Source organism: Podarcis liolepis (genome assembly GCF_965112155.1).
Source record: "Podarcis liolepis genome assembly, chromosome: 3".
Taxonomy (NCBI): domain Eukaryota; kingdom Metazoa; phylum Chordata; class Lepidosauria; order Squamata; family Lacertidae; genus Podarcis; species Podarcis liolepis.
This window is the reverse complement of record NC_139557.1, coordinates 77525234-77597322: the sequence shown is the minus strand read 5'-3', so window position 1 is coordinate 77597322 and position 72089 is coordinate 77525234. Positions and strand designations below refer to the sequence as shown.

General features: G+C 43.1%; 2 protein-coding genes across 3 annotated transcripts in view; both read right to left on the bottom strand.

Moving 5' to 3' along the window:
• Positions 1-1842, bottom strand: part of SLC35F3 (solute carrier family 35 member F3) — a 96532-nt gene extending 94690 nt beyond the window's left edge. Inside the window, exons 1-2 of one of the 2 annotated variants that reach the window (XM_083496904.1) lie at positions 1294-1842; positions 133-362 (exon numbers count right to left, since the gene is read on the bottom strand). In XM_083496904.1, the coding sequence (XP_083353030.1) occupies positions 133-362; positions 1294-1346 (283 nt within the window). In that variant the 5' untranslated portion in view covers positions 1347-1842. The remainder of the gene's footprint in view (positions 1-132; positions 363-1293) is intronic. The other variant, XM_083496903.1, reaches the window with a different exon arrangement.
• A 50424-nt stretch (positions 1843-52266) lies between these two features.
• KCNK1 (potassium two pore domain channel subfamily K member 1) lies at positions 52267-71174 on the bottom strand. The gene is made up of 3 exons (XM_083496951.1): positions 69797-71174; positions 55440-55835; positions 52267-54415 (listed from the first exon to the last, which is right to left on the bottom strand). The coding sequence occupies exons 1-3, from the start codon at positions 70149-70151 to the stop codon at positions 54156-54158; spliced, it is 1011 nt and encodes a 336-aa protein (XP_083353077.1). The 5' UTR covers positions 70152-71174; the 3' UTR covers positions 52267-54155.
• Between the last annotated feature and the right edge of the window lie 915 nt (positions 71175-72089).

Here is a 72089-nt window from a genome sequence, read left to right as displayed (position 1 = left end):
CCTGAATCCTCCCCAGGCAGTTTGAGAAGGTTCCTTGTGACAGAAAGTTGAGGACTGTGTGTGTGTATGTGCAATATAGAGAGAATGGTGGCTGCTGCTGTGAAGGAGGCAGGGAATAAACAAGGGACTTACTTTTGTAGCTAGCAGCCCAGGGCTGATAGCCGTAGTAGCCGGTAATCCGTAGAATCCTTTCCTCAATGGAGGTGAGCCCCACAGTCGCACTGGTGAGGTCTTCCACAGATCGGGACCATTTCAAATCCTCTTTGATCGCCTCATCCACCACTAGGTATTTCAGCTGCCGGAGTTGAGGGCTGATGTCTGACAGCCTCCTGGGGCTGACGTCTGGAGATCTCCTCATGCCACTAGAGGCAGAGACAAGAGAGGTGGGTGAGGAGAAGGTACGGCAAAGGCGAATGTAATAAATGCAAACCCTCCCAGGAACAAGGTGTTAAGAATGCAACAAAGAGGAATAGAGGCAGCTGCCTTAGAATCCCAGAATTGTAGAGTTTGAAGGGACCCCCAAGGGTCATCTAGTCTAACCCCCTGCAATGCCTTATGTCAAGCCCCACCACCAGTCCACCTAGCTCAGTATTGCCTACACGGACTGGCAGCGACTCTCCAAGGTTTCAAGAAGGCGTCCTTGCTACCCCTACCTGGAGATGATAGGGATTAAACCCGGGACCTTCTGCATGCCAAGGCTGCGGTCCTTCCCCGCTGAGGGCACTGGGCACAAAGCGCAAACCTCAGGCGAGTTCTACTACTATTTCGCTTAGTACAACGATTTGTAGAGGGGTTTTTTCCCCCCTCAGAAAACGTGGTCTACTTTGGTCTTCTGTCAATAGGCGCCGAGCCCCTCCTCCTGCGAGCCCGCCCGGACTGAGCCCAGCGCGACGCCGCTCTCCGCGCACCCCGAGGGGCTCGAAGCTGCCGCGAGGGAGCGCGCCGTCCTCCTCCGCTCCCCGCTGAGCTGGCCAGGAAAGGCTCCGGGCGAACTTTCCGCCTTTCCGCGCCAAAACCACCACCTCCCTTCTCCACACAAACACGCCGCTTCCTCCGCTTCTCAGACCCAGCGAGGAGGAGAAAAGACGAGCGCGGCCGGGAGAAAGTGAGCAGCAAGCAGGAGGAGAGGCTGAAAACTTTGCTCCCGGTGTCCCTCGTCCTCCCTCACCGGGTCGGCGCCAAGGCGCGGCGGCGGCCCCCCGGGAGAAGGGGAATGGCTGCGTGAGGGAACCTTTGCTGCGCGCGACGCCCCCCACGCCCAGCCCCCCGGCGCCCCCCTCGCCCCCCACTCACATGGCGACGGTCTTGCCCCTGGCCGTGCCGTTGGGGAACTCCCGAATCCCCATAGGGAAGAGCAGCGGGGGAGTGGGGGCTCCCAGGCTTCAAGGAAGGTGCAGCCGCCCCGGGCTGGCGGGCTGGAGAGACGGGGCGGCGGCCCCCGCGCGGGTCGCCAAGGCGGGAAGAGGAAGGAGGACGGAGCCGGAGCTAGCGCTTGCCGCCGCCGCCACCGCCGCCGCGCAGGCACGGAGTTTGGAGCGGACGGCGAAGAGCTGCTGCTGCCGCCGCCGCCGCATGAGAGTCCGCCTGCCTGAGTCCCCAGCGCGGGCGAGGCGTCGGCTCCCGGCTGCAACCTGCTGTCCGTGTCTATTGCTGCTGCTTGCTGCTGCTGCTGCTCGCCGCCGCCGCCACCTCTCCAGCAGTGAAGCGAAGGAGGAAAGCAGCGCTCGTCGTCGCCCCCCTCGCAGGCAAGCGCCGCTCTCGCTCGCCTCTTCTCGGGGGGAAATGCCGCGCGCCCCTCAGGGGGAACCCGCTCGCCCTTCTCCCGCTTTCCCTCCGCGCGGTGAATGTGGCGCGGCGGCCGACAGGGGGAGCCCGTGCGCACTTGGTGGGGAGGGGGAGGGAGCGAGGCCGCCATAGAGAGCGGCGCCCCTCCTCCTGGCTTGGGAAGAAGGCAGCGGCTGGGAGGCAGGCGCCCTCTGCGAAGGCTCGAAACACGCTTCTCAGATTAGTTTCTATTTGATCTCAGCGTGGAGCGGGTTGTATATTCTTGGAGAGAGAAAGGGGGTTTTATGCGTTTATTTCCAAAGGGGTAGGAGAATTAGCTCGCGCAGCAATAGCAGTCGGTCCTTACATTTGTTATTGGTGATGAGGATGATTTTGGAAGAAGAAAAAAAGGGAGGGGGAGGAAGAAGGGAAATATTACGGATCCAGCTCCTGAGTGAGGTAGCCGCATTTTGGGTGTCAGGAAAGGGCACCAAGTGGTTAGTCATTTAGTTAGCTGTAATTGTGTTTTTTACGACCCGGGAGCGGAGAGGTGCTTGTGTGATTTTCGGCTTCAGGTGCCAAATTGACTTGGCTGGCCTTGGGTACTGTGCATCTTGTCTTGGAGGTGCAGAGAGAGGAGATTTGCTGTCCTGCTGCAAGCAGCAAAATGTCTTGGGCCAACCTGCTCTGTGATTCAGCCATTTGTCATAGCAAAGAGCACCCAAGGTGGCAGAACACCTTTATTGCATGCAAAATGGCCCAGGTTCAATACCTGGAAACTCCAGGTAAGGTAGGGCTCCTGTCTGAAACCCTGGAGAGCGACTGCCACTCTGTACTGGGCTATTGAAGGGTCAATGGCAGTTTCTTATGTTCCTGTCCCCCCTGCCCCCACCACTCCATGCCTCTTGAGAAGGAGGGAGAATGAGAATGAAATATCCTAACAATCAGCCCAGGAATGCTTACTCAATCAGCCAGTTTTTGTGAAAATCCAAATGGGAGCTGAGAGCTCCTTCCTTTGACCTTGGGATCTTTCTACTGCTTCTTCTATTACATGGCAAATAATGAGAGCAAAGCCAAAAGCAGAAGCCCCATCAAGAGGCAAGGTGAGGCAGCTGCCTAAGCTCCCAATTGTGCCATTAAAGGAGGCAGAATGAACCCGATATAGGCAAGTCTGACCCAGAATGTTTTGTGATGTTCTCCTGCCCAGTCTCCACTGAAATTAGTGTGAGCTGCTCAAGAACATGGTGGTGCTATATTCACAACTAGGAACATAGAAAGCTGACTTCTACTGCATCTAGCTCAGTACTCACTGGCTGGGAGGAGCTCTCCAGGGTTTCAGCCAGGGATCTTTTCCCAGCCCTAACTGGAGATGCTGAGGATTGAAGCTGAGACATTTGGCATGCAAAGCAGATGGTCTACAATTTTCGGGTCTTCATCAACTTTCGGGGTGTTCTGGTTTTTACTTTTTGAAATATGGCAGCCCTAGCTGTGGATAATTTCAATGGGGATGCCTTACAGCAGGCGTAGGCAAAAGACAGATTGGAACCTACTGGCAGATCTCTGAGCGATTTGCAGTAAATTGGTAAGGGTTTCTGAATCCAAGCTGTTTTACAACAAAATGGCTTTTCCCACCTAAAGTAAGATGCTGAAATGAAGAAAGCTGGATAGGAGAAGGGCTGTAGGCTGGTGGTGCAGAGCACATGTTTGCATACAGAACGCCCCACCTTCAATCCCTGGCATCTCCAGTTAGGGTTGCGTGATCTTCCTGCCTTAAATCCTGGAGAAACACTGCCAGTCAGTTTGGGCATTGCTAGGCTAGATGGAGCAGTGGTGTGACTCAGTATAAGACAACATCCTATGTTAACTCTTGTGTGTAAGGACTGTAAGTGGAAACCAAATGGTTCTCCTTCAACTCCCCCCCCCCCGAGGTACCTTCCAAAAGAATAGGAGGGGAGGGTGCAAATCCACTCTTCCCTCCCATAATGCCCACACCATCTATTCCGGGGAGTCCCAGCCATCCAGAACAGATTGGGACACAGCAGTGTGGGGGTGCGGGTGGGCAGAGAATCAGCAAACATTCCCTCCTTCCTCTTCCATTAATAGTCACTTCAGCTGGAGCCACTGGATACAACTCTGTGAACTCAGTACAGTTATAATACTGCGGGGAGGGTGTTATATATTCAGAATGCATTCAGAGACATCCTGTTTTGTTTTTAAACTATGGCTGTGGTAGAATGAGCTTGGGGTTCTAGAAAAAACAAAGACGATCAGACAAGCCTGAAGCCTGCACCCATGCAGGTATGGCCATTTTAAATCCCAATTCACAAGCTTGTATGCAAAGGGCCGTTCCAAATATTTGCTGCAAAAAGCTGCAGGCAATGGTGGATCCCTGTCTACTAATGTGTTACCTGCATGGTATACATTTGCCATAGCAATGCATTACTGTTTTAAGCATTCTAGGTGTACATTTAGAACATTACAGGCTTACACCAAAAACGGGGTGTGTGAGGTGGACACCCTTGCAAAACAAGTGCAGCTGATCCAGGTAGTATCTTTTAACATGGCTTGTCTCTCATAAGCATTCTGTTTTCCTGATAACGGTGCAGTCTCCCGGGTCCTGTGTGATTTACATCCCTTGCTGCTTTGGGATCAATAACACCAGAAAGATTAAAAAGCTGGTGAAAGCAAGAAAGCCTATATAGCAACTTCTTGATATGCTGCTCATGGAGGAAGGTGAGAATGACCCTAAAGTGTCATTCTGCAGCCCGTTTGTCTCTGATAGCCATCAAATACAGCAGCCTCTCAAATTCAGTTTCAGCAGCAGCCTGGAACTTGGTCTGAAGCAGAGGCAAGCATCTCAGTGGAGATGGGGCTGAGCTTGAGATAGGGTTGTGCCTCTTCGTTCCTGATACTTGGTTGCCAAAACAACATTGCTGGGGGGGGGCAGCACTCACCCAATTTCTTCCCTCTGCAAAATTATGAAAGGCATTCAAGTCCTCGTCTGCTTCTTTTGCTTTTGTTCCTCTATAATGCACCATGCGTATTGGTGGTGCATTACAGAGGAACAAAATATATATTCATCTGACAGTTCCTTATTAACAGAGGGCTTCTGGTTTTTTTTAACTGTCCAGCAAACGGCAAACAAAATCCATCCAAACATGACCTTAGCACTAGGAAAATGAGACAAGATTCATGCATGTATCACATCTAGTGGCCAGACTGCATGTTACATTAAATGTGCAATTGCATTTAATGTACAGTGGTACCTTTGGTTACAGACGCTCCAGCTTACAGACTCCGCTAACCCAGAAATAGTACCTCGGGTTAAGAACTTTGCTTCAGGATGAGAACAGAAGTTGCATGGCGGTGGCACAGTGGCAGCGGGAGGCCCCATCAGCTAAAGTGGCACCTCAGATTAAGAACAGTTTCAGGTTAAGAACGGACCTCTAGAACGAATTAAGTTCTTAACCCGAGGTACCACTATATATCTATTTTGGGTTTTGCCTGTAAATCTTTGCTGAAACAGCAAACCTGTCTAGTAGGGCCCACTGGGAGTTGTCCAAGGTCCTGATATTCCTGGCCTGACCCATTGGAGCCTCCAATAGTCATTCCCACTTTCTCTGTAGGCCTCATGTCCCAGCAGAAGAGAATAATACCCCTCTCTCCATACACCACCATCCCGATCCCCCTCCCATACTATGACACCAGAAAACCCATAAGACAGACAGTTACATTGAACATGATCGTGTATTTAACATAACATGTAGTTTGGCCCTCAAATGGGAGATGTGATATAAAGGAGCCTAGCTGATCTAGCTGATCAACAAGGTACCTGTGTGTACCAAGAGATCAGGAAGGCGAAGAGGATAATTTTTTTATTATTTTTACTTGTAATGAGATACGTCATGTGGCGCCATCCCTTCCTTTTTCCTGGCTGTGTGAGTCCTCTACTAAAGTGTAAGTTATTTCCACCGGCAGTGTATAGTTTCTCCTGGTTCAGCATTCTTATGAACAGAGGTATATACAACTAATTGGCGCAGTGAAGTGAGACACTGGTTCAGTTCACATCACCGTCATATTCTGTTCGTCTTGTTCCTCTGACATGGAGAAAAACAACAAAACTTGTCATCGTCATGCAGGATAGAGTTCTACATTTTAACTCTGGAAAGATTCATTTACCTGATTTCAAGGGGATGAAGTTGTAGAACACATTAGCTGTGATCTGCTTGCAGGGCGGGAGTAACTGATGGGCAACAAAAATGCCCAGTTCAGAAGGAAAAGTAAAAGGATCCTATAAACATAGAGTTGGCAGGGGGGTCTGAAAGGCCATCTACTCCAACCCCCTTGCCAATGCAGGAAATCTGCTCCAGCATCCATGGCAGGTAGCCACTCAGCTTCTGTTTAAAAACCTCTAATGATAGGTTTATTTTATTTGATTGTTAGAGGTTTCTTGTAGCATGTAAGTACGTATGAGGCATGGGGTAATGTCTTGATCATCTTGCTTGTGAAAACAGAGATAATAGAAGGTGGATCAATCTGTAGTTATTGGTCTTGTTAATAAACATGGTGGGGATGACACAGATCTAAATTGGTATGCTTAGACCTGGATGGATCTCTACCTAGTGTTTTATTCTGATGGTTGCAAAGTAAGTATTTCAAAGAAACAGCAGAAGAACTATCAATACGCTATGTATCAATATTTTCTCTGGAGCCCATAATCATCTGGCTATCCTTCAGGATCTTTAAGGAGACATTTCTTTGAAAATGGCATTGTTCATGTTCATCTTTATGACTACACTACCTGTTCTACAATACATTCACCTTCATTCACTTTGGCTTGTCAGTGTTTTCCCCAGGAAGCAAACATTTTTTCACCAAATAAATGAGTCAACCTAGAGGCGGATAGTATGATTGGCATGACAATTTAGATGTGCTTAGACCAGTGTCAGAAGATGCATTATGTCATCTTACCTACGTTCAGCAGTACATATGCAGAGTAAAGACAACGGACTAAGTATATTCCTTTTACTCTGCACTGTGCATGCCATTAATGTAGGACAGGACAAAGGAAGCTACTTTAAAACAGAAGATATACTATGCCCAATGTATTTTTTACATGTGAAATACAAAATAGTTAATGCAAAAGTCAAGGAGTTTCATATCCAACACTCCTGATTCCCAATTAAGGCTACAGCAACACAGTCCAAAGCAAACTGCCACGAACGTCCTATTGAAACCAATACTACTTACCTGTATTTCCAAGACAGGCTTCTTATAAAATATTTATATTTAGAATTGCAGCCTGGTCTTTTCAGAGAGGTCTCACTGAGTTCAATGGGACCTATTCCAAGTAAATGTGCACAGGATTGCAGGCTCCAAGCCCAACACCTCCAGTTCTTTAGATGAGTGAGCCATATGTGGTTTCTTTGCTGAGGCATGCCACAATACTACACGTAATATAAAAGTTATTTCCGCTAAAGGGACAGAGAGCTTTTGGCTCTCCAGATGTTGCATTCCAACTCTTAGAGATTTTAAAATATTAATGGTTTATAAATGCTTTCAAATAAATAAGGGCATATGACAAGCCTGCTGCATCAGGCCAATGGCCCATCCACTCCAGCATCCCGTTCTCTGGCTAACCAGATGCCTTTGGGAAGCCTGCAAGCTGGACATGAGCGCAGCTGCAGTCTGCTCACTGGTGCTTCCCAGCAACTGTTACTCAGAGGCATAATTTCAGATGACATGGTCCATGGTCTGGGATTATGCGAGTTGTAATCCAGCAGTATCTGGTGGGTCATAGACTCCCCATCCATTTTCAATTCATTCACCTGGATGAGTTTTTCCGGTTATCACTCCAAGATACCAGGCAGACCCCCCCCCAACTTCTACCCAAGAGCCTTTCTCAGGAATTGATGGTTATTGAACCTTGTACCTTATACCTTGTAGCATGTGTTTTGATAGTTTATTGCCAAGTTCTAGATTTGAAAAGTATTATTAAATAATTTCGTCAACAGTTTAATCCAACGCTATTTATTGAGAATCAGTTGAATTCCCATTTTTTATGGATAGAGGCTTTAAAGTAATAAATAGTATTGATTACTGGCAATGATCATTTTTGTGCCAATGTGAGTCATAATATTTGTGAGCGTGGGGCTAATTGAATAACCCAGCAGCACTGGCTTGCTGCTATTGCTCTGACTTCAGACATGGCTAAACTAAAGCAACTATGTATGAGTTTCATTCAAATATATATACAGTATAATGTGAACATTCCCAACCCTTTGTTCAAAAGAACTCTCCTTGCTGTCCCCTGGCACTTTAATAGGAATGGCATGCTCCTCTCTGCCATTCTTTTCTCTTGCCACAAGACTCTACACCAGTCTTTCCCAACCTTGGGTCTCCAGCTGTTTTTGGACTACAACCTCCATCATCCCTAGCTAGCAGGGATGATGGGAATTGTAGTCAGAAAACAGCTGGAGACCCAAGCTTGGGAAACACTGCTGTACACCCAGGACCCTCCTGCTTCCCCTGTATAATGCACCTTTTCACTTGCTTGAGGTTAAGGGAAAGATGTTTCTCAACATCTCAAATAAAAAGTGATAATACTTCAGCCATTATGAACCTTTAGAACAAAAGGGAGAACCTACGTCCCTCCAGAAGATTTGGACTCCCAACTCCCATCAGCCCCAGCCAGTATGGCCCATAGGAACGATGGGAGTTGCAGCCCAACGACGTTCGGAGGGCCATAGATGCCACACTGTTCTCAGAAGAAGGATAAATAGATATATGCTAGAGGTGTGCAAAGGATTTGGATCAATCCTAAACCTAGAGCAGGAGCACAGCCAGTTCAAACAGACATGGGGCATATCAAAGCCAAAACAGGATCTCTCCAGGGGACTTCCGGAGGCGGCGCGGAACAGGCAATGGCGGTCCTCTTTAGTCTCTAAAGAGGGGCTCCGCAGGAAAGGATCGTTCGCTACGGCACAGCGACGATCCACTAAGAAAAACCACGGGCAGAGTGAGCTCGTGGCCGTGGGACTCGGCGGGCACCTGGAGCGACCCCCAAAACGAAGAAGGGACCCCGTAAGGGGTTCCGGAAGCGCGGAGGGGAAGCGGTGCTGTGAATTCATCGCTCTTTCTGTGGGAGCGAAGCCGCGCGGCTGCTGCTGATGAGCGCCGACCTTTCTTCCTTAACCATTGGATCCTAAATTATCTACTCGTGAGTAAGAATTACTCTACTTTGGAACTACAAATTTTAAATTTGGCTGAAAGCGGGAGACGAAAAAAAGGAAGTCCGTCTTCCGGCAAGGCTTACAGATCAAAGGCAAAGGAACTGACAAGCTGGAAGCAGTAGAAAGGGATTATAAAACTGGAAGTAACATGCGTCTGATAGAACTGGAGGTCGAAATGAAAGGCAAGTTTTCTTCTTTCTTTATTTTACTGTGTTGATGCAAATTGGGAACCTTCTCCTTTTGTGGACTTTAAGTTTAAAACCCAGCCTCGGGATGGCGGGGGAAAAGAGTGCTTTTTGCGGATACAATTTATAAAGCGGAAATAGATACATAGAGGCAATACTGGAAGATACAATCAAGTAACTGTATCTTGCACCTTTGGATGTGATTCTGTGGCAATTTTGTAAGGGCTCTGCAAGTGGAAAAAAGTTTTAAGGACTATTGTCAAACTATTCAGTTGCAGGAACTTTAATGGCGACTAAAACTTTCTTCCTTCTTTCATGAACTGTAACAGTACTCCCTCTAGTGGAGATTGGGATTTACAAATTCCTGGGAACTAACTTTGTTTTGACTCTCTGCTGGTGTTATCTACATTGAGGACTGTTCTTCCCATGGAACATTTGACAATTTGACCTTGACTCATAGACAGGTGTGGAATGAGTGGCCCTCCGAAAACAAGAGCTGCAAAAGCGAAAGCAGTGAAAGGCCAACTTGTGCAAACAACTTTGACTTCTCAGTCACGCAGATCATCAGTCCCTGCTGTATTAAAGGGAATTGAACCTCCAACAACAGCTGAATTGAAGGGAATTGAACCTTCAACAACAGCTGAATTAAAGGAAGCTGAACAGCCGTCAACAGAGGATATGGCTGCAGGGGGATCTGATACACTTCTAAAGGAAATGTTACAACAATTTGCAATTTTAAATAAGAAGGTTGACGACCAAACAGCAAAAATTGACTTAGCCACATCCTCTATTACAAAACTATCTGAACAAGTGGCACAGCACTCACAAGCAATTGGGAATTTAAAAGACGCTACGTCTGAGAACCGGAAATTGGCTGAAACTGCGAATGAAAAAGCTGACCAAGCAATTCAAAAAGTGGATGAATTGAAAGGAGAGGTAAGGCCACTACACAAGCACATTGGTGACCAGCAGGCCTACCTGTCTATGGTGGAATTGAGAAATCGAGAAAATAATTTGAGATTACGCTCTATCCCAGAGCTTGAGAAAGAAGACTTGACCGGCTTCTTGACAGCAGAATTTTCCAAATTCTGGGGTATAAAGGAAGACGAAGACTTTAAAATAACAACTGCATTCAGATTGGGAAGAGTTGCTAGGAAGGACAGACCCAGAGACTGCCTGATTATCCTAAGGACTAAACAGGAGAGAGACAAAATACTTGACCTTCATTTTAATAAGTCACTTGAGATCCAGGACAGAAGAGCGGAAATTTATAAGGATATACCAAAACAATTACTGGATCTCAGATCTATTTACACTGACCTAGCAAGACTTTTGAGAAGTAACGGGATACCCTACAGGTGGGAGTTTCCACAAGGTCTATCATTTAACTACAAAGGAAAGAAGGTTAGAATTAAAACAAAAGAGGACAATCAGAAGTTCCTGCAGGACCACGGAGAGGATCTTCAGAAGGGAACAGCAGTCCCTTGGCCTCTGCCACAGCCTGGAGTAGAACCAACACCATCTCCCTCGGACCCGGACAAAAAAGAGGACACCCCATAAAGAGCAACAACAGATTGATACAGGATGTCTCTGCAGCTGTATAGTTGGAACATTAATGGGGCAAATTCCCCGGAAAAACGAAAAAGGATTTTCCATATTTTGAAAAAGGAACATTTGGATATAATTTGCCTGCAAGAAACGCATGTGACTAGGCTCCACAGGAAAGTATTAATCAACAAAAGACTAGGCCAAGAATTTATTTCATCAGATAAAGTAAAAAAGAGAGGCGTGGTGATCTACGCAAAGGAGAACCTAGCACCGAAATTTTTGTTTAAAGATGAACAGGGAAGAATCCTGGCAATTGAAATACAAACTCAAGGAGAAAAAGTTTTGATATTAGGAATTTATGCACCAAATGAGGGGAAATCAGAATTTTATAAGAAGCTACATGAGACATTATTGGACTATCTGGACTATTCGAACATCATTATGATGGGAGATATGAATGGGGTGGTCTCTACCTTGATGGATAAGTCACAAAACCAAAATTTAACCAAGGATGGCAGACTACCGAAAACCTTTTTTGAACTGGCAGACAATATGGATTTGATTGATATTTGGCGGACAAGGAACCCCCTAGGTAGAGAGGGAACTTTCTTCTCTGAGGCCCACTTGTCATGGACAAGAATCGACCAAATTTGGACAACTAGAGGGCTGGCACCAAAGACTATAAGAGTGGAAATCTGCCCAAAGACTTGCTCCGACCATAACGCCCTGAAAATGGAAGTGAGACTTACTCCAGCCGGCTCCTTCAGATGGAAAATGAATGACACCCTGTTCAGAGATCAAGAGATCGTAAAGAAGGCCCAAAAAACTTTAAAGGACTACTTTGAAATCAACTTGAACACTTCAGTGGAAAAAAGAACAATCTGGGACACGAGTAAAGCTGTAATGAGGGGGTTTCTGATACAACAAAACACAATTAAGAAAAAACTCTGGAATGGGAAAAAGGATAAAATATTAGAGAAGATAAGAGATGGAGAGAAAAGATTGAGATCTAAACCAAAATCTAAAGAGATCTTGCGAGAAATTAAATTCCATCAGGCACAATATCTGAAATTGATAAATCAAGAAGTGGAATGGAAAATTAAACAAATGAGACAAAGATCTTTTGAGTCAGCAAATAAATGTGGGAAACTGCTGGCATGGCAGTTGAAAAAAAGACAGAAACTAAATTATGTTACCAATCTAGAGGTGGAAGGGAAAAATATCCAGAAACCAGGTGAAATTAGAAAGTGTTTCCAGAAATACTTTAAAAAGTTGTACACACAAGGGCTGGAGGAAGTGTCTGAGATGGTACGATTTTTGAAACTCAACGGCTTACCAGAATTATCTCAGGAGAAGAGATCAATCTTGAACTGTAAAATAACACAACAGGAAATTGAGGATGCCATTCAGAATATGCAGCTGGGCAAATCTCCAGGCCCAGATGGGCTGACCTCCAAGTACTATAAGACACTAAAAGACTACTTGATTCAACCACTAATGGAGGTTTGCAATCAGATTATGGGGGGAGGAAGGGCACCGGAAACGTGGAAAGAAGCCTTCATCACATTGATACCTAAAGTGGAAACTGAAAAGACTCAACTTAGGAACTACCGTCCCATCTCACTCCTAAATGTGGATTACAAAATATTTGCAGACATTTTGGCAAGTAGATTGAAAAAGGTTTTAAATGAAGTAATTCATAAGGACCAAGCAGGCTTTCTCCCTGGTAGGCATTTGTCTGACAATACTAGGAATATTATAGATATTCTGGAACTTTTGCAAACAAATATTAACACTAAAGCAGTGTTAATTTTTATTGACGCAGAGAAGGCCTTTGACAATATTTCTTGGAAATTTATGAAGAAAAATTTGGAAGGGATGGGAGTGGGACCGGGGTTTGAAAATGGCATAGAAGCAATTTATTCAGAACAAAAAGCTAAGTTGATAGTGAACAATGTGGTGACAGAGGAGTTCCATATTGAAAAAGGAACACGCCAGGGGTGCCCCCTATCCCCCCTATTATTTATATCAGTCCTGGAGGTTTTGCTGAACATGATTAGGAGGGACTGGCAAATACAGGGGATCACGGTCAGAGTGAAACAATATAAACTGAAAGCATTTGCAGATGACTTAGTTTTAACACTACAGGAGCCAGAATCCAGTACAAAAAGAGTTCTGGAACTGATACAAGAATTTGGTCGGGTGGCAGGATTTAAGTTGAACAAACAAAAAACTAAAGTTTTGGGGAAAAACTTGACGCCTTTAGAAACAGAGGGGTTTCAGAAGGAAACAGAGTTAACTGTGGTTAAGAAAGTGAAATACCTGGGGGTAAACTTGACGCCTAAAAATTTGAATTTATTTAAAGACAATTATGAGAAATGTTGGTCAGAAGTTAAGAAAGATTTAGAAACTTGGTCGAGATTGAAGCTTTCCTTGCTGGGTCGAATTGCCGCTGTAAAGATGAATGTTTTGCCAAAAATGTTGTTTTTATTTCAAACCTTACAGGTCGTGGACAGAGTGGAATGTTTTGGAAAGTGGCAGAGGGATATTTCAAAGTTTGTCTGGCAGGGCAAAAAGCCCCGAATAAAGTTTAAAATACTAACTGATGCAAAAGAAAGAGGGGGGTTTGCCCTGCCAGACTTAAGGTTATACTACGAAGCGGCAGCCTTCTGCTGGCTGAAAGATTGGATCTTATTAGAGAATACAGATGTCCTAGACCTGGAAGGTTTTAACAACTCGTTAGGATGGCATGCATATTTGTGGTACGGCAAGGCAAAAACACATGGAATGTTTAAAAACCATATTGTCAGGAAAGCAATTTTCATGGTCTGGATGAAATACAAAGACTTACTTGAAAGTAAGACCCCGAGGTGGTTATCACCAGTGGAGGCTAAGGCGTGGAAAAAACCCAATATGGAGGCCGGCTGGCCGAAATATTGGGAATTAATAGAAAAAATTGGAGACAATTGGAGGTTGCGGAGCTTTGAAAAATTAAAGGATAAGGTGCAAGATTGGTTTCATTATGCCCAAATTAATGAGGTTGTTAAGTTGGACAAAAAAATAGGATTCCAGGTGGAAAAATCGAAACTTGAGACAGAGTTGTTAGAACCAAAGACCAAGGTATTATCGAGAATGTATAACTTGCTGCTTAAATGGAATACACAGGATGAGACAGTTAAATCAGCCATGATAAAGTGGGCTCAAGACATTGGGCACAATATCATGTTTGAAGACTGGGAAAGGTTATGGACCACCGGTATGAAATTTACGGCATGTAATGCCTTGAAAGAAAACATTATGAAAATGATATACAGGTGGTACATGACCCCAGTCAAGCTTGCTAAGATATACCATTTGTCTGATAACAAATGTTGGAAGTGCAAGGAGGCTGAAGGAACATTCTTTCACCTTTGGTGGACCTGTCCAAGAGTGAAGGCCTTCTGGGAAATGATTTATAACGAGTTAAAAAAGGTGTTTAAGTACACCTTTCCTAAGAAACCGGAGGCCTTCCTCTTGGGCATTATGGGCCAAAAGGTGCTAAAGAAGGATAGAACGTTTTTTATGTATGCTACCACAGCAGCAAGAATTCTTATCGCCAAATATTGGAAGACTCAAGATTTGCCCACACTGGAAGAGTGGCAAACGCAACTGATTGACTACATGGAGTTGGCCGAGATGACCGCCAGAATCCGAGATCTGGGAGAGGAAGCAATGGAGGAGGATTGGAAAAAATTCAAGGACTATTTGCAAAAATTTTATAAGTTATATGAACTATAAAATGCCGCATGACTTGAAATGTTAGCCCCAGCAACGAGAGTGGAATATATATGAAATTGGATAATATTATTGAAAGAATCAAAGTTTAAATGGTTAAAAATGATAATATGTTTTGCTTTCAGAGTAAATGGATAATAAGGGATTTAAACTTAAACTGCAATTGAAAGTATAAAAGAAACACATGAAACAAGGTTATAATTTGCTGATAAATTTATTGTTAAGAATGCATTGTGCGGGAGATGTGGGGAAGTTCGATAGAAAGTTGAAATAAGTTGTTGAAAGGTTATGATTCTTTTTTTCTTCTTTTCTTGTCCTTTTCTTTCTTTCTTTTTTTCTGTCTGTGATTGGAAAAAATGCAATAAAAACCATTAAAAAAACAAAACAAAACAGGATCTCTCCAATGCTGCCTGTACCAAAGTTCACTTTGTGGTGCTTCAGATATCCAGATTAACAACACACCTAAAGGCAGTGTGTCTTCAAAAACTGAAACATTTATTCCCAAGCTTGCCATATAAAGAAAGTGCCAGGGTGGGTATAAAGAGAAGATTTCTGCAGCAGACAGGTCTAGCTGTGAATAAGAGGGAATTATTGTGCCAAGGCTCTCCAGTCAGAGTGCTGGGGTATTGCCTTTCTCTTGTCTATCCTGTGCTCTTTGCTAGTTCTGCTAGTGATGCTTGCTTGGGATGCTGGATCTTCAAGTCCTTTTTTTGTCAGCGCTGCATGTCAAAACACTCCTGTCAAATCAGCTTTCCACTTATTAGTTGTTATGACCTTTGGCGCCAATTGAGCGGAAAACAAGCTTGAAGTGGTTCTCCTCCCCCATCCATCATAATTCCCTAGCTCCCACGCCTAACCTTCTGAAACTGTGCAGGTTACCTTTCTCAGGGCACCTCTATGATATATGTCATTTTAATAATAAAATAGTTGTGCCAAAAAACGCAGGGAGGGAAGGAAACCCCTTTTAGTTTTTCACACACACGCCAATTAACTTAAAAGTGCGTAGCACACAGACACAGAAACACAACACCAACCCCTGAACCTAATTGTAATTTGGCAGGTTTCTAACCTTGGGTGAGAATCTTGCTCTTGGTGCTTCAGAAATGCATCAAAGTGGGATCTGAACTTGCTTGCTGTGATGGAATAATAATAATAATAATAATAATAATAATAATAATAATAATAATAATAATAATAATAATAATTTATTTTTACCCCGCCCATCTGGGTGGCTTACAACATATCTAAAAACACAATAAAAACATCCAGTATTAAAAACCTCCTGATACACAGCTGCTTTCAGATGTCTTCTAAAAGTTGTGTTATTCTTAATCTCCTTGACATCTGAACAGAGGGCGCCACTACTGAGAAGGCCCTCTGCCTGGTTCCCTGTAACGTTGCTTCTCGCAGTGCAGGAAATACCCTCGGAGGAGAACCTCAGTGTCTGGGCTGAGCGATGTTGGGTGGAATGATTGCCTTAGTATTATGCTGAATTCCTCCCTGTGTCTTGAGGACGGTGTACACTCCTGGTAGTGGCATTGCTGCCATTTTCCTAGATGGGCAGGCTGGAGGCAAGGTCAAAGCTACATGAGCACACCCAGAATTTGGCAGAAATCCAATATTTATGAAGTGTGAACACTCTCAGAAACAAGCTTTTTAAAAAACAAGGAAGACGTCTCTCTGTTTCTGACATTTTTCTACAGCGGACAAATTTTCTATCTTCCAATGTGTTCACATTAAAGGGACAATAGGAAATTAATTAAGTGTAAATATTTGTTGACTGAGAGATGTTTGCTGTAAAAGAAGGCAGGCTTATGCAATGTAAACTTGTGAAGATGTTCCAGAAGGCCTGTAAACTCCATCTTGGTCATCAAGGTTACCCCGGGACCAATTGGTAGTTGTGGCAAGAATGAGCTCATATATGTTTATTCACTTGCTTTGATATGTGCTAATTGGCTTGCTTTGATGCTGTGCATATCTGTTGGCCTGGGATGCTAGGCTCTGACCATAAAAATTGGATGTTTGCCACCTATGCAAACTAAGTTGCTGAGTTACAACTTATTACTAAACTGAAAACTATGGAGAGACTTTGTCTGTACAGAGATATTGGATTCTTGTCTCATTACATATGCTAAAGCTATTTTTGGTCATCTGCATACTATCCCTTGCTTTTTCCTATAGGACTAATTGTAGTCATTAACAGTCGTCAACAGGTTTACCATACCCATTCCTACTACCCTTCTGAGAAAAACCCCACTCCACCCTCCCACTATATATAAGGGTCTGGTGACTTCTGTTTCAGTGTATCTGAAGAAGTGTGCGTGCACACGAAAGATTATACCCAGAACAAACTTAGTTGGTCTCTAAGGTGCTACTGGACAATTTTTTTAAAATTTATTTCGACTGCATCAGACCAACACGGATACCTACCTGAATCTGTCACCTATGCAGGTGGACTAATAGGAGGTTCTGACCAAACTGACATATGCTTAAAAATGTTTTTTTGTATAAGTAATATATAAACATTTTCTCAGGTACAGACGAGTCATGATGGCGGCTTGCTGTTTCAGTGTCCGACCTGAATCTGTAATGGCAGCACGGGTTACGATAAAGCACTAGAATTGATCACTCTAGCATTTTTGACATCATTCTTTGGTAACCCTACACCAAACCACTCTCAGGGGCCCCCCTTTAGCAAAATGTAATCATCCTGCAACCATATTGAAGCAAGTTCTTGGTTCTCTGAGAAAATCCTTCCAGGAACACTGTGCTGGAGTCCAAAGAAGTTATGTTTTAGGTGCATTGAATCTGTTGCTTGAAAGTTCTTACGGATTCTGAGCGCAGACACCAATGAGCAAGATACACATGCTGCAACTCCCTTTTCTGCGCAGCTACTAAGGGAACGGGAAGCAGGGCCTCTTTCCCACCATAATCTCCATTTGTGGGGTCCACCACCACCATTTAGTTTTGGAAAACAGCTTTCCACTGATTTGATCTTTTTGCCTGTCGAACAAAAAAATAAAAAATAAAACGCCAAGATGCTTCATTAACATGCTTGGCACTGAGCTGCATTGGCAGCAGCCTGCTCTTGTTCTGCCAAATGGCACAGGCTGTGGAAATTCAGGAAGCTTCGAATCATGTTTGTTAGTTAAGTCAGGAGCAGGTGACCTTCTGAGAGGACCTTGATTCTAAGGTATCCTGATGTATTTTCCCTCCCCTACCACTACAGAAGGTGCTTAACAGGCAGAACAAAAGCAGCAAATAGCAGCAGAGTTTATTATTTTGGTTATTAAAAGCATCTTACTGAAATTCACGTCTGGTGTATTTTCTTTGCCCATTAAGATCAAAATGCAGATTCAAAACCTCCCACCAGTAATCCTCTCATGATTAGTAATGTGTTTGGCGTGCATTGAAGCCAATAATATTATAATCTTAACATCCCAACTCTTAAATGCTACACTTAAATGTATAAAAATAAAAGTTAAGCTGATCCTCCAGTTTGATGCCCATATGTCTAAAGGATATTTCCTTCTGAAAGACCATTAAGCCTGATTCACATATCCATGTACATCACTTGATTAAGAAGGATATCAGGAAACTGGAACAGGTCCAGAGGAGGGTGATAAAGATGGTGAGGGGCTTGGAGACCAACTACTCTTATGAGGGAAGGTTGAAGGAACTTATTTAGCTCGGAGAAGAAGCAATTAAGAAGAACAGGCAGCCTCAGTTTCTCCTTCATTAGTGAATTTTAAGCAGAGGCTAGATGGTCATGGAAGCTGTATAAGTGAGTTTCCTGGATTGTCAGGAAACGCTGGAGTAGATTAAATCTGAGGTCCTTTCTAACTCTGTGATTCTATACTCAACATTTAGACCAGGTTCAGATACAGAAACTCTCAAACGCTTCATGCAAACTCAGGTGATTAGAATGTTTCCTACCCACTGCAAGTCACGTTTTAAAATCTTTAAAAATAATAATGAAAAGTCCGTTTCCAGGCAGAAAGTGTTGGTTTTGACCTATAAAGCTTTAAATGGCTCAGGACTGCAGTACCTCAAGCACCGACTCTCCCCATATGAACTGGCCCGGACCTTGCGAACATTATCTGAGGCACCTGAGATCCCATGTGCTCTTGCCACGACTTGGCAGAGACAGGGATAGGCACTGGGCTTTTGTAGCAATATATTTACCCTAGGCACCAGGCAATGAAACATTCCAGGCCTTTTAAACTGGGGTGTGTGAGTATTGTTTTGGTTTGTTATTGTGGTATGTATTTTTCTGTTTTTATATTGTAAACTGCCCTGTGATCTTCGGATGAAGGGCAGAATATAAATTTAATTAAAAATAAGTATAAGTATAAATGGTATCCAGCTTACCTTTTACAATTTATGACTTTACTTTTTATCATCATTATTTTATTATCATTTAGATAGTGTTTATGTTATTTGAAGTGCTACGTTCTTGGTAACATTGCCTCAAAGTAAAGCTTCATTCCAGAGATTTTTACCTAGCACAGATGACATCGAAATTGAAATTGAAAAAGAAAGATAATTTAGAGCTACTTGAAGGAAGGTCATTTCCGTAGCTAGTACCCCAACAACATTAGGTAAAGGGACCCCTGACCATTAGGTCCAGTCTTGACTGCCTCTGGGGTTGCGGTGCTCATCTCGCTTTATTGGCCGAGGGAGCCAGCGTACAGCTTCCAGGTCATGGGCCAGCATGACTAAGCCGCTTCTGGCACGGAAGCACGGAAACGCCGTTTACCTTGCCACCAGAGCAGTACCTATTGATCTACTTGCACTTTGACATGCTTTTGAACTGCTAGGTTGGCAGGAGCAGGGACCAAGCAATGGGAGCTCACCCCGTCGCGGGGATTCGAACTGCCGACCTTCTGATCAGCAAGTCCTAGGCTCTGTGGTTTAACCTACAGCGCCACCTGTGTCCCTACCCTAACAACTTTAAAAACCTTTTTAAAATGTTACAGATGCTTTTTGCTACCCTAAAGGTAAAGTAAAGGTAAAGGTACCACTGCCCGTATGGGCCAGTCTTGACAGACTCTAGGGTGGTGCGCTCATCTCACTCTAGAGGCTGGGAGCCAGCGCTGTCCGCAGACACTTCCAGGTCACATGGCCAGCGTGACGAAGCTGCTCTGGCGAGCCAGCACCAGCGCAGCACACGGAAACGGCGTTTACCTTCTCGCTATAAAGCGGTACCTATTTATCTACTTGCACTTGGGGGTGCTTTCGAACTGCTAGGTGGGCAGGAGCTGGGACCGAAGGACAGGAGCTCACCCCGCCATGGGGATTCGAACTGCCGACCATGTGATCGGCAAGTCCTAGGCGCTGAGGTTTTACCCACACTGCTACCCTAGCTCACTGCAAACAGTACATTAACCCAGGCGAGTACTCAGTTCAACCACCCCTGGCTGCAGTTATGAAGAATGAACATACATATCATAGGCAGAACTGCTGCTGGGATATCCTAGGGCTGAGTCATATTTCACTGAGGGATTGGACCTTTGCTGTGTGCACTCCTCCAGTGTGGAATTCATTTCCTCCCGACATGCACTTCTCCTCCTCTCTCCTAATGAGAAAGAAAGTGGCTTCTTAGATGATATGCAGATTCCTTTCCAACTCTGTGATCCTGTGTTTGTGCTAGAAAACTATGATGGTTTAGAAATGCATGGCAGAAAAGTATTTTGTCTTAACTCACACCTTTTCACTGATCTCAGCAATTCCGTTCCAGACAAAAATGTGCCTCTTGATGAGATTGTGGGATGGGAGTCTTCAATCAACATCGCACTCATAATAAATCATACATAACAGGCCTCCCAGACTCTCTCTACTATCAACACTGAATTCGTAAATTATGTAGGAAGAGCAGAGGAAGAATAAAGCTCTGGATCCCAGCAGGCCAAAAAGAGAAGAATGACCTGTGGCTAGAATGAGAATGCCGCGCCTGATTCTGTCACCGGTTTGTAAACACAGCTGGCTCTGCATTCCAGCAACAGCTCTTTAGCATTGATTCACAGTTCATGGAGCAAATGCATCTGCTTCCTTTTTATCACGTAATGCCGTGGCTAAACACCTTCATCTCCTTTAAAGTAAAACTGGGAATGGCATCTCTGTAACCATATAATGGAATTTACATGCAAGCCACGGCCAATTGTATGATCCCACTGTTTGTACCCATATGTCTGCCATATTTTGATGAGCAAAAAGGAGGACACATTGGCCAGTTTCTGCTTTTAACTATGGATCGCTATGACAACTCTCATTTTACATACCCATGAAAAAGAGGACATGTCCTGGGAAAACGGGACATATGGCAACCCAAGTTTGCAACTGCAAAAAATATAATTCATACAGCAAATGTGTTTTCTGTGTAGAGCATGAATCAGCTGAGATAATTATGAGTGTGGGAAGCCCAGGTTTAGACCCCTGCTTATCTATGCAACACACAGGGTGAGCAAATCACCTTCTCACAGCTTAGTCTCATAGCAATCGTATGATGTCAGTTAATGGCCAGACAGGGCATTAAATGTATCTTTGCACTGGCTGTGCACTTTTTCAAAATGCAAATAGCAGCTGCCAACAACATTCAGTGCCAACTTGCACTTATAGCCATGTTCAGTTTGGCCTTAACTTGATCCAATCTGAGGTGGAGTGCAGATATAGTTTCTGTTTTCCATCCTTTCCTACTGTTCACTTTAAAAAATAACTTTTTATACATGTAGTTTTATAATCACTTCTTGGAAGTAAATAGGTTCCTTGGGATTTTTTAAAAAATCCCCAGTGTTGCTTTCTCTTTCAAGTTCAGTCCTTCAGATCTTGAGGGCTGATAAAGCTCAGACTTGTGTTGTTGTTTGTTGATGGTACGCCATTGCTGGGTGTTCTAAAGTCAGGAGTTTTTGATGGCTCCTTTTCATCTGCGGCGTGCTTTTCACAGACGCTGACCTCCTACAGATCCCAACCAATTCTGAAAACAGCTTTAAATATTTGGCACCTATGAAAACCAGTTTGGTGGAGGCACTATGTGGCAATCATGAGATGTCTTTTAAACAGGGCAAAAGAAATATTAATTAATTGACCAAACCTTCAGAAATCTGTATACAAATTAAATAATAGGGTAAAAGAAAACACCCCATGGTGATTATTATGCTTTTATTGTGGTATGCTATTATTTCCTTATCATGACTGCCTAATACTTTGTTGAAAGGTGGAGTGTGAATCAGTTAATGATAATGCTCAAGGGGGAAAGTATATTTATTTCCCTTTTTGAGACTGCATGCATATGTTACAGCAAGCACCATCTGAGAAGAAGCATTTGCTGCTGTCTTTATGAAAGATGGAGGAATGCTTGTTATAAGCAGTTACTTGCCACCAAAGTTTTTCTAAGTACCCATATTATTATTATTATTATTATTATTATTATTATTATTATTATTAATTAAATTTATATACTGCCCTATGCTTGGAGGTCTCAGGGCGGTTCACAGAATATTTTAAAAAACAGCATTTTTAAAAAATCAAACAAATTTCTTGATTAATTTTTAACAGATCAAATTATTCTGAGTATACTAACCATTGAATACTTGTTAAATATCTAAGACACCTGGGGCTGAATATTCTTTTCTGAATTGGAGTTATTATTTGCCAGCATTGATGTGTTCCCTCCCATTGATCTATGAGGCCCCAAGCTTTAGACTCCACTGTTTCCCCCTCAAATATATGCCCCATTGAAGTTAATGGGGTTTATACCAGCGTGGTGGGGTGCTGCTAGTCACTTGGCCTATCGGTTGTGTTGCTGATTTTTACCTGGGAGGTAGAAGGGGAGGGGCAAGTTGGCAGTGAAGTCAGTGCAGTGCAAACAAGCTAGCGGAGCCAATGTGCTCTCCCTGCCAACACATTTGCACCCTACCAACCTTGATACTGCCTTGCCCTTCCCCCTCTACTGCCCAATAAGCAGCAGTAATGCAACCAGCCATCATGTCTTCCCCTACAGCAGGGGTCTGCAACCCGCGGCTCCGGAGCCGCATGTGGCTCTTTTACATCTTTTACAGCTGCGGCTCCGGGGCAGATACTAGCGAAGGGAGGAGGCGCATTGTGCGCCTTGACACTCCTCACTGTGGTGGGCGCTGTACTGGCTGTGATGTCGCATGGGGGCGGTGCGTGCGTTAGTCACGCACCGTCCCGACGTCACCTTCCCGCCCACTGTCAGATCGTGGCTCTGGAGATATATTTGTTTTAAATGTCGCAATGGTTTTGTGGCTCCCAGTTGTTGTTTTTTCTTCGGAAACGGGTCCAAGTGGCTCTTTTTGTCTTAAAGGTTGCAGACCCCTGCCCTACAGGCTTATTCCCAGATAAGGGTGTATAGGATTGCATCCTAAATGTTACAGTCCTGCTGCAACTTTGAAATATGCTCTCTGAAGTGCAATACAATAAAACAGTAAAATACAGTGGTACCTTGGTTTACGAACTTAATCCATTGCGGAAGTCCGTCCTTAAACCAAAGCATTCTTTAACCAAGGCATGCTTTCCCATAGCAGCAGGGGACTCAATTTACAGATGAAACACACTCAACAGGAAGCGGAACATGTTCTGCTTCCAAGGCAAAGTTCACAAACCAAAACACCTACTTCCAGGTTTGCAGCATTCTTAATCCAAGTTGAACTAAGCTGTTCTGAAACCAAGGTACCACTGTACCAAACTTTTAGTGTTGTTAGCCGCCCTGAACCCGGCTCCGGCTGGGGAGGGCGGGATATAAATAAAATTTATTATTATTACTATTATTAGTGTTTTGGATCTACCAGACAGCTCATAGTTCTAAAGAGGTAGACTCTATCGGATGTCAGGTTAAAATTATCCAGATATAAAGGCTTCCTTCTGAGATATATGGTCAAGATCCAACATAGCGTTAGCATAAGAAGCAGGAGAGTTAGCACTTTTGTGCAAGCTAGTTTTCTTGCACAAGCAGTAGCAGTATAACAGGGCAAAACGTGGCACAATTTTATGGTAGGCTGACTGGTTTGGCCGCACTAGGTGTCACGCTGCAGGGGGCACCACAACAATGCTGTAGAATGGAGTGCAAGAAGTACCGGGGGGGGGGAGGTGTGCCACTGGATTTTAGCATTTGCATAGGGATCCACTGAAATTTGAGAGCCCAAAGTCCCCCACTGCTAAACCAACTGCTGGATTCAACTACTGCTCTATGTTAAGAACAGGACTCTCACTGAATGACAGCATCAGGCCCAGTTGCTGGATTGCCTTCTACCCTTGCAGCAATGTGTGTCAGGGCTGTGGATGTAATGGCTCCATCACTCTTAAAGGCTGAGGCATAGAGAGTAAGAATTGCTCCCTTAAGTCTGGTCATGGAGTGCATAGAGAAGAAGAGTTTGGATTTGATATCCTGCTTTATCACTCCCCTTCAGGAGTCTCAAAGCAGCTAACATTCTCCTTTCCCTTACTCCCCCACAACAAACACTCTGTGAGGTGAGTGGAGCTGAGAGACTTCAAGTGTGACTAGCCCAAGGTCACCCAGCAGCTGCATGTGGAGGAGTGGAGACGCAAACCCGGTTCACCAGATTACGAGTCCACCGCTCTTAACCACTACACCACACTGGCTGTCCACAACTGTGGGTTTTTTTTGTAGTCCCCCAGGTCTTGCACCCTCCTTTATTAAATGGGAACCAAACAGCACTTTCCTACAAACTGTTAAGTAAAGTTAAGTAAAATGGCTATTTAAAAGTGATTGTTAGGGAACTGGTCAAAAATGGTTGTTCTATTGAATACTAAGCAGCTCTCAACAGAGTAAGTAAAATTCTTCTCCAAGTGGGAATGAAAGGGTTGAGCAAACCTTATTCTAAAATGTTCAAGAAAGGCAAAAACAACACATAGCTCCAGAGCAGCTTCTTGTTGTTCTTTCTCTGCAGACAAAGCAAGATGCCAGAGATATTCTCTCCCACAGGCTTCTTTCAAATTAGTGGTTAGTGCTCAGGAAAGAGAAGAGGAGTGAGAGCTCTCCAGCTGGTTCCGTGTCACATGAACACTTTGCAGTTTTAGGAGATGGTTCCAAGAGGGTGAAACAAAGACCTACATCTACAAATGAAAATGGGCCGTCTGCTAAGTCTAATAATTATTATATTTTCGCTTATTTTTTATTTTATGACACTAACATGTTACTGGAGTCAGGCTTGTTTTGCTGCTGGTTCTTACATTTCCCAAGCCCATACTGTATATATTTCTCATTTACCTCTTTGTCTAGGGGTGATTTTTATTTTTTGCAATGACCTAGCAAAAACCAACTGTTTGTAATTTCCATGGTATAGTTAGTGTCATCTCTGTATCTGGACTTCTAACTCTGAAAACAGATATCACTAAGTAGCAATGCCACACTGAGGGTTGGGGAAGAGATATATCTCTATCTATCTATCTATCTATCTATCTATCTATCTATCTATCTATGCATTTTAATGAAAAACCACCCAATTCTCACTTTGTGCAAACCAAAACAAAGCTATCCTTCTGGATTTGCACTGCTCCAAATTTTGTGACACAGTGTTCCAACCAAGCAATTTATATAACATGCCTATATTAGGTAAATGATTTCCATAAAAATGCATGAATAAGTGAAAAGCACATACAAAAAAGCACCATATTAGAGGAGATTGCTTACAAAAATGTGCATATTAGACAAAAATATGAACTTTTGGATAAATTCACATATTTTTGTAATGATGATTTAAAAAATAATCACAAATTGACCTGGAAATGTGGAGAACAGTATTTAAGATTGAAAAACTGAGAGCAACTGAAATGGACAGATTCATCCACCCCTAGCCACATGTTTCATGGCTTACCGGTATATGGCTTCCAGTCTAAATTAAAAGCTACATTTGATTGAAAGCTAGTTTCCAGAGTTTATGAAAATAGGATCTGCATCAGTGGGACTGGTTCAAGCAAGCCATTGCAGCTCAGTAAGAATCCTGAACATAATTTGTGGCAGATTAGAGGACACAATGGGTTCAGAGAATCTTCCTTTCATTCTGATTCGTAGAGGAGTGAGGCAGCCAATATGTCTAAACAAGTCTTTGTTAACCTGGTGTCCTCCAGATGTTTTGAAGTATGACTCCCTTCAGCCTCAACATGGAGTTGATTGGATATTATCCAAAACATCTGGATAGCACCATGTCTGAAGAAAGGCATATTTCTAACACACCACCTGCTTGCAGCTTCCTGCACATACTATGGCACATTGCAATGTGCTCCTATTGTAGGTGTCCACTCTTACTAGACCAAAAACACAAGAGTTTAGAGTCAAGGTTAGCACTTATTAATCTCCTTTATTTCCATACTACATTGTTAGGCACATACATAATTCCCCCACTGAAATCAGTGTGGCTTAAAAATGTTTATTTTAGTTGGATTGTGCTCTTGATTCTTGCTTGTGAGAGCTCAGTGGAACACATGTATTTTCTGTGAGGGGCACATTGTGTTCCATGACAAGACCATAGAGAATTGTTAAGAACATAGAGGATATATATTAATTGGGACACACAATTCCTTATATCTTTAGAGGAGTTTTTGAAAAGACTAGATCCTCTGAAATAAATGCATTTTCTGATATCTATACACCAATGAATAATCTAATTACAGCATGCTAATATATGGTTCACAAAAGAATGTAGGTATTGTAGCTGTCAATCTGCCTTTTATAGCCACACCATGTAGATAATAGATTCTTAAATAAACAATGAAAAATGTTAGACTTAGCAGTGCATTTTGGAAACTGTGGAGCAGTACAATATTAAATCATCCTTCAGCATAAGACCTGGAGACATGTAGTTTTATAAAAGTTATAAGTAGATACTGCCCCTGGACTTCTTTATATATGATATTTTGAGATTTGCACTCTGGCAAATTAAGAATCTAACTTCATATATGCTTTTCTGTCTTATTCCCAATATGAACAATAACTCAGAGCCCAGCTCTTTCATTTTCTTTAGGCGGCTGCTGCGATACTTAACACCCTTATTTTGGAGGAAGCATAACTGAAAATAATGAGATGCACTTCCAGTACACAGGTTTGTTCAGCAAAACAGTGTCTCATACAGCACTTATCAACAGTGCCCATTCCCACTGCCAAGATCTATTTAAATTGTTTACTGAGAAATCCCATTTAACAAAGCTCTCCTGCAACTTTCATTAGAAGCTTCCTCCTTACTGCTTCTGTTCCATAATTGCTTATAATATACAACAGTACATTCATTTTTCATGCTTCCCAGAGCAATTCTATGCATGTTGACTCACAAGGCCCTGTGGGGTGGGAGGGCTTGGTTCCAGGTAAGAGGCACAGAGGATGAATGGAGTCTTAATCTTTTAAATCATAATCTCATTAAATGTGCAGCACTTCCAAAAATAACATTTGATTTATTAGAGTCATCGAAACCACCTGGCAGCCTGACACCTCGAGCCCAACTAGGACAATTTCATTTGGTACCATGAAGGACTTCTGCATTTAACTTCTAGCAATCAGCCCTGTTTATCCTGCATAATTTGCTTCCCTTGTCAGGTGATCTAAAATTAGTTCGCAGGTTTGAGGGTTAATTCTCAAGTCATCCTGGTGGGGATTGGCGAGCGTTGTCCTTTACCTGCGGGGATTCTATATCTCTTAGAACTTTACTGAAAGCACTAACTCAAGGGTGGCTAACCCTGTCGCCCTCCAGATGTTGTTGGAGTACAGCTCTCACCATCCCTGACCATTGGCCATGCTAGCTAGGGCTGATGGGGGTTGGAATCCAGCAATAACTGGAAGGCATTGGCTATCCTTGTGCTAACCACGAGGTACCAGCATCTCCACAGAATGGAAAATAGCAGGGCTAGCCTTGTTGCTGGGAGATAATGAGGTTACTACCCCACTTTAAACTGTAGCAGGGAGGCTATGCACAATATTGCTGGAGATGGTGAGTGAGCACACAAGCATCGCTTTTAGAAGTCTTCAGTTGTCAAAGGAAACAGCAGAAAAGTAGTTGGAAAGAGGTAGCTCCTTCAAAGTGGTGCAGGTGAGTGGCAGAGAGACTTGTGAATCACCAGGGAGTGATATTCAGGGTACCACCAACAGGTGTCCCTGGTGCAGAAAAACTGGCAACTGTTTTGCTTGTTGTTGTTGTTGTTGTTGTTGTTGTTGTTGTTGTTGTTGTTGTTATAATGTTGTGAGATTGCAGAGTTTAAACAGGAAAAGTTTAATGGAGTCAAACAGAGGCAATATTAGGGGGCCACCCAGGCAGCCCAAGCTTTACATCCTTCCCATTTATAAACTTTTTGTTTTCTTTTGTTTTGTTTTACTTTGCTGTCAGTTAGGCATGCTGCAAAGCAAAGGGCTGGTGGAGACCCCAACAACCTCCTCCTTACTTTGTGGAAGGTCCAATCCACATACTGTGTTTGTAAAAGGTAAAGGGACCCTTGACCATTAGGTCCAGTCGCAGACGACTCTGGGGTTGCGGCGCTCATCTCGCTCTATAGGCCGAGGGAGCTGGTGTTTGTCCACAGACCACTTCTGGGTCATGTGGCCAGCATGACTAAGCCGCTTCTGGCGAACCAGATTAGCACACGGAAACGCCATTTACCTTCCCACTGGAGCGGTCCCTATTTATCTACTTGCACTTTGACTTGCTTTCAGACTGCTAGGTTGGCAGTGTTTGTAGCATATGCAAATTGAGCTTGTGCCCCATGTCTTTTAAGTACCTACCAATCCTCTTAGACTACTTAAAAGTTGGTCAAACATACTGTCCAGATTTGGTATACAGACTTCCTATCTGTTAAAGAGATTGCTAGCTAAATAGCCAGTGGATGCTAGCTAAATGGCTAAGAAATATCTGTAATCAGAACTCATTAAAAGCCCAGTAAACTATATTGGTATTCAGTTGCTGATTTTATCCTTGGAAGGTTACAGATGAAGCAGAAATAACCACAGCAAAAGCCAGCCCAACTTTGCTCATTCAGCCTTTACTGAACCAAGTAAATTAGCTGTCAGAATTTTCTGACCTGGCACCAAGAAACTCCTGGCCTAAAAATATCTTAGTCCATCATCTTTAACCCATGGCAGATATCAATAATCTTTTGTCATGTGGTCTAAACATTGTTAGAGGCCTTTAAATGGGATTTCTATATGTCAGAAAGACTACAATATTTTCATAATTTGTGGAAGACACTGGAGTGCAAAAAAATTGTGCACAATATTAAATAATAGTGCAAAATAAGAGAGAGATAACTGGCATACTGTCCTCTGTTAGAGGAGAAGAAGAAGGAGAAGAAGGAGAAGAAGGAGATTTTTTGTTAATCATAACTTTGAGCTTTTATTGAGTTGTGCTGAAGTTTCAGAAAGTGAATCAGCAAGGATTTCATTAATTCTCACAGTGGCTATTAATGTGGTCTGAGACATATTGTAGTTGTCTCAGTGCCATTATATTGCACAGAAGTCAATGGAGGTAAACAGCACCTTGGGGAACAAATCCTTTGTGGCTGCCTTTGAGAAACCACAGATTAGCCTGTTAGCTGTGACATTTTTCACTTGCCAAACATTGTACCTCAACAGCTTGCTTCATGCAAATTTCATAATCCTTCAAAAAGAAGTATGTTGCTAGGTGAATGGTAAGGCATTCGCCAATTAAATAAAGTGCACAGAATTGTGCATTCTTGTTAACAACTTTGGCTCTGCAGTGGAAGCAAATTTTAAACAATACACATTGAAAGAAACAATTTCCCCTCCTCCTAGTTAGAGAACTGCAGAGCCTGTACCTACATGTCAAAGTGAGTTTCCTTTATATTCCTGTTAGTTACAAATCAGTTTTTCAGCAGCCAATAATCAACCAACTGTTACTTTTTGCTGCAATTCATTAGGTGACAAAGCAGTGATTTAACAAACTCCTACAACATTTAGGAGAATAGGCTCCATATTTCTTAGTCTTTGAAGACTTGTTGATGCTTAGATTTCTCTCCCCCCCCCCTCTCTCTTGGCTTTGGTCTTCACATTATGTATGAGTTTTTAAATGATGTAGGGTTGTGTACGGTGGTGGACGGGTGTGGGCAGGCAGGTATATTGACAGCAAAGAAACAGTTTGTGAGTTGCATGGAGTCCATGAAATGCACTTAGGCAATCAGCAGTCAGAATCCCTAGCAACATCAGCCAGAAGAATGAACAACAACAAACAAATAATAAGAGGAAACTTGAGTGACACCACCCAGCCTTGCTGTCCTTGAAACTGGCCCGGCTATTTTGCATATGGTACCTTTACCTAGTCACTGAGGAGACATCAACTGGCTGGTTCATCATTGTAGCGCTCAGCCAGAACAATGGGAAATGGCTCAGGGAAAGTACACAGGGACTCCCCTGAACTGTAAGCCAGGCTGCCGAGGCTCCTTAGAGTGCAATAAGACCAGTGTCAGCAGTTGAAACCTTCAGGAGGCTGAAGAAGAAGACACCACCGCAGTCCTCTCTAGCCTTTTCCTTTTGCTGCTATCAGCCTCCTCTAGAGGAGAGATGAAGAAGACTGCTGAAAGGCATCTAGCCTGGTGAGAAGACCCCTCCTCTATAAACTGTATTTAGACCAGGATGCTGAGGTTTCTTGGACTACAGCAAGACCAGCATCAGCCACTGGAGGTTTATTGGCTGTTAACTTTTTTCTTTTCACTCTTTTTATATTTATTGTTTCTTTTGTAATATTGAAGCTACCCTATGGTGGTTTTTCTCCTCTTTGAATTTATTGATGTGTTTTTCTCCTCCCTCCCCCGCTTAATATTTTGATAAGTGCCCTTTGGGCACATTTCAATGTGTGAAGGTGGCATATAAATCAATCAGATCAATGAGTGGGGAACTGACTGTGCAGACTGTATATTCCATTTCAGTTTTGCAATCAGCTGCAGCCTAGATGGGCCGAGAAGGGAGGAGGGGGATTTAAATGTGTGAAATATGGAAATCTGGTGAACTCCTCTGTTCCTTGAAATAAACAACATGAAGATGTGGCTCAGGAGAAGAACTTTTCTTTGACACCTGATTCTTCTTCTTGTGGTGATCACTCTTAGCCGAGTAAGATTGTCTAACATGAATAGTAAGTGACTGTGTAGGCCAATTCTGAATCCACAAATCCTTCCACAGTGGGGACATAGGTTTCCGGGTGGGAGTTGATCATGGTGTGGGTTTGCCAAACATGCCTTTCTCTTAGCACGTTTCTCCCTTTTGTCCTGAGTTCGAGCATCTTCAAAGCCCATGACACCTTTGGTAAACGCTGTTCTCCAGTTGGAGCGCTCACAGGCCAGTGCTTCCCAGTTGTCGGTGTTTATAGTTTTCTTTGACACCTGTTGTCCACTTACTGCCTGATTGCTTGTTTTATGCAGCAACATCTGCTACCATGAAATTCCCTGCCTTGCCTCACATCATCTGCTTAGGAACCGCCATTTATTCCTCGTGGTTTGTGTTTTTCCAGACTTTCCACTCTGTAATCGACCAACCAACCAATATTCCTTTGAGAAATGCCAGCGCATTTCTTTGAAAAAGACTTTCTTTGAAGTTTCTTTTTGGTAGATGGCAAGAGCTGTGGCTTAATTCTTTATTTTAAACACATTTATTGTATATAATACACCTTTCCTCTGCAAGTATATAGCCTTCATTGAGGGAAATGAGCAAGGCATCAAACTAACCATTGCCCTTAATATCAGGGCAAAGAAATACAGACTTTTACACCCAAACGTTTCTTCTGGACATTGTATAAAACAGGGTTTGGTATGCCTGTTCAGGTGTCACAGAACTGGAAGTAATATGGGTGAGTTCCAATTGCTGAGGAATTTGTGTGTAAAGGAAAAGATGCCAGGTTTTTAAGTAGACTTACCTTGAACTTACCTCCATGTAATTGTCCTGTTGTGGTGGTTCCTTATATATAGGTTAACTCCAGTGTGCCAAAGCACACTCTCTGTATGAACACCTGTCCTCTCCATGGAAGTGGATGTAGAAGCTTGCAAGAGAAGCAAAAGGGATAGCTTAGTAGAGCATGGGACTCTTAATCTCAAGATCACGGGTTTGAGCCCCACATTGGGCAAAAGATTCCTACATTTCAGGGGGTTGGACTAGATGACTCTCCCGGTCCCTTCCAACTCTACAATTCTACGATTCTATCATTCTAAGACATCTGCATTCACACTGCAACATTGTGGACCTCTTTGCATGGGAGCATACTGCAGCCTTCCCCAAACTGGTGTCTTCCAGATGTTTTGAACTATAAAAGGTAAAGGGACCCCTGACCATTAGGTCCAGTCGTGGCCGACTCTGGGGTTGTGGTGCTCATCTTGCTTTATGGCCGAGGGAACCGGAGTACAGTTTCCGGGTCATGTGGCCAGCATGACTAAGCCGCTTCTGGCGAACCAGAGCAGCACATGGAAATGCCATTTACCTTCCCGCCTATTTATCTACTTGCACTTTGACGTGCTTTCGAACTGCTAGGTTGGCAGGAGCAGGGACCGAGCAACGGGAGCTCACCCCATCGTGGGGATTCGAACCACTGACCTTCTGATCAGCAAGTCCTAGGCTCTGTGGTTTAACCCACGTCCCTGTTTTGGACTATAACTTCCTCCAATTTTTAACAGTTCTGGAAAACTGCAAAATTCAAATGGCAGAATTGCTTGTAAGAACGTGACTCATTTTGCTACTATTATTAAATGCATTGACTTGAAATTGTCATAAATATGTAAGAGATATTTCTCCCCTTTCTTAGACATAGAGAAACCCAGTCCCTGTGGGATACAATGTAAAAGTTTTAATTAATTGAGGGAAAGAAAACTAGAAAGAATATGCATTGACTATCAATGGGGTGGCTCAATGTAACTGTGGTGGAAATGAGGCAAAAATGAATGGTGAAATCAGCAGCTTCTCTGCATACCCCACTAGTATCATCGTAGCCTGCTTTCCAAATGCAAATTGGTTCTCTTCAGAGAAAAGAAATTATCCTATCGATGCAGCCATCTCCCAGGGAATAGCCACCCAGACCACAAAAGCATCTATACTTGCATAGTTCACTCAGGTGGGATATGAGCAGGGCTGGATTTAGGTTTGATGAGGCCCTAAGCTACTGAAGGTAATGGGGCCCTTCATATGTCCAGCTGTCTTTTGTCAACAACAAATTGTCGCTGTTTTTTGTATTGAATATGTGCTATATTGTAATTTATGGACCTAATAGGTATCTAAAGCCATTTGAACATAACAAAATATGTATTTTATCGAAGTAATTGTTGAACTGAAATACAATTCAGAAGAAGCATATTAATATTAATATTTGTTTTTCCTTTACATTTTTGCCCCCCCCAAGAGAGCTATAGCTTGTTTAGCTTATACGTAAATCCGGCACTGGATATGAACTGCTCAGGAACCACAAAGCCCCCCAACAGCCAAGAACTTTAGTAGGCTGCCACCTAGTGCTCATGGTTATTACTACAAGTGTAGTAATAGTTGAATACTTTTAAGGAGCTGTTTCAGGTACTGGTCTTTGGGACCTACAGATACAGAGAAACCTTCCTCATGCCTTGCTATTCTCCTCTTGCTGCCTTGTCCACAGAGATCCTTAAGCAAATCCCAACATCACAGTATACAAGAGGAAGGATGCAAGTAGCAAATGGTGAGTCTGAAGAAATAACATGTCGTACTTTCAAACCTTATGGACAATTTCAGCCAGTATGAGCATCCATCAAACAAGACAACGGACGTTAGGATTGCTAACATCTCTCAAAGTGACTGTAGCAGATGCCTCCCATTTTCCGATTAGGGATGCTTGAAGATAACAAGAATATAAATCTGCATTGTTCTAACAACTGCACCATTCATACCATTGGGGGCATTTTCATTGAGATGATGGTAGTTTGGCAGATGATTACTGTGCAAGTTAGGAATACAAATGACTTGACAGAATAGGACAGAAGGCTCAGTTCTTATTGATCGCATACATGTGCAAAATGTATGAGAATTGTAATTAACAGCAGAGCCATAATTAACATTTGAATCAGGTATGTACCAAACTGAAAATGAATTCTGTAGTTATCACATACAGATAAGAAACAACACCCTCATGATTTTAATGGTGTTTTTTTAAAGAGATTTCAGTGGATTGTGAACCATATGTAGAATAAAAGGGCAGGATTTGAGGTGGGAAAACAAGAAGGGTATTAAGAATTTAAGCCTGATTTCTAAGACCTAGCTCTCAAACTTAAACCAAGTATTTCTACTTTACTACAGCAGGTGTCAGGGGGAGATGATTGCACAAGATGACAGGACTGCAAAGGGAATGGGTAGAAGGAACCACAACTGTATCTTCTCTTTTTTTTATATAAGATATTTGTTAAGATTTTCAAAATATTACAAAATAAAAATAAAAAAGAAGAAAATACAAAATAAAAATAGTTAAAAACAACTCAATCTTTCCATTACTTATTTTTCATTAGCTTGTTTCCCGGACCTCCTCACGCCTCCCTTTTTTGTATTCCAGTTCGGTTTGTTGGTTCAGCAAATCCTTACCCTCTTTGTTTATCCTAGTCTTTAATCTTAAAATATTGTAATGTTAAATTTTTACCTATTAATAATCCATTTTTCATATTCTCTTATAGTATTACAGCTGAAAACCACTTAATTTCTATCCAACATCATTCTAACATTCATTAATTTTACAATATTTCTGCAGATAGTCTTTAAATTTCTTCCAATCTTCTTCCACCGACTCTTCTCCCTGGTCTCGGATTCTGCCAGTCATTTCCGCTAGTTCCATAGGTTCCATATAGTCCATCAACTGTATCTTCTCCCACTCTATTATAGTATTTTAAAGGTGAGGTATGATATTATTGTTGTTATTAAAATTTATATACCACCAAATATCTCTGGGCAGTTCACAAGATAAAAATACTGGATAAAAGCACAAAATAAATAGTTAAAACAGAAAAAAACAAAGCAAAAGAATAACCCTTGTCCCACAAACACATTTAGAAGTATGTAGAATATTAATCAGTCTGAGGCCTGGGTGAAGAGAAACATTTTTGCCCGGTGCCTAAAGATGTATAATGAAGGTTCCAGACAAACCTCCCTGGGGAGAGCATTCCACAGACGGGGAGCCACTGCAGAAAAGGCCCCTTCTCGTGTTGCCACTCTCCAGACCTCTCGAGGAGGGAGCACACAAAGAAGGATCTCAGTTTAAGATTGCAGAGTCCAGGTCAGTTTATATGGGGAGAGGTGGTTCTTGAGGTATTGCAGTCCTGGCACTAAGAGATGGCAACTGAAGGCCATACAGTGGTACCTCAGGTTACATACGCTTCAGGTTACAGACTCCGCTAACCCAGAAATATTACCCCGGGTAATATTTGCTTCAGGATGAGAACAGAAATCGTGCTCTGGCGGCGCGGTAGCAGTTGGAGGCCCCAATAGCTAAAGTGGTGCTTCAGGTTAAGAACAGTTTCAGGTTAAGAACGGACCTCTGGAACGAATTAAGTACTTACCCCGAGGTACCACTGTATATGTATATCTACCTCTGCCATCGTGAATATTCAGGATGAAGTCCAATGTGGCTACCAGAGACATTATTACAGCCCCAGCCAAGAAACCAGCAGCTATTTAGAAACATAGCCATGCTGATTTTATTAAGATTCAGCTCGATAACGAAAGATGCTGTTCTCTTTGTTCCATTTGCATAACAATGGAACTTGTTAATGAGGGCCTGCTTTAACTTCAGCCTACAAGAGCCATTAGCCACATAATTAACGAACCTGTCTTCTAAGCTACAAAGTGTCATGTATGGCTCTGAAAAACTTTTGAACCCGAGGCTAATCCTTCTTATTGAAAGCACGTTTTTTTTAAACAAAGAATGATTATGTGGTACGGTTTATAGTGAGTTATATACTCGTGCTGCATGACACCAACAGATCTTCTTCCCACGATTCCTATTAAAAACTAATTAGATATATCAAAGGGGGAGGGAAGCCTCCCACATAAACTCTTATGAACTCATGTTCAAAGCACACCCACATATGTACTGATTTACTGCTAAAAATATTTCAAAACTGGAGCTGGTTGTGAAATATTTTATTTATTACATTGATGTCTTGCCTTTCATCTGTGCAATGCAAGGGATTTACAGCCCACCAGCCAAGCACAGCTCAGAACTGGACCTGCTTAGCTTGCTGTGAAGTGGTTTGGGGCAAAGGCCCCTGTTCCTGGGGCAACCGAAAAGCCTTTGTCTCTTCCTACCTAGGCTCCGATTCCTGACCTGTGCTGCTCAGCAGCTCATACACATCAAATGCAGCAGGCAAACGAGGATTCAGGTATACTCTGCTGACCGTTCCCGTACATTTCTCTTGCTCTGATTCTGTTCATTAAGTGGCAGCCATGGGAAGAGAGTGATCCCCTTATGCTGTAATGTGGGGGTTGGTCGAGTCTGACCTAGCTTGATAATGGGTTTCCAGGTTCAGAATATGCTCCAAAATTGGGCTGAGAGTAGCTTTTTCACATGTGTCCAAGAGGTTGCCTCTAAAAGCATGTCTTCACGCAGCTGCAGAGGCATCTCGTCTTATCTTCAGCACTACAGGGCAAATATTGCAGAATAATGTTAACGTAGCGTTGAGCTTTAATCAAAAGAGCTGGAGATTCCAGGCTCAGTTGAAACACATTTAATATAATGCATTTAATACTACGTTTTTACAAAAATGGATCCAAAATGTTAATCATGTTGCAGTGTCTGATCTCTTCACAGGTATGAAAAGTGAACATTGCCAGTTCCTATTTTCACCCATCTGAATGCCACACAGAGTCACAGTGTGTAGCCCACTACAGAAAAAAGGGGCGATCTTACCACATCAAGGTACTAGTTGCTAGCTTTATGTTTGCGTCCTGAGGCTAAAGTGAAAGATCCATTCTGTACATCTCTTTCTTAATCTTGTCCTTTTCATAGCACAATGTCCCCAGTTTCCAGTGAGTAAGATAGCAGAGCGCGAGAAGGAAAGATAAATTGTGGCGCCGAAAAATGGAGAGGAAGGACTTGCAAAGAGAGTTCTAACTGCTTGCAGAGGGAACAGAGCATATTGTCCAAAGCAGAGCTGGGATGAAAGAAGGGCAGACAAACTATCAAATATAGCTAAACTGTGAATCAAACACTGAACACTCAGTTATGTCTTGTTTAATATGTCACACCAGCCATGTAGCTCCTGCTGAAAATGTGAACCATATGGGTGACACTCATTGTGGTGAGCTATATAAATTCTTTTTTTTAAAAAAAAAACCAACTATGCTTAAAAAAAATCCAAAGAAAATGAGCATCCAATTATTTGCCCTTACACCATGTCCTTAATAGGTCTGGGCTTTGGATGATATCAATATCTCATCCAAAGACGGTTTGAAGTCTACATTGTGATATTGGTTTCATAATTTTCGACCTGGCAATATATTGCGAATCATGGTGTGTGTGTGTGTGTGTGTGTGTGCGCGCGCGCACGCTATGCAAAAATCACAGTGTGGGGAAAACTGTGAAGCCAGCCAATGCCTCTACATAGTTCCATCCTTATTTCAGACATCTTGATATATCAGTATACAGTAACATGATGCTTAGATGGTGATATAGCACGATGTAGAAAACCAGATATTGCTCAGCCCTAGTCCTCAGTTCAAATCACATGCACATTTATAGCTTAAGCCCAAAAAGATTCCCCTTTAAAAATTCTTATTTTATTTCATGTATACACCAACCCACACTGTTTTGTCTTGTTATTAAATTGTTCATTTAAAAAATAAATAAGGGAAGTGGGATGTGGTAGGAGGAGGGGGAGGATTGGGATTCCAGAAAGGAAGAGGAAGGTAACTTCAGAGAACATGATGCTTCTGCAGTTTCTCTTTTCTGTAGTTCATGCAAAAGTTTTTCAAAATCTGTTGACAATGTTAATAAGATAGAAACAAAAACATGTGCGGACCACACATGCACATTTCATCACCGGGCTCCCATCAGACCCCTTATACACATGCAAGGCAGAAAAACTGGGAAAAGCCAAACAAAAAAGGTAATTATGTTGTACAACTGTGGCTGGGGACAAGTCTTTTGCCAGGCAACAGTAGTCTGAAAGGGTTGGGACATTTATTTTTCCCTCCCTTTGGTTCAGAATCTTCCTTCTATGCCTGTTTATATTTATTTCATGCCTGTAATTAAAAAACGTTAGATTATATGCTTCTTCTTTTTTTGTAAGACTCCTAAACACTATGAGCCCTAGAATTAAGGACCCTCTTTGACTCTAATAGTTGTCAAAGATCAGAAGCTACATTATATGGTTTGCATAATAAGCTGCAGTCCTGCCCCCTCAACTCATGACATATTAGATCATCCTTTGTCAGAATCACATCCTTGGATACCACAGACAGGGATTCTGAGATGAAAGGAACTCAGACTCATACAGCTACAGTGGTACCTTGGGTTAAGAACTTAATTTGTTCTGGAGGTCCGTTCTTAACCTGAAACTGTTCTTAACCTGAGGTACCACTTTAGCTAATGGGGCCTCCAGCTGCTGCTGTGCCGCTGGAGCATGATTTCTGTTCTCATCCTGAAGTAAAGTTCATAACCCGGGGTACTATTTCTGGGTTAATGGAGTCTGTAACCTGAAGCATCTGTAACCTGAAGCGTCTGTAACCCAAGTCACCACTGTATTAGGAGGATGAGCCTGCCTCAGGGAATATTCCAGATCCTAGCCTGTCCCAGAAGACTGGGCAAACCTCAGCAAAGGGGGAGCACTTCAGGGAAAGACAGCTTAGGGTTGACTCAGCCCTATGAAGAAGGAACTTGAAATCATCACCCAGTCAAACCACCAGCTGCTCCAAGGCTCTCAATTCCTAGTTCTCTGCACATGTTACATGATAAGAATTTATTTTGAGGTATTAACAATATTAATACATTGGTGAATGACAACATTCAAATTGCAAATGGCAAAGCCATAAAAGTGTTTGGAGCAGGCTCAGGAATTCTAAGTGGCTAGCTAAGTAACAAAGTGAAACAGAACCCCTTGCAGCAATTTTGTACGTTCCAGAATTGAACTGCAACATGCTAAGTGTGTCTACTTTGGACAGAAACGGTGTCAGTGTGTTGTTTGAAAATGGCCAGTGTCAAGTATCCAGAGATGGGGAAATATTTCCTGAAGCACATCTAATCAATGGTGTATATGAGACTAATCTTTAAGAACCCCAGTCTGCATGTGCCTCAAAACCCACCAGTAGGACAAGATGGCACAGAACACTTGACCACAGAGACACCAAAGCCATCATAGAACTGCGATGCAAAGACCTTGCTGGAAGAATAAAGGTAACCCAAGATGCCTCAACCACAGCAAAGTGCCTAAGTTGTGTTTCAGAGAAAAATATTAAACCTACTTTTCCTTCATGTACTGAGCAAAGAAGCATTAGAGTGCTTGATGTGGTCTATCGTGATGTATGTGGTCCACTGAATATTCTCTCAATAGGGAAAAACAAGCACATTTTAATATATTTAATGGTTCATACCAAAATGCAAACCATTAAATGGACCTATGAACTAGGGGGTGTATCTAACAAAGTCATTGTGTGAGTGGAAGAAATTCTGCTTATGCAAGGGAACTTCCCCTCCCTCTGCTCCCCTCTCCTGCAATCCATCCATTTAAAAAACCATCAAGTTTTGCCATTATAGGAAGAGAGAGATGCTATATGGAAACACCAGCTTGTGTTCTATGAAAGTGAATGCTATGGAAATGAAGAAAGAAAATCTTATTGCATGAGCTGCGTGTTAACAAGAAGGCAGAAAAGACTGAGCTGTGGTGTGTAGCATGTGACACGAAGTCCTAAGTGAAGAGCAAAAAGAATAGCATCATTAACTGGAATCAGAGCAGAGATGAAATGTAAACTGACAGTGGAATAAAGGCTGATTGGCAAACCACTGGCTAATTATATAGCACTTAAAATCTTTTTTCTTTTTTTGTGTGACAAACTTAACAGCAGGCAGCAGAACAGAGCAAGCAAGCAGTAGCATTCAGGGAAGAGTCCAAGGCAGAAAGACAAATATTTTTAAAGTTTGGAATAAGGAATATGAAATCCATGCTAGGAAACATGACTGTGGCAAAATGAAAAGACTTGAAAAAGAGCTTCCTGTTAATCAGCATATAGTTAACCTTTCATTGAATGGTAACATGGAAATTGGCAGTAACTGGAAGGATGTCAAGTTTTCCTGAGCCCCTACCTGTCAAGTTGCCATCTAAGATAACACCAGCAACCACTGAAACAGATTTAAGCGTGATAATACTAAGGGCTATGTTGTGCTTTCATATTTCAGAAAACTGGGGGAAAGATGCTTTTCTCATCTCTTGGATAAAGAGCAATAGGCTGTAATTTATTGCTGGAAATGTTGCCATGATCTTCTCTTCCATAATGTTACCAGTGTTTGTGGGACAAACAAGGCATTTGGGCATAGCTAATGTTAGAGGACAGCTTGCTAGCCTTATTTCCATAATTCTAGATTCAGGTAGGTAGCCGTGTTGGTCTGACACAATTGAAATAAATAAATAAAAATAAAAAATTGTCTAGTAGCACCTTAGAGACCAACTAAGTTTGTTCTGGGTATAAGCGAGGTATCTGAAGAAGTGTGCATGCACATGAAAGCTTATACCCAGAACAAACTTAATTGGTCTCTAAGGTGCTACTGGATAATTTTTTTATTTTTTTAAAACTTATTTCCATAGTCACTAAACTAGGATTGGTCCAGGTTTCACTGAAGTCAGTGGCATCCAATGTGCTTCCCTCCAGATGCTGTGAGCTACAACTACCATAAACTCTGGCCATTGGTCATGCTGGCTGGGTACCCCGACCTGAGTAGAGCAGTTGCATTGCCAAGCTCAAGCAATGTGGAAGTTCTACAACTGGGCAAGACTTGGGGGTCATTTCAAACACTGTTGCTCTCACATAGGTATGATATCAATGAAAAGCTCTTTCCTGCGGAAAAACACACTGCAGAAGTGGCAATCTGTAAGCAGTATATGTCTGTGGCAACATATATAGCCTTTGTATGCCAGCAGCTGTCTTAAAAAGAAGAGACATCACCTTGCCAACAAAGTTCCATATAGTTAAAGCTATGGTTTTCCCAGTAGTGATGTATGGAAGTGAGAGCTGGACCATAAAGAAGGCTGATCGCCGAAGAATTGATGCTTTTGAATTATGGTGCTGGAGGAGACTCTTGAGAGTCCCATGGACTGCAAGAAAACCAAACTTATCCATTCTTAAGGAAATCAGCCCTGAGTGCTCACTGGAAGGACAGACCCTGAAGCTGAGGCTCCAATACTTTGGCCACCTCATGAGAAGAGAAGACTCCCTCGAAAAGACCCTGATGTTGGGAAAGATGGAGGGCACAAGGAGAAGGGGACGACAGAGGACGAGATAGTTGGACAGTATTCTCGAAGCTACCAGCATGAGTTTGACCAAACTGCGGGAGGCAGCAGAAGACAGGAGTGCCTGGCGTGCTCTAGTCCATGGGGTCATGAAGAGTCGGACACAACTAAATGACTAAACAACAACAACATGCCAGCAAAAATGCTGCCTGGATGTGTCTGGATGGATGTGTGCAGCTGAGAATAGTTGCGCTCATGTGGGGCACTATCTTGAGCAAGAGTCTGGCATAGAAACTTGTATGGTACTCTCGCCTTATCATTTCCATAACAAGAATAATCATTTCCTGCAAATGACTCCTGATCACCCTCCTCATTAATCCAGACTTCAGATATCCCTTGTATTGCTGGGGTATGTGCAGTAGAGGATAATGAAAATCATGCCTGAGTGCCTATATGATGGGGAATGAATGGGAGTTGGATCAATCAGAAATTGGGATGGCGTCTGTAAATTTGGGGCTGTTCTTGGAAAAAAGGGACACTTGGAGGGTCTGCAATCAGAAGAATAATGTGGATCCTAATATCTATATCTAGCTATTTCTTAGGTGTTGAATGTCAGGGTGAAGAAGTGGTAAATTTATAGCAGTGTACATTTATGTATTTTTTTAGAGAGAGAGCAGAGCAGTGCACATTTATTTGAGAGCTTTAAAAGTTCTGATTTTAATTATAGTCAATCAGCGGACAATTTTAAATTTGCTGCATTTAATGTGCATGCAGAGAGCTGTGACTGTTTTAACGCTGGAAAGGTGGGAACTGGCTGTGGTACAAATGGTAAAAACATTCACGTGAGTGTGGAGTGGCAGCTGGAAAGGTACAGCACACTTGCTTTCATACTATTGAAATAATGTTTGTCCTGAACATATAATAAAATATGTCAGATCTGAACAATAGAAAGATGGAGCAGCATCACTGGGCAGCAGATAGTGAGCTGTGTGTCTGTTGCCTGCCATGAGTTACTTTCTCTGCTGCTTTTAATGCTTTCAGGTGGCGTATCAATCAAGGCAACAGCAGTGATTACTCAAGATTTACAGCGGTATCAGTTCAAATCAATCTTTAAAGAGGTTTGTGGAATATGGGCTTGATAGAGTACGAATGACAGTGAGACTACATTAGTATTTCTTTCTTACAATTTTTGCCTCATAGCAAGTGCCTGGAGGAAAGAATTGCAGATCTTGCCACTAGCAGGGTTTCACCACTCTCCTGGTTTCTGCTGCTAAACACAGAGAGTCCACAGCAAGAATTCTTCATGAAATAACAGTGCAACACTCTGTTTTTGCCTCTTCCTTCCCAAATCAATGAGGAGAGCAATGTGTTGCTGTCTGGGTGACAGGTAAAAAAGCCAGTCACCTGAGGCCCCCTGGGCCTTGCTTCTTTCAACCATCCATCTTCCTTGAAGTGTCAAGTCCACTACTGTGAAAGAATTCTTAACTTTCTTAAACCCTGAGGAGTTACTTCTTTTTTACTTCCTCAACTTTTATGAGAGAAGAATGGGAAGACCTGATGTACACAGCTGGGCTCAGCCATCGCATTTGCTTTTGGTAGGGAATATCTCCTGAGAACAAGGACAGCCTCCGGTTTCAATTCTGAGAGAAACTGACAGGCCTTGAGTTACCTGACAAGGGCAATGCGCTGGGGTCTTTTTGAGGCAGGCCTTGGGCCTTTACAGCAGGCTCATTTCTATCACCTTGCCACTCCTGGTGGCCACCTTTATCCCTCCGTTTGTTACCCATTGAGCTGTTGTGACCCTCACCCCACCCCAGGTTGGCCTTTTGCTTCATATTTTGCAGAAAATACCACTTGCTCCTCATTCACAGCTGGTATTTAGGGCCAAATCAGATGAGACATTATAAGATGTGATACACAATCACTTAATGTAAAGATCGGTCCCATGGGGTGGGGATTTTTTGTCAGGACCATGGCAGAGAGGGCAAATGGGTTAAACTCCCCCTTCCCAGCTCCTACAGTTCTAATGCTGCTTATGTTCCCTCACACACACCACAGCTGCTATTTACATCTTTTAAATGCGCAAATTAATTACATTCATGATATCACATCTAGTTTGAGCCTGAGGCATCTTGCTGGTAGATAAACTGGATTAAGAGGCTCCAGGCTATTACTGCTTCACATTTTATATGAAAGCAGAATAGGAAATTCCAGTGGCTCATACATATTCTGTTTCATGCTTCCTGTGAACTATTCAGGATGGGAATTTATATTTCACAGTGTGATGTGAGAGGATATAAGAGGAACAACAAGATGTGACTTGAATTGGGCTAATGCAATTAAACACACCTGTTTTTTTAAATCTGTAAACAGGAACTACTAGGAAGAGGGAAGTTTAACTCTTTCTCTCCTTGCCACAGCCCCCCCCCCCATACTTCTCTAAAAGTGATATTTGAATTTCAACAGACGCTCTGGTTGATGCCAAAGGAGTGACTTGCACTTTCTTTCCATCTTTCTGTTAGGTAATGAGCAAAATTGCCCAAGTGGATGATTACCTAGACCAGTGTTTCCCAACCACTGTTCCGCGGCACACTAGTGTGCCGCGAGATGTTGCCTGGTGTGCCGCGGGAAAAATTAAAAAATTCGAAAGATTTATTATTATTTTTTAAAGTCAAATTTTCAATTGGGGCGCCGTCACTAGATGACCCCTGGGGTTCCCTCCCTCCCTCCCGCTCTGCGCCTCCCTCCTCCTCCTCCTCCGGGGAGGCCCTTCCTGGCTCTTGGCCAAGGCTTGGCGGCTGCCACTCACTCACTCGCTCGCCCACCCGTCCCTCCATCCCTGCACCCGGCCTCTCCCCCTCCGTCCCCGGCGCGGGGGCTGCCGGGATCCGTAGTGCCCTCGCCCTTGGGCTCCGCTCCTGCGCGGGGTGCGCGAACTACGTTTCCCAGTGTGGCCTGGCGGGCCGGGCATTTTGTTTGAAGCGCTCTTCTCCCGGCCATGGAATGAGCGCAGCGGCGGCGGCCGGCCGGGCAGGGGCTCTTCCGCGCAGACCCCACGCAGCCTGCCTGCGCCCCCGCGGAGATCGGGTGGCAGGATGGAGCCCGGGGATCCCCGTGGAGGCGGAGCGGCGGAGGCGGAGGCTGCCCCCCAGGTAGGGCTGCGTCGGGGGGGGGATTATTTTTGCAATGCTGCATCCGCGCCGGAGGGGACGCATCGGACCGCGGGGAGACCCCTTGGCGGGCGTGCAAGGCAATGCATGCGTGCAGGCGTTGCATGGAGTGCAGTGCAATGCAATGGCAACACGGCGCCCTGCATGCATGCATGCAACTTCCACCGGCGCTCCGGACTTGGCAGGTGAGGGGGGTCCCCAGTGGGCGGCAGAGAGAGCCGGGAGGGCGAAGGGGAGCCAGGGGGAGCAGCGCTGCTCCCCGAGCCGAGCCCGGGGGGAAACTTCGGCGTCGTTGCGCCGGGTGTTGGAAGCGGAGGCTGGCGGGGCCCCCTCACCTGCAAAACCTGGTCGCCTCTCATATATTTCGTGCATTGCATTCATCGCCCGCTTTCTCCTCCAAGGAGCTCCCGGGGGCGCGCGTGGTTCTCCCCGTGTTATCCTCGCAACAACAGCCCTGCGAGGTGGGTCAGGCGAGTGGCCCAAGGGAGCACCCAGGGATTGTCCTGGCCAGGTGGGGTGATTTGAACCCTGCTCTCTGCCCAGTCTTCGTCCTCATTTAGCCCCCACATGTGCATGACTGTGCATGACTGAGGTTTTCCCCCCTCGTCTTGGCTATGGTGTGAGTCTGTGCTGTTAATTAATGGGGTTCTGCCTTCGGAGAAGATGAGCCAGCCCTCAAGGAGGTGATTATGTAATTTGCTAGCAATTCATATCCCTCCCGGCGTGACGCTGCGCGCTGACGTCACGGGGCTGTAATGGTGGTGTGCCTCGAGATTTTTTTCATGAAACAAGTGTGCCTTTGCCCAAAAAAGGTTGGGAAACACTGACCTAGACAACTAACGGGTGACTTGGATATGAGGATTTATATTCTCTGCAAATTAAATATAGCGTCAGATGGCAAGCTTGGTTTTAGGATCCAGCACCACATTTCTTAGATGAGCTAAAGGAAAATGAAAACCCAATTCTGTGTTAGAGTTGTTCAGCAGAATTCTTTTTCTGGACCTCGTGTAGAAATCAATTCTTTCCACCACAAGAATGCATGTCAAGGCTTAACTGCAGAACAGTCTGAAACAGTGCTATTTTTCTAGTGTATCTGAAGAAGTGTGCATGCACACGAAAGCTCACACCAAGAACTAACTTAGTTGGTCTTTAAGGTGCTACTGGAAGGAATTTTTTTTATTTTGACTATTTTTCTAGAAATAGGATGCCGGAACTCATCATGAACACCTCCCTCATTCTCTTATAATGGCAATGGCGCCCACCTGAGAGGTGCCCAGAACTGAGTTTTGGCAAGTTCTGGCTGAAAAGAAGTCCTGGTCTTAAATACGAATTACAATAAGATAAATGTAAAAAAAAATAAAAAAATTATGGTAAACAGTCTTACTTGAAAAGCTAACCGTCAGACTGAAACTGACATGGGGACAAATAAAAGAGGACACATTCACCCCAGCAGCCATTCCCTGCCCTTCCCCCACTCTCACTGCCAAGGAAAAATAATAAATGAATAGAGAGAGAACCTACCCAAGTGACGCTGACACAAAAGCTCCACACATACATTAAATAAAAGAATATAAGCTTTACCACCCCACCCTTCTCCCCTTCTCTTCTTCCCCAACCTTATACTGTATGCAACACTAATGTCTCACATCCAATGTAAGTGATCTGTAGAAAAGACTCTACAACCTGAAAAAAGAGTCAATTCACACACTTTTGTAAACCAAGAAAATCTTTAATAGTTTTTTATTTAGTTTAAAAATAATGAACTCCACACAATACAAGCAAACAATGGGGTTCAGTCCTTTCTGAAGTTCAGTAAACTTTCTTCTCTCAAGTCCCAGAGGGAGATCCCAAGCATGTTCACCATCACAGAACTTTTCTATCTGCCAAACTTTGTTGAAGCAATTACAGTGCAGCCATTACATACTGTATGATTGTAGACTTCTACCATATTGTTGTTGTTTAGTTGTTTAGTCCTGTCTGACTCTTTGTGACCCCATGGACCAGAGCACGCCAGGCACTTCGGTCTTCCACTGCCTCCCGCAGTTTGGTCAAACTCATGCTGGTAGCTTCGAGAACACTGTCCAACCATCTCATCCTCTGTCGTCCCCTTCTCCTTGTGCCCTCCATCTTTCCCAACATCAGGGTCTTTTCCAGGGAGTCTTCTCTTCTCATGAGGTGGCCAAAAGTATTGGATCCTCAGCTTCACGATCTGTTCTACCATATAAAATTCCCTAATTGGTCAACCAGCAGTCTCTAAAGGCCAATATCTGTGTAAAAAGTTAACCTGTTTTAAACACACAAAGCTGCAAAAGCCAAATTAAAGACCCCATGCTTTTACCTGTTATTCTTCTTATCCTGATTAGGTGGCAGCCTTAAAACTTGTCCCAAATACTTTTTGTGCAATTCCCTTGACAAGGATTTTACAGGCCTGTGCATACTGTGTTAAGGACTGAATGCAAATTAGACCAAGTTTTATGTTTACGCTGCCGAATACACACAGGACTGGAAAGCGTGCCAGCTGTGCATCTGGCCTGCAAAATTAACCACATCTAAACGAGGGAGGAATTTAAAGGAGGGACCTTGTAAAATTGTTTGCTTAAAGTGCAATACATAGGAAACACATTGGAAATTCGCCCCTTCCCTTGATTATGTTGGAGATCACACACTATATTGCCTCATTTTACTCACCCTCATTCCTCTTTGCCCCCCACTTTCTTCTTGCTCAGAAAGGGCTATATAAGAAACAATCCCTTTTCAGATGCCCAACCCATTTCCAGTATGCATCTGAATACCAGTTGCTGGAAACCACAGGAGGGGAGAGCAACTGTTGCACCTGCGTCCTGCTTTTGGGCTTCTACAGGCACCTGGCCATTGTGAGAGCTGGATGCTCAATTCTATGAGCCACTGGCCTGATCCAGTAGGCTTTTCTTACGTTCTCATTCTTTTCACCTTCCTACTGTAGAAAGGTCTATACAGCTATATTAAGTTCTCAAACTTAATCCGTTCCGGAAGTCTATTCCAAAACCAAGACGCGCTTTCCCATAGAAAGTAATGCAAAATGGATTAATCTGTTCCAGACTTTTAAAAACAACCCCTAAAACAGCAATTTGACATGAATTTTACTATCTAACGAGTCCATTGAGCCATAAAATGAAAGCAATAATCAAAGTAGTGTACTATAAAATAAATAATTGTAGATGATAAAAGTTAAAATTACATTTTTTTCCTTACCTGCACTGATGATAGTCATTGTCTGGATGGGGGGGGGGGCTTTTATCCATTTCTGCAGTCACACAATCAATCAATCAACCAATCAATCAGTAGCTGACCTGGGTTCCACACAGTCACAAAAACAAATTAACCGAAAAAGCCTCAAAAACAAAAACGCAAAATAAATAGCAAAAACAAAAGCGCCAAACTTAATCCATTCCGGAAGTCCGTTTGACTTCCAAAATGTTTGAAAACCAAGGCACAGCTTCTAATTGGTGCAGGCGCCCCAGAAACAATAGCTGACAGCCACATCGGATGTTCGGCTTCTGAAAAACGTTCGAAAACCGGAACACTTATTTCCGGGTTTTCAGCGTTTGGGAACCAAGGCGTTTGAGTACCAAGGTACCACTGTATAAGAAACAAGCATATAAATAAATAAAGGTTTTGGTATTAAGTACAAATTCCACAGCATATTTTGGAACTGGGTGTATTTGATTATTCCAGCTCAACTTTCTTACCCTCCTAGACTGCTTCCCCAAGCTTTTATAAATGGTGCTCTGGACATTTCCTTGGAGTTGAGTATCTGATATATTGTCCTGGTGTGGACCAAAGACAAGGTGTCTCCTCTAGGCTCTGAGCAAACCTGCCTCCCCATTTCCCATGTTCCCTCTCCCCATCAAGTTGGGCACAAAGAAGAACTCTTGCTAAAGGGCAGGGGATTGGATATACCCATATTAACAATGGACGTGTTACATATTTGGGGACTCACAGGGCTATAGCCAACCACCTTCTATGCAGAGTCAGTGAAATTAAAGGACCTGTTAGTCATGTTCATTAATTTCAATGGCTCACTCTTAGCAGATGTTGGGTGTAACCCATAGTATTTTCCCATTCTGACATCATTCTCCGAAGCAGCACCTTTGAGTTCACTGGTCCTTTCATCTTGGCTTTCTAAAGTCTGCCATAGATAGTGTTTCACTGGCAATGCATCTGCCACCAGCATGTTTACTCTCTGATGTGGAGCAAACATCTTGTTCCTGCCTCAGGCACTCACTAGGTCTAGGGAGGATAGAGCAGATAAAAGGTGCCTTATCGCTGCCGTCAGAAGTTACTGCCTTTTGGTAGGCTTGCCTGTGTTCTTTATCAGCACCGAGAATTTTGAAAACGTTAATACAAATATATTCTGCTAAGCAGATCTGTCACCCAAAGAACTCACGACTTGCCACCACAAACTTCCTTTCCCTTCTCACTTCAGCAGAATAGTCTCGCAGCCGTGGCTCAGATCGCTTGCAACTCTTAAACGAAATGTCAGCAAGTCTTCGCCAAGACATTCATTATCATCCTGACTTACAATCTCATCCCAGGAAGCCTTCACATCGTGCCACTCAACCGAATTGACTGTCAGCTTTCCCCTATGTTTTCATCCATATTTGCCGCCTTCATTATCGAATCTGTCACTTCACCAACATCCGTACAGTGCAAGGTAGTTTAATTTGGTCGCTCATGCAATGGCTCTAGTGCATCTGTCTGATAAGCTGAAAAATGATATTATACAACAATGTGGCATTTCAACCCTGCGGACACAAACACTGGTAAATCAGTGTCTTGCTGTGCCTACATGAGCTTTCTTTGCTATGTACGGTGAAACAGCCATATGAAGTCAGTGATGAAACCCAAGCAGCTGGATAACACAGAGGGAGAATGGAAACTATGCATAGCAGTATATGTGTTAAGGGGGATGCAAGTTGTGCGGTTAATGTGCAAAACAACCAGCCATGAGTCACATTCACCCAGCCTTCTGGGGGTGCAGACTGTACATTTCTGAACAAAAGATAGAAAAAAGGCATGTTTCTTGGAGACTCTGCATACTGACCAGAGAATGTGCACATTGCCTAGAGAATGTACAAACTGCAGTTAAGATCTGCACAATCGATCTGTTGGGGATTATGCATAATGACCAGAAAATGGAGAAAATTCATGTCTGATCTACACTTTCCCCAAAGTCTATTTGGGATTGTACATAATGGCTACAGAAAGTACAAAATTCAGTTGATATAGGCAGATTTTCCAAGGTCTGTTGAAGATTTTACACACCCACACCCACACACCCACACACATACATATATAAATGTGCACAATTCCTTTTTAATTTATATTTTATATGCACATTCTCCTAGAGGCCTGCTGTAGGTGACCAAGGCTGGTTGTTACACACATTACTCAGCTTACATATCACCTTAACATATACATTACATGGTATAGGAACAGAGGAAGCTGCATTACACTAAGCCCTTTCAAACCATGCCCATCATAGCTTATAAAAACTAGCTATAGTGATAGTCAAGGTACTCGAAAGAATGGAGGTGATGCAATTACAGATCCTGCAACCCATTTTAATTTGGCTTTAGCCCTGCCTTAAACTGCCTTGGTCAACCATGTTGATTACCTTTCTTCAGAGAGGGATGGTGGAGACAATCAGTAATCACTAGGGGGGCACTGAGCTTAGCTGTAAGTCAGAAGTTTCCTTTATCTTTTCTGTTCTTTGAGAGAGAGAAATTAAGTTTTGTGCAGCTTCTTGGCTGGTGTGTCCACTAATTCTTCCAAGTCATCAGGACATACGTTATGTTCTGCAAGCAAATAGGTTCCAAATTTTTGTTTGTATATGACTGAAAAGCATAATAACCTATTAACAATAATATTAAAAATGGGGTGTGTTGAAATTGGGATGCATTGTGTATATTCTCAGAAGCTGTTCAGTGTCATGTTGCTTCAGAATATATCCTCATCAACTCAGTTTGTAATCCCCCTCCGCCCCAAGGCATTCTGTGGGTTTATTCTGGCGCCGTCTCAACAATTTTTATTTTTTATTTTTTGTAAAAGACTTTTACATTTTGGATCCCTATGCACTGATTGGACCAAAATTTTGATTCCATGCACAAACACCCATGTACAATATATAAATCAGTTTAAGAACAACTCTCAGAATAACTGTTGAGAAGTATAAAGGATACAAAATGCTAAAACACAGATAATAAAGCAAAATGAAGTCATTGCAGATGAAAGCTTAGGAAGACATGACTTCAAAAAGAATCCAAGGTAAATGTAATGCAGATAAAGGCTAGGACAATAGATTGCAATTGAAAGCAAAGATATTACGGCATTTCTTTTTGGTTGTCAAAGTGATTGGAAAGAAGACTACGTCAAATTGGAATATTTCCACTGGGAAAGTGACATTCATTAAAGTAGGTGGTCAAAAATGCTGGGCTCTGCAAGCAAATTTGCTCCTATTATAATCTGTTGAATAATATATTTTACAGAAATTTCAAAAAATGCCCTAAATAATTCATTTAATTTCACTACCAGTGAACAAATCACACCTAGCTTATAATGTTCCAAACAAATGATCTACTCATTGCATGGATTATTTCAGCCTACAGTCAGACACTTAATATTAACCACATCCCACTTGCATCTCACATGTGCCCACCTGGTCTCCAGAGCTTCAGCATTTTGACAGAGCATTTGAATTATGAGTTTAGAAATCTTCTCATACGAATGTTCATAGAAAAAGGGGTTAAATAAGTCAAATAACTACTACTACTGTTAATACTGTGGCCACAATCCAGTAAGGTTCGGGTGCACTTAAGCCTTTGCCATTACAATATCTGGGCAGGACAAAAAATATTTTGTGATCTTTATGTAATATTGACCATTTCAAGAAAAACAAGGTTACAAAGAATATGGCATCTATCCCTGAAATGACCGCCACACTGTCTACAGCAGATAAGGTTAAACATTAAGATAAGCTCCCTAACTTTTAGAGTAGCTTCACCATGTAACAAATTGTTTTGGAACACCAGGGCCGTCCCTTCTTTGGAAGTTCAAAAGGACGCATGAGACAGCCATCAGACAAACACGCAATATTCTTTAAGGACAGGTTGGATATTGTGAAGGTGATGAAGCTGGGTAAAGATACAGCTTGCAGTTCTCCGTCATATGCCTGAACTGACAGAGCTCAATTTTGTCCACCTGCCTTTGCCCTCCATTTCAATTTACACCTGTCAGCTTGGCTTCTGATTAGTTTCAGCAACACACAATGCAATTCCCATTTATACGGGCAATTTTTCCGCAGAGTAATCTCCTCTCTTTCCTTTAATCTTCAGACTAGCATCAACATGTTGATGCCTTATGTTATTGCACTTTTGGCTTCAAAAGTGGATTTTTTACACTGGCAGGAGCTAGAACTTATTACCATAAGCTGCAACGATGCTTGAAAATAAGAATTTCAGCATTACACTCCCTAACGCTGTTCTGATGAAACAATCTCCATGTTATTTCACTGCCTTGAAGTTATTACTAGCATCACAAACATTGGGTTTTGCCAGAACATAGACAAGATAAACTAATGAGGGTTTGGACTGAACAATCTTGTCTAAATAACTTGTACCATAGTCCTAAACCATGGCCAGGAGCAGAGAGGCAGAGCGGACACATTTAAAGTCCCACTGGCTTGAGGTGGCCAGGGTAGATGGTAGGGATGGTGGGGGATTTGTGCCATTCCTCCCCCCCCCCGCATCAGCTGGATTGGGTTCCTTTCCCAGATGTTTAGCAGCCAGTTAACATGGCTAACTGTGCCCCATCTCCATAATCCCACATTATGGGGCTCTACATTGCCTACTGCTTAGCATCATGGGGTACAGCTGCCAATAGTACTAGGCATATTAGAAGTGTGCATTGACTTGTGATCTTTGGATAGCTATTTTTTCTTTTTTCTTTTTGCCAAAATCCAGTGAGGATGTATTGTGAACAGAAACTTTGTCTTGCACGATCAAATAAGGTGGTCAGCACTGCCAGTTCTGGTGATCTATTTGGCAGGAAATGGGCGAGGGATTCTTGAGCACAGCAGTGAGTGTGCAGTCCTTCGAAGCCCTTAGATACGTCTGGTCAATTATGAAAACAAGCAGTTAAGACATCACACGAAAAGACAACTGGAGCCACACTTTTATTTATTCAACTTTGAAATGCTGAATAGCTAATATATAACACAGTATGGTATTCAGCCTGTCCTTTATTAGTTCTGTGCTTTAGTATTAATAATCATTGCAAATGAGCATACTCTTGAAAAAAGAAAGTCTGAAATTAATACAACTTGTCCCTGCTTCCCAGAATCGACTGTCATTAGAATTTCACTTTAAAACAGGATTCCATGAAACAGTATACTATGAAGGCCACAGCAGACAAGCTACTTACCAGCAGCCTCAGCGAGATGGGTGGGCTGGGCCTATTTAAAAAATATGATTTTTAAGATTGCAGCCCTACAGACTTACCCTTCCACATTCATTTGGTCAGGAGTTAAGTCATTGTTTTCAGCGCCACAGTTCTGAGTTTTACTTCTCTATAAAGAGAAATCTGTGGATGAAGATACCTTTAAAATTTCACAGCCAAGTCAGTTAAATTCTGGTGATCTACAACATATGTACAGTATATAAATATATGCATTTATGTACACAAACGAAGGTTAAAACATTATAAACAGAACCAACTTAGGCTGTACAAAAATATCCGCTTGGACGAGAACATGCAAATACACTATGCTTCAAATCAAATTTAAAAAGCATCTCTGAGTTGTGTTTTCTCAAATATAAACTTCAGCTCGCATAGATTTTAAAGCAGATTTATCAAGAGAGTCAACTTTCCTAGTAAAGGTATAAAATCTATTAATAAACACTAGGTATTAACTAAACTCATATACAGTGCTTTTAGGTGATCAAGTTTCAAGTATTTTTCTTTTCTCACAGAAGTCTAGATACTTCAGCGCTCGGCTTGACTACTACTTTGAACAGATAGGGTCTGAAACCACTTGACAATAAATGGTTTGAGACTCACAGCCTATGGGGTAAAATTAGAGCGAAAGGGGTGTCTGAGAGTGCTAAGGAAGATGGCTTTCCCCTAAGCTGTGCCTACAAGTGCTGTATATGCTGGTGCTCATGGGTCCCTGATCCTATATCCACTGAAATCAGTTGCAAAAACACCCCATTTGCTATTTATTTTTTAAGGCCAGGAGGAAAGCACCCAGTTTGATTTCTGACAGGAAGCAGGATATAGAATTCTTGCTCAGTACTGATGACTGTAGTACACTTGAGGGTGAAATCAGATACATTCGAAGTGTGATTGGCATACAACAAATAATGAGTTCAAACCACTTCCCACCAGACTTTAGAATATCTGTCTGCCTTTATCCTTACTGAGCCAGGCTTCAAAGGTAAGCAGCTGAGCTTTAAAATAGCTGCAGGACTGATACAATGCACTTGCTCTGGATCTTTCCACTTTGGGGGGGGGGGTGTATGTGTGTGTCTAAGTACAGAGATAGCCCAGCGCACATGAACCCAGTCATTTGGGAATCTCACTGAAGGACACATGGCAAGAGACTATTCCTGTTTTCTGGGCTACAACAACAAACCCTTCCAACTCAATGCTTCAGTCCCCCATTCATGTTTCAAAACCAGAAGTTGCAAATGGCATCAGAAAGCTCCTATTTTGTCAATGAACCACAACATGATTTTCAGGGGGGTGGGAGGGGACTTAGGGCAGCAGGCAGGGGAAATGAGAACTGAATTGTTGATCAAATCTAGAGTCCCCAATGTATGCTCCATGTACGCACCATTAATCCAGGGGTTCCCAAATGCACATTTCCCCCCCAGCCAACATTCCCATAATGTTGTTCCAGCTAAAGAGAGCTTTATTTGGCTCATACACTTTAAAAATATTCCCAGCAATGAGTACTTGATAATATAGCATAGCCTTCTGCCTCTATAGTTTCATTAATGGTACTAGTTCTAACTGAAGTGCACGGTTGATATTGAAACGGAAGCCCTTGGTTAATTGTTTATGCAGCCGTCACAGTTAACTGCAGGCTGTGGGGTCACAAAAGGTTCATTTATTTTCTGATCTTCCTTCAAAGAGGCCGCCTGGTCTGAAATTGAAGAGAAGGAGAGCTGGTCATGTTCTACTATGTGCACTCGGTCCTCTTCCTTGTCCTTCTTCACATAGAACATTTTCCTAAATTTTTTGAGCTCGTGAAGTTCACAGAAAGTCTCTAAAACCACCAGCATTGCAATGAGGCCCAGCAGCAGGTAACCTAGGAAGAAATTGAAACAGTGTTTAAAATGTGAACTGGTAGCACAGGTATGTCTGCTACAATGCTCCAAGTCAGAGAGGTCCCCAAAACTATATTTCCACACAGGCTTTCGAGTATAAGAACTCTCAATGCAATTTACAAATCAAACTGTAAAACAATAAAAGTATAAAATACAGCTAATGAAACAGCAGTATAAAAAATTTCGTCACCCACAATTAAAACCACAGCTTATAAAATATAAACCAGAAACGTTATTCAGTTATGAGCAGACTGGAATCTTTAGGTCTTTAAAGCTCTTTTGAAAACAATGTGTGGCCTTCCTTTAAATAGTTGCGCATGTGCAAGGATTACTGCCAATGCAACAGGATTTTCCTCCCTCTATGCACCCCATGCCACTCCCAAATCTGCTCAGATTTAGGGGGAGGGCGGGGGGGGGAGGAGAATGTTTCATTGCACAAGGAAAAATCCTTCTGCTGGTGGAACCAGCAACTTAGCACTATGTTGAATACAGCCCAGTAAGTCATTCTGCACCAGCTGAAGCTTCCAAAAAATCTTTATCTATAGTGTTATATGAATGCTACCAGGTAGGAATGGTTTGTGCTTGAGTCACAAGCTATTACTAATTCCACATAGAGAGGTGCATCTTTAAATATCTATATGGTAGACACTTTGTAGCCCACTATGTCCTTACATGTGGCCCACAACATTGATTTTTGTTTATAATGTAAGTATATTTGCATCTTATTCTTTCTCCAAACCATTCAGAATGGTGTTTTGGATAAGAGTTCCATAGCAACTAGGATTTGGGAACACCTCTGAAACATGTGATTCCACAACTTAATAAAAAACACACAGAGTTTTGATATACATTTCAAAAATCCAATATGGATTTTTCCATTTACTTTTGCTATATGAATGGCTGGACTCAATGGGACTGCTTTGCAAAAGTCACAAAAGAAACACCAAGAAAAACAGCTCTAAAAACTATTCACCCTCTTACTTGTACCAGTAATTTGCTACTCACATGTAATTCCTATTTTATACAGCTCTCTGAATTTTTGGTTGTAACCTTCTCCTGGAACATAGTCACCAAGGCCAATGGTGCTCAGTGAAATAAAGCAAAAGTAAAAAGATTCCAGGAAGTTCCAGTCATCTTCAAGGACAGAAAATATCGCTGCCGGGATGAAGAAAAAGCACGAGACAGTAACAAAGCCCAGAATCACAGCATGGATGATGGCAACTATCTGCTTAGAGAAACCCCAGCGGACATGGAAATACAGCACAGGCCGCCTTGTTACATAGACAATAATGCGCTGCACCACTGCTGTCAGGAAAAGCAGTGTAAAGGGGATTCCAATGACCGAATAGATGATGCAGAAGGCTTTCCCTCCATCTGACAAAGGCACGGTGTGTCCATAACCTGTTAACAGAAAAAGAGAGACAGGAGTGAGATTTGGAAAAACAGTCTGACCTGTGAACTGCTCGTTTTTCAGGAGTGGACTGATCAGAGTGGGAGAGAATGATTTGCACCTGGAACTCATGACTGAGTGTGCTTTGTTCCACTCATGTACCAGAAAGGTTTGTGGGTGTTTCTTCTTTTCATTCATTCACTAACCCCACCTCCTGCTCAGTATAAATTGGCAATAAAAATGGCAATGACCTTTTGCCTAATCCAAAGAAAATGCAAAAATGGCATTTCACACTGTGAAAATGCTTTTTTGAAAAATATATTGAATTTGCCATAGTGAAGGCTTCCTCAACCTCGGCCCCCCAGATGTTTTTGGCCTACAACTCCCATGATCCCTAGCTAGCAGGGTGAGTGGTCAGGGATGATGGGAATTGTAGTCTCAAAACATCTGGAGGGCCGAGGTTGGGGAAGGCTGATCTAGTGTCACATTTGTATAATGTACTTAAAACGCAGTTAAAATGCTCTATTTCCTCATGAGATGGTGCTCCTCCATTTCACTTAGAGGCACTAACCAGACAGGCAGCAGGCTACAGGGCTGAAGGGCAGGTGTCATGAAACCCAGCTTTGCACCCTGGCATCTGTCGCCTCAGACAAATATCTCACTTTGCTTAATGACAGAGCTGCCAAACACAATTTCCTCTTCCTTTCTCTTTCATTATTTACCCCACCCCCTTTTCCTCACACTATTTTTCTGCATATCAGGCGTGAAGCTGTATAAGAAGCAACTTCTTATACACCAGCATCAAATTATTCCTGTGTGTTTGGGGTCTCAGGTTGAGATTTTGACCCAATATATATATATTTGCAAAGGCAGAAATAATTGGAGCATTAGCTTGAAAGACCTCTTAAGACATATATAGAAACACACAAGCCAATAACCCAATTTCTTGACTATCTGAAGGATGCAAGTTCCCACACTATGTTCTGAATGCTAAGGCCAAAACATTTGCTATCCCTATAGACTCAACAGACTAGTAGACTGCAATTCGTGTCCCATTTAAGTGACTTGTAATCTTCATGTGAGTTGTAAGAAGTTATTACAATGCTTGGTGATATCTGGCTTTGAAGTTCAACACGAATCAAAGCTATCATTCTCCTTGTATCAATGAAATTTCAAGGATTATTCTCCTTTGAAGTTGAATTAATTTACAAAAAAAGAAAGAACAAAGTTTCACCTGTATTGTCATAGATCCCTCAGGTATCACAAGCTCTGGAGAGCACAGGCAAGATCGTGCTTGCTTTCACCAGGGTGGCAAGACTCTGACCCAGGAGCAAGTTACTTCAGGCGTTAGTCTGTTCTTCTGTCTTGTTACATTAGATCAATCTAACAAAATCCCCTCTCAAATGTGACTCATTTCAACACGCATTTGAAGATTGCTTTTCAGTCCAGTTTCTAGCTCACCAATAAGCATGCTAAACCTAATTTATGGCATTATTCCTCGGAGAGCCCATTAAATCAGCGTTCAGGATAACTTTATATAGACCTTTTTGTTGGTGTTTAGATAATCCATTAGCCAGATAATTTAACATCCCCTAGGACTGATGTTTATTTTCAGCCTCTTTGATTGTTTGGGCTCATTTTGCAAAGATTACAAATAGAAGATTTTTTTAAAAGCAACACTGTAATAAGTCATGAAGCCTGGAGAGGACTTAAACTACTTATTGTCCCTCACTCTAGGCCTATCTCTTAGCAGATAAAATATTCCATGGATGAAATAAATTGCCAAAATGCATCCATCCTGCAATATTGACACAACTGCTATTTTGATGAACCGTACGGGAGCAAAAGTTTTTCTCTCATAGAAGTGTGTAGTTTGTTATTGCTCTAAGCTGGATGCACATGAGACATACAAAATCATAAAATAGGGAGGAAATGAGTGTAATCTGTGAATAACACAAGAAGAAACCTGTTGCATCAGATCAAGAGTCCTCCTAGTTCATCTGTTTCGAATACTGGCCAGACAGATACTTGAGGGAAAATTACATACAGGGCTTAAAAGCAACAGTTCTCTCCCATTCCATTCCATATCATATTCAGAGCAGAGATGGACATCAATCTGTTTCTGATCTGTGTTATATCTGCATGTTAATTCAGTGTCTTTCCACACTGAACTCCACTGATGTTGTCATCTATGCATGCTTAACTGCACCTTCCATTATCTAACTGGATAGAAGCTGACTTGAGGGAAAGTGCATAAAACAGGGGTATTTATCAAGAACTTATAGGATACAGATGGATTGTGGCCAATATTGTGTATGCACAACTTTGATTGCCAGCTGTGGGAGCACACTGAACTGGAGTAAATGGCAATGTGTGCACCTGGGAAGTGTATGGAGTTTGCAGGATTGCTATCCCATTTTTGTCTCTCTTTGTGCTTCTGTTGCTCCATCCCCCTGTGCATATTGCAGATTGTCTGCCCCCATTTCTAACTCCTCCCTAGAAAGATGGCTTAGAAGGTACCAAGATTATGAGCAACATGAAATTATTCAGGATGGTGAAACCCAAAGAGAGCCTTGATTGACCATAAAAAGATCTCTCCATAGCAAGTGAACAGGCAAGAAAATGACAAATGTGATTCAATGTAATTGATTCAATTAAATGAGTTATTCAGTTAAGTGATATTTTCTGATCACATGCAGAGGGATTCCTGCCCCTCCTCGCATGGATCCATCAGGTTCACAACTGCATCCATTCCTACGGTTTTGTTTTGTTTTTCAGCTTCTGCCTTCTGAGCTCTCCCCCGCCCCTATTTCCATAGCTCAGCACAAGGATTTTCCCAAGGTTTTCTGGATGGAGCTGCCCACACCCACACACACACACAGAGAGAGAGAGAGAGAGAGAGAGAGAGAGAGAGAGAAATGCAGGAACATGAAATTAGGCCAGGGGCAAACGCCCCCCCCCCACCGCCATTTTAAATAGTAATTTTGATAAATGCAGTATTAAACTTCTGGCATATACATGTGTAAATGCCAGCTATAGCAGCAGAGGAAAATATATGTTCGTTTTTGTCCAATAAAGGACAAAATGACTAAGTGGAATAAAGGAATACTAGCTGAATCGTGATAAGAGTATGGTCCTTGCTTGCTTAATCTGCTCAGCTTGTACTATATACACAAGCTCAGCATGCAATGTCAACTCAAGCTGAACCATTAAACCACTGCAATTTGGGTGTAATTAACAGGCTCATAGGGACAACATGTGCTCCACTCACGAATAAGAAACTGAGGAAGGGAAGAAGCCACAAAATCACTCTGACCACAACAATTTCTTTAAGCAGACTAGATAAAAGGCCAAAAAACTGAATTCTGCATCAACAAATGGTGTTCTGTGCTTTCTACTTAAAATCAGAGGTAGTAAGCATGCTGATTTTTCAAACCTCACCTATAATTCCCAGCATGCTACCCCATCTGTCATGGTTAACTTTTGCTACCGTCAAAAAAAAGTATCAAAAGATATCAAAGTTTCTGAATCTTGTTTCCAGGCAACAGACTTTCACATATGAAACTGCACCAGGACTAGTTAATATAACAATGGCAAACATACCCCCCCCCCCCATATCTGAGGAAGTGTGCATGCACGTGAAAGCTTATACCAAGAACAAACTTAGTTGGTCTCTAAGGTGCTATTGGACAATTTATATATATATTTTGACTGTGTCAGACCAACACGGCTACCTACCTGAATCTAGATAGCCCCCACCCCGACAAAGTCAACTTGACCATCTACCAAATCTAGGGCAAAGTAATGCATTTCTACTTAATAAGTGCCAACAAAGGTCCGTATAGTTAAAGCTATGCTTTTCCCAGTAGTGATGTATGGAAGTGAGAGCTGGACCATAAAGAAGGCTGATCGCCGAAGAATTGATGCTTTTGAATTATGGTGCTGGAGGAGACTCTTGAGAGTCCCATGGACTGCAAGAAGAACAAACCTCTCCATTCTTAAGGAAATCAGCCCTGAGTGCTCACTGGAAGGACAGATCGTGAAGCTGAGGCTCCAATACTTTGGCCACCTCATGAGAAGAGCAGACTCCCTGGAAAGGACCCTGATGTTGGGAAAGATGGAGGGCACAAGGGGAAGGGGACGACAGAGGACGAGATGGTTGGACAGTGTTCTCGAAGCTACCAACTTGAGTTTGACCAAACTGCGGGAGGCAGTGGAAGACAGGAGTGCCTGGTGTGATCTGGTCCATGGGGTCATGAAGAGTCGGACACGACTAAATGACTAAACAACAACAACAACAACTTAATAAAACCTAATAGCTAGGATGAAAGAAGCCAGAAAATTAAACTTTGGGAAGTTTCTTTGAGTATTCTAACTAGAAAACTATCAATTTACTCAGCTGTCTGTTTACCCACTTGCTAGGCAACAGACAATCAAGAGCAGTTATTAGGGTGAGGCTCCAGCTAGTAATCTCTGGGTGCTGCCAGGCACAGCTAAATTGATAAACAGCTGCTAAATATCACCATATCTGGAAAGAGTGGTATCCAATGGCATCTGTCCACTGAGGGAGGGAATCCATCAGAGGGAGGCATTCAGGCGCATATCTGCAACCCCTGCACTCTGGTGCAGATTGAAGGAGATGGGGGGGGGTTGCGGGTGGAGAAGTAATTGCTAGAGGTTTCCTCTTTCCCTTCTTATGCTAACAAATATATTCCAGCAGCAGATGGACACTGCTGGATACCACCCAAGGAGCATAAATGTGCTCTGGTGTGGGCTGGATGGGTAGTACTTCCAGTTTTCAGATGAACTGTTTATTTCAACCTGCAGTGTGCTTACCCGAAGGTAATAAAAGTTACTAAATTGTACTCCAAAACCGGATTTAAAAAGAAAACTGCAAATAATTGTGGACTATGTTTTTGCACTGTGACTGATTAAATCTTAGTTGTGCCTCCTACAAAAATGTGAATGTGTTAATATTAAGCTATTAATTAGCAGCATTTATCTTGTCTGCAGAACAGAACATAAAAAGGAATATGGTAAGTCAAGTGTCTCTCTGAGACAGAAAGATGCATTCAGTGCTGGGCTTTTTCATTTTCTGTAGCAGCATTTACAAATGGGCATCAATTTTTAATACTCATCCTAATTAATCCAAGCTCTTGAAAAACACTGTTTATTCCTAGTGCACTGTGGCGATTGCCAGCTGTGGAGATAGCTACTGCTGAGTAAAGCACCTGTGCAGGATGGTGACTCAGCCTGAGAACAAATGTCAGTCGCAATTAATCCAGAACAGGCTTCTAAACACTGGTGGATGGCATCTGTCACTAGCATGCCAGCAGTATGATTTGGTCAACAGCAATTCATTGCCATCTACTAATCAATCTCTCTCCCCGCCCCCCAATCTACCAAGTAAGGAATAGGTTATGTATCTTGGGAAATTTATTTCTTCCTGTTAGATAAGCAGCCAAAATCCTGGAACACAGGAATATAGGAAGCTGCTTTGTATCAGATCAGACCATTAGTTCAGCTAGCTCATTAATATCAGCACTGACCATCAGCAGGACGCCCTGCCTGGAGACACCAGGAATTGAACTTGGGAACCTTTTGCATGCAAAGCATGTGTTTGGCCACTGAGCTATGGCTCTTGCCTATGATCTGCAGAAAATAAGCCTCATAAAAGTAGGGAGCGGGAAGAGGAACATAATTTTCTATTCTTCCTTTAATAAACCAGGAATACTTTGACTTTGGTGTCACAGAGAAGAAACATGCAAAACAAAAGCTGCTGCATTGACCAATATTGGCAAGCAACTTCCAATCACGAATGGCAAATGAAAGAAGATAAAGGTCAGAATCCTGCTCCATCTTTACACTCCTGTTGGACCAGGCCTTGGTAGGTTTCTCTGCTTGGGACAACTAGGTCTCATGTACAAAGGCTGCAGATATAGGCAGGGGTTGGGTTTTCAATAAAAAATGGATAGGAATGGATGCCCAGAAGCAGGATGAAAGGTGGATACAAATGTGGGTACCTATTACAGTACATGAAGAATTAAGAAGCAGTGAATTGGCACCTTACAGTTCATGGGAGATAAACTCAGTGAAGTATCCATGGCTGAAAAAATTCCAAATGTTAAGAATGCACCAGAGCAGAGAAAAGGAGATGCAGAAACTCGAGCACTTAGATTTCAGAATAGACAGATTGGTTCAGCATTTTGCAGATGTCAAGTAGTACGTCTTTTCAAAGATACTTCTTCATTTGAGAAGTATTAACTCCAAAACTTGGTTGCAAAAATCCTTGTGCAATGACTGCAGTTTTTGGAATCTGACACCTAGCCAGCTAGGAAGTAGCAAGATCTATCTGCATTAATAGGAGGTTATACTACCTCCAAAGGCTCACGAAATGTTGCTCCATGCTTAAAATAATGTATTTTTTGAAATATAAAATTACATTTCCAGCAATCTACATACAACTGCATGCTTTAGGAATAAATATATACTGGATATAATTCATGTGTAGTTCCTCAGCGTAAGTGCTTAAGGACTTTGGCTTATTATCTGCTGTGTTTAGAAAGTGGGTGGAAGGAAACAGAACCTCATCCAATTCCACAGAGCTTCCCATTTGATCCCAAGGTCCTCATTCTACTATTAGACATTACCTCATTTCTTGTCCTCTTGGGGTGTTTCCAGATGAGGTGTATACTCTGTAACTACCACTCTTTGTTCACTCACCTTTACGGGGCCACGTGACACCGTCATCAGCAACTTTTTGCCCTACTGTGTTTTCCTCATGTCCCCCCACCATTTCTTAAGATCATGGAAAATCCATTCACTTCTTTTTATGGAAACATAGAGGAATTCCTTTGATGTAGGGTTGAGAAATAGTATAAATGAGGGACAAGGAGTGAGCTAATGATTACATAGTTGCCCATATCTCACTGTTCCTGTTTGCATTGTCACTTTGCATTGATCCTTCCTCCTTTATTTTTCAGGAGGGAATGGAGAAATCTGAGGTGCTTCTGTGGGAAGAGGCACCAACTCTCCCTTATGCCTCAAAATGCACCTCTGAATGAAAAGCTGACATACCTTTTTATGTGCAGAAATATTACAATATGTACATCAACCAGAACGTACTGCTGGCAAGGGGTGTAATGCAGGCAGTGTTTCTGTGTATGTGTGCATATGTTTGAGTTAACTATCGGAGGTCATGATACCAGGTCATGATACTTGCCAATTTGAATATTTTAACAAATGTTTGGTCATAGTTTTAGTTTCAAGAAAACGAGTCAGTATTGCACATGACGCTGGCTTCCTAGCTGCAGTTTTAGCTACTTTGCTAACAGTCTGGACCTCTCCAGGCCTTTGAGGAGGCCTTGTTTCATTTGAACTGGGAATTATGGTTTACATTAACTGTAGTCAATTTAAATAAGCCAGCTTCTGGATAGATAGCGGAGCGCTGGGAGAAATATTTAATAGGAAGAAAAGAAAACACACACCTACCACTCATGGCCACCTTGCAATGAAAAAATAAGCTTAACCTTATGTTTACTAAAATTCTAAAGAAATTTGAAAGCTCCCTGGAAATGGAGGAGAAAAACAGAAGCCTCTTTCACCACTTGTCTTATTATGCAACCCTGTGCATGTCTACTGAATCCCAAGTGTGTTGTTTGTTTATTTATTTAAACAGTTTATATACCACTTCACAACAATTGTCTCCCAGTAATATACTGAAAATACAATACAGAAAAAGGTAAACATTGGTTAAAATGATAAAACTAGATTTTTAATTAAAATGCCTGCTGAAAGAAAAAACGTATTCAGTAGGTACTGGAAGAACAACAGGGAAGGGTCCTTTCTGACTTCAACTGGAAGGAAGTTCTGTAAAGTGAAGCTCACAATACTGAGCCTACAGCTCTTGATGGAAATGAACCATGCACCGAAGCCATGGGGGATCACTGACAGTGACTCCTTTGAAGCTCTCAGTGATCCAACAGGAATATAAGGGATTAAGCAGTTCTTGAGGTATTCTGGACCAAAATTGTTAAAGGCATAGTAAATTAATACAAGAATATAGAGCATTGTAGCCTAGGGGCAAGTGAACTCAGTGGGGCTTACTTCTAAGTAGACATACATAGAATTATACTGTAAAATACAGTGGTGCCTATAATTAACATTTTACAGAAATAAACGAAGTGCTTACATGTGAAATAGTTTGCTGTTAATTCTCTATTAATAGGCACCATCTATAAATGCATCTCCAATGAATATTTCATGTTGTTGTATAAAAATGCAAGCAGTGAAGAGAAGAAGCCCACAGACCTAGGGCTGTGAAAGTCTGGGTTACAAAAACTTTGTTAGTCATAACAAAAATGGATGCTTTTATTGTTTTGAACCAGGAGAAGTATTAGTAAAGCTATCTAAGAAGTGTCCCCAAGATATTGTGTAGGGAAGCTTATGAAAGCTGATTTCTTTATGACACAAATTCCTGCCATTGGTGCATTTAGGCAGGCGAACTAGAATAGTAACTTTGATGAACCTATCTGCAAGACTGTATCAGTCAACCTCAAGGGAGAAGATTATTGCAAAGGGTTGGATTAGATGTCCCTTGTGGTCCCTTCCAAATGTACAATTCTATGTGTCTATGGTGTGTTTCACCTTATTCTCTTTCAAGGAGATAGAAAGGAATGAAATCCACAGATTTTAACACAGCAGGTTTCCACTCCCATGTTTTAAAACACCACTGCTGTTATCAGATGTGGTGCAATGGAAATATGAAATGCTTTCTAAGAAGTTGTCCCTTCATCGTCACAGACGCTTGCCAAATATCACTCTGAAAGTCAACAGTTTCACTTGGGGCACTGTGATGTGTGAGTCAGTTTTTTAAAAGCACCTCATGTTTATGAAAAGAAACCTTGTTAAAATGTTTCAATGACTCACTTTCCTGCACATTTAATTAGCACTCGAATTCCACCCATACCTAAGCTGTGTTTCTTCCCTCGCCTTTCCTTTAAAGCATTAGTGTCAATACTACTAGTCTGCACAAAGGGAGATTATTTTTTAAAATAACAAATAACTGAAGTCGGTGATATTTTTACCACCCTGATGACAATTATTCTATTCAGTGGCCAATGCATTAGTCTGACAAATTGAAAAAGAAAAAGAAAAAAAGATGAGAAATTACCAGCCCATAATCTATCCAAGCTATAACTAAATCAGCATGCCATGTGCGACAAAATGAGGTAGAGCCATCATCCTTTCCATAGCTTGCCTGTAGAAAACACCTTCAATTCCTCTTGCTACACTAATTTGATTCTATGCTTTGTTGTTGCCATATAAAAGAGCACAAAACTGATCTCCTATACCCTGATCCATTCTTCCCCTCCCCAATTTAAATAGTTATGGGCTTCCCAGTCTGAAAACACTTCCTTGACACTTCCATGCTGCTTAAAAGCTGTTTCCCACATCTAAAGAGGCCACCGTAAGGCTACTGCTCCTGTGCAAGATTGTTTTGCCAGCATCAGATAAAAGAGCCTTTTGCACTACCAGCACAGAGTGTCAGAACCTGAGTTTTTCGAGCTCAGTTTCTAGTTCACTGTTTTTGGAGTACTGTACACTGTCACGGAGTCCAAAGTATTATAGCATTGTCACTGTGTATTAATTGTGACAGACCTGGGACACTCCTTAGACATATATAAACACATTTACAGGGCTGCCCTACCTATGAAATGGGGAGAAGCAGAAGGTCCCACAAGGCTCCACCCTCATGCAAGCTGCCTTGCCACCTCCATCACTGGCAGAGCATCGATACTGATTTCCAGTGAGATCTCATGGAGCATGAGAGATTGCTTGGATTTCTCTCGCTAGAAATCAATGCTGATCAATGCCAGCAGCAGAGACAGTGCTGGTGGAGGCGGGCAGTGTGGAGACAGTGCTGAAGGAGGTGGGTGACCCAGCGGGGGGGGGGGGGCGAGTGGGCAGCATGGCAGAGCAGCACTTTCTGTTTTGCCTCAAGTGGCAAAACAGCACCGCCCTTCCAACATTTGTAAATTTAAAACCCTTTTAAAAAACCCTAAAAAGGACATGTGAGCTTCCAGGGCAAAGATGTCAGTCGAGGGATGGAGAATATTGATTATTAGTGTGTTTGGAAAGGAAATTTGTCATTTGAAGCCCCTAAGAGTTTATTCTGTAGAAAGTATCCTGTATAAGCACTACATAGGGATGTTTTCCTTCGTTACTGTCAAACCTCAAAGAGCCTCAAACCTGTGCCCTCCAGTGTCACATAGCACAAGGCTTCAGGAGGACAGACAAAAAAATCTCTTTTCCTTTCTCCCTTCCTGAAACTCCCTCCCCTCCCTTCTTGTTTAAGATTGGTTGGAATCTTGAAAATGAGCACTCCTCTTCTTAGGGGTTGGGCATACAATGCCACGTGTTATTACAGGTTCTGCTTGTTCCATATGGTTGGGATCACATTTCCTGTTTTTCACAACATGTCAAAATATACATCTGTCATTGTAACTTAACCCCTTAATGGCATCCCCACATTGCATTATGATGTGGTGCTTGAACAACAACAAACTACAAACAAACAAACAGCAATTGAAGCTGCCTAAATTGTGAAGTGGTAACAAGCCTTTGATGTTCACTTGGAAAGAAATGGTAAAGTTGAAAAAGTTTCAAGCAATGAATAGTGCCATTTGATAACATCTATGTTGTGTGCAACCAAAAAGCCATCTTCTGAAGAGGACACATCATATTGTGGTAGTTTCCAGCAACCGTAAATTAGTTTTGGGAAGAAACTGCAACTGCTTTAGCTTTACATACAGCAGGTGCAACTGATTCTTAAACTTGACCCATGCCATTCATGTTGCTCAGGTTACAGGACGTGATATGAGTCATGATGGGCAGAGCTGCAGTGACCTTATGTCACGTTAAGCAGTTTTATCTCAGTGACTTCAACAGAACTGATAAGTGATTAACAAAGAATATTTGATCTCTGGAAAGAATCTGTATTCAGAACTTTAACAAAACCTAATTAGGCTGCTTAGGATGCAGGAGAAAACCATAACAACATATATTTAGAGGACTGAAAACAGCTCACAGTAAAGTAGCTGCAGAGAGAACAAGCTACCCCGATTGGGAGTGCATTGTGAATTAGTTATGGGTGTGCTTTTATCTCTCGACCGCACATGATGAGCAATCGGTTTTTCCATTGTAAGAGGAAATATAATACCCACTTCTCCCCACCAGGTCACCTTATTCAGAAAGCAAGAGAAACACAGTAGCAGACTTGCATTCTCTCAGCTATCTCAACAGCACTGTGATCTTTGAGGAGACTTGCAAAAACTTGTGTCCTCAATCTGCAGAAACAAAGCTTCTGAATTTTCCAGTTCTACCAGTTAAGAAGACTGAAAACATATAAACTAAGCATAGTAGACCCCCTTCTCTGATGCTGGGAAACATTTATTTTTGCTAGGCTTCTCATAGGCAGAATGTCATGAATGGCAAACTTGATACCAGGGCCATAATCTGATTTCAGAGAACCTTGAAGTTTAAATGGAAATTAGGAACCAAAGGTAAGCAGGAAAGTTCCATCCTCATTTTGAAACCTCACATTTATGAAATAGAGAGAACTGTTTGTCTGTGCTTTTTAAGCCATTCAAGTGATACCTCAGAAACAGGCACACAAACTCTAGAGGGCTAACATGTATTCTGCCCCCTCAATCTTTGTTGGAAAGGCACTGTGTCCCCTCAATGTTGCGAAGCCTGGCACACATCACACACACACACAACATCACACACACACGTTGCAGATTCAGCAGCGGGCTCCTCCAAAGCGCTCAGCCTCTTCTAGACGATGCGTGACATCACACACACATGCAACGTGCACCGGGCCCCTTCAAGCTTGGGGGCAACCTGGGCCCTCTGCTCAGAAAACTGATCCAGAGCCTATTGACTGCCCTGAAATAAGAGGAAATCACTTTATTCTGCATGTATAACCATGGTTCTCAACTCTTTGAAAAGTGACACCCTTATTGCTACTTTTCTCCCCAGATGGATAACCATGCCATGGTTGTACATATGAGGGTAAAGCATCCATCAAGTTGTCCTGACAGAATGGAACCTGTTCTACAACTCTTTCTAACATGTATTTGCAATTATTCCTAAATTCAGTTCAACATACAACTTTCTTCCAACCATTATTAAAATAAATACTGTAGAGTTGCAATCTGATGCACACTTATCTTGGAGTAAGCCACAATGAACACAGCAGGACTCGATTAAATGTGCACAGGATAGCACTGAATTCTTTCCTAATACTGTTTAACACCCCCCTAAACTGTTTATGTCAGTGGGAATAAGTTTCACTAAATCAGACTATGCTATACATCTTTTATAGCATTTCAAGGTTGCAACTGGTAGCTCTAGTTTATATTTGTTTATATTACATCAGAGAAGCAGATAGAAAAGGTCTAGTAACATGGTTGCCAAGTTTCATCAAGGGGGTCCTTTGTTCAAAGTCCACTTCCACCTGTGTAACAGACTGTTGAGAGGCACACATGCTACAAGATACAAGACTCGAATATTCACCCATCAATTAGCCCTAGGTTTTCCTCTCTAATTTCTGAAAGCTGTATTGACATGACACTGCAACGTGCTTATTTTTCTGATTGAACATGCAGATCAAAGGCTTGCTTCAAAAATGTTAAACTCTGGTTAATTAGAAACCTATAACCTACGTCTTGGCCCTGTTCTGTATGGGAACCAAAGCAGCTCTGTAAAGTTACTTTCACAAATAATGCTCATTTTTTCCCTGGAATGCATCATTTGTTAATGTGGCTCAGAAAGCTGACTAGATTATAAAGTTTCAAACTGATGTACGTTCTTACCCATGCATTTTTTATTCTTGAATTACAGAATTCAAGTTCCTGTACAGGAAGTGTACAGACCTTTACATCATCTGAGAACTTACTGCAAGCATGTCTGCTCTCGGTGGTCACTTTCTGGTGTGTTTAGGACTGCAGCCAAAACCAGCTTTGAGTGTTTTCAATGTACATTTTAGACAACGTAAGCATCACATCCATATTACTGCTGAGCTTTTTTCTTTTAAGGTCATGTGCGAAAAGGCCCTTTGAGTGCTTCTTACACCATCTTCACATTTGTGTACATTGTCAGGGTTGGGTAAAACAGCCATTTTAAAATTGAACAACCAGTCCAGCCACGGTTGGTTCTACTCACCCATTTAAGTAAATATAAAATATAAACATCATAAAAGAATCCACCCTAGGACTCCGCCCGGTGCTGTTCATATATATGTATATGTATATATCTATCTATATATATGAGGTTCTGTAGCCACATGCATGACCAATAGCCCCATAAAGTGCCAGGGACGCCTGAACTTTTAAACCACGGGAGGGGGCAGAGTGGACAGCCTGTAGTTCCCTGGTGATGGTGGCTGGGCACTTTTCATTCTCTATTATTATTCTTATCGCTTCGACGACTTCGCCCAGACATGGTCCAGAGATCGGCTTTTGGAGCTCGCGGGAGGCTTGGCGCAGACGAAGCCTCGCTCGCTTCTGCAGCGCCCTGGACCCGGCGGGAGTCCCGCACGCAGAGCGCGAAGGCAATGCGGCGGGATGGAAAGGGCGGCAAGCGGGGCTTCCGAGAGCCTCTGGAGGAGGACGCGCGCGGAGGGAGAGGAGGAGGGAGGTGTGCGGAGAGAAGGGGCTGCTCGTCGAGCGAGCGGCGCCTGGAAACCGGCCTCGGCCCTGGGGGGAAGCCATTGGCCCCTCAGGGTGGCCTCTCGGAGGGCGAGGGAGAGGCACTCGCTCCTCGGTTCCGGGGTTCACTGACTCCCTGTGAGGCCCCCCGACTGGAGCTGTGAGGGAGAAAGAGGAGCGGGGGGGGGGCGGAGGCGGGAGACGCGCGGCGAGGCCTGGTCCCGCCGGGCCCGCGTGGCGCCCGGCGCCCTCCTCCTTACCCGTGGTGGAGAGGACGGTGCTGGCGAAGAAGAGGGCCGAGGTGAAGTCCCAGTTCCAGTTGCCGGAAGCGTTGCTCAGCACCGACACGCCGTAGTTGCTGGCCTCCAGGACTCGCGCCAGGAAGCTCTCGAGCTGCTGCTCGGAGAGGCACTCGTGCTCCTCCACGAAGCGCCGCTTCAGCTTGCGCAGCTCCTGGCGCAGCAGGTCCTCGTAGGGCAGCTCCACCGACGAGAAGACCACGGCGCCGAAGATCAGGTAGAGCGCGTAGCCCAGCACCAGCAAGCCGAAGCACCAGGCCGAGCGGTGCCTCTCCACCAGCCGCACGCACGAGCTGCCGGCCAGCGACTGCAGCATCTTCCCCCGCCAGCGCCTCGCGCTCGCACCCGGCGCCAGCCCGCCGCCGCCGCCTGCCCTCAGCACTCGCGAGGCTCCGGTCCCTGAGGGAGGGAAGGAAGGCGCGGGAAGCTCGGCGCCCTTTTGACGCGCGCGGAGGAGAGGAAGCGGGACGCCCGGGGCGGGCGACGGGGTGGGGAATGAGCACCGGCTCGGCCCCTACGCGCGTCCCCTGCCTGGAGGCTCAAGCTCCGCCACTCATTCAAACGAGCCCTTCTCCGGGCGTCTGGCAGCGGGGTTTCGCTTCGTTCTTTTCCTGTTTCCTCCTTTCGGTGACTTTCCGTTTCAAAAGCCCAGATGATGTGGCGCTCACGTGGTTTCCCGGCTCAGGTAACCGGGAACGGGTCGCGCGTCAGCTGCTGAACTGGTTCCAGCTGGGCAGCTCACTAAAGTGAGTGGGGAGGAGAGAAAAAAAAAAGAAACACGCATACCTATAGATTCTTTCTCTCTCTCAAAATAAATAACACATCTGGATATCTGGAATGGCCCACACTCTCACGCACCTACCCGTATTCAATCTCTTTCTCTTTCTGCAAGCAAAGGGCACACCAGGAATGACCATGGGGAGCGGGGAGAGGTGGTAAAGTTCATTTTCATTGTTATTCCACCATCAGTGTTCATTTGTTCTGCCATTTCACCCCGTGGTTTTGCTGTTCTGAATATAGACCTCACTGCTGGGCTCTGATCAGTGCCATTGCTTTTCAGGACTGATACTGGCAGTAGCTTCTCCATCTCTTTGCAGCAGGAAGACAGGACTGGTGGCAGCGGTGGCAGCACAGTCCCTCATAGAATCATAGAACTGTTGAGTTGGAAGGGACCGTGAACGTCATCTAGTCCAACCTCCTGCAATGTCATGGAGAAGACCTCTCTGGAACCAGAAGCTTGTGGCAGCTACCACAAGGCAGTGGTGGAGCAAGGCAGGAGTGGTCCGCCCCAGATGTCATCCTTGAGGGGGGGTGACATCACCAAAGGCAGCGCCCCCGGGACGCGCACCGCAACCAGCGCACCCCCCCCCGGGACGTGCATCACCGCCCCCCCCCCCCGTGGGCGGCTAGCCCCGCCCCGGTGGGCCGCTCTATGTGCCGGAGCAGCTAGCTCCACCTTTGCCACAAGGTGCTTGAGAAGGAGGTAGTCAGGTTCAGGCATGCTTGTTGTTGTTGTTTAGTCGTGTCCGACTCTTCGTGACCCCATGGACCAGAGCACGCCAGGCACTCCTGTCTTCCAGTGGCGTAGCGTGGGTTGTCAGCACCCGGGGCAAGGCAAGTAATTTGCGCCCCCTAACCCTTGGATTTGCGCCCCCTAACCCGTGGATTTGCGCCCCCTAACCCGTGGATTTGCGCCCCTAACCCTAACACCCAGATGTTGCGTCTGGTGCGGCTGGCCCCCCCTGCACCCCCCACACTACGCCACTGCTGTCTTCCACTGCCTCCTGCAGTTTGGTCAAACTCATGTTGGTAGCTTCGAGAACACTGTCCACATTCAGTTATTCAGACCCATTTCAATCTGGCACCAGGCCTGGGGTTGGCCTTGAAACAGTTTCTTTGGTCACCCTGCTTCATTATATCTGCATTGAGAGAAAGGCAAGAGGAGTGCAACTGATGCTTGATGCCATCTAGCTCCATAGGTTGGGAGTTGGAAGCATTGTTTTGCAGTAGTCCTTCTGTATCTCTCTTTCGGAATCAGGTGAAGCTGTGCAGGTCTTTGGCCAGTGCCTAGATGGCGGCAGTAAACAGAAGTCGCATGCTGACAAGGTGGAGGCTAGGGGGATTCCTAGGTCCAAAAACTGGGTTCATGGCTTGTTGTGCATTCCTCCTAAAAGATCAAGTACGTAGCCTGGGTCTACTGCTTGATTCCACCCTGTCACTGGAGACTCTGAATTTGAAGTTTGCACTGAAAACC

Excerpts from the sequence above, each read along its gene's own strand:
- KCNK1 (XM_083496951.1), bottom strand. The coding sequence starts at position 70,151 with ATGCTGCAGTCGCTGGCCGGCAGCTCGTGCGTGCGGCTGGTGGAGAGG. Across the intron at positions 55,836-69,796 it reads CACCGTCCTCTCCACCACGG|GTTATGGACACACCGTGCCT; the intron begins GTAAGGAGGAGG and ends TTCTGTTAACAG. Across the intron at positions 54,416-55,439 it reads GTATAAAATAGGAATTACAT|GTTACCTGCTGCTGGGCCTC; the intron begins GTGAGTAGCAAA and ends ATTTCTTCCTAG.